Here is a 72089-nt window from a genome sequence, read left to right as displayed (position 1 = left end):
CATAAGACTTCAAGACTGAGGGGAAAAACTGGGAAATTCTCAAGGACATATTTCAAACATCTCAAGATTCTGCTTTAACAACAAGTCATTTATATTTTACACATTCAGTTTTATGATTTTTTTAATAATTGAAAACTTATTTTCCCCCCACAAAGAGTTTGTTTTTCCTGAATGTTAACATTCTATCATAAAAATGTTGAGGATGAGATTATTTGAAACTGAACAAAAGACACATGTATACAATTTAAGGCAAATAAAACTTTGATTTTTTTATAAAAGAAAGCTTTGGTGGGATTGTACTTTGCCAGTTCATCAAATTAAATTAGGAGAATAATTCTTATTTATTATCAGATTTTATCTTATTTTATAATCAGACTATTATTAATTAATTATTATATAAGTTAATTAATGTTCTTTTGTCTGGATACGCATACATTTTATGTTATGTTCTAGGCAATGATATGTCATGATAATTTCCAGGTATATAATTAATACATTTTGGATTTATTAAATTTTATAATTAAATATATATCTATTTAAAATATCTGTTTTCAGATAAGAAATTTAAAAATGAAATTATGCAACATTTTGGAAATTTTTTAAATTAAAAAAATTGAAAAGTCTAACTGCTTAATTTTATAAAGCTTCTCAAAGAGTTTCAAAAAACTTGTAGTTTATATAATATTAAACATAATCATTGATATATTTGTGACAAAAGCTAGTGTACTAATATGCATTTATTTAAAGTTATCATTAAATCTTGACATTTTGTGTGAGTGTGGGGGGTGAGAATGGGGTTAATAGAATCTTATAGAAAAATATGACACAAAGCCAAAGATTATTTTTGCCTTTGGTCCTTCTTGAAACACTTAACCTTTTACTATTTAGCATTTCTTATTACTAGGGAATAGATTACATTGAAAGATTGTGAGGGGGACTCAGAATTTATGTCTTATGTAACACATAAAGGAATGAACCGTATTTAGCTTGTAAACAGCATTTAGTGGTTCTTGTTACATAGATGTGTGCATAGGTGTATTCATCTTGACTGCCCAAAAGGAAGATCAAAGGTCAACTGGCAAACATTACAAAAAAGAAGATATCAGCTTAATTTAATTTATTTAAAAAAAAGATGTTTAATATTGAGATATCTAGTAATAGAATGTTCTGCCTTATGAAATAATAAGGTCCCCTTCCCTGGAAATATTGATACAGAAGGTAGATAGTTGTGTGAGAAATATTAGATATTTGTAATTACTAATCATCTGAATAAATTTTCCTAAAGCATTATGTAGAGCTTGTATTTATGCTGACACTAAATATCTAGCATTACTTAATAGAAAGTAAATTTCATTAAGGCAATGACTATATCTAGTTTCAACAATGTTTAATAATTATTGTATTCAAGATGAGTTTGATACATGCTTGCAAAAATAAATGAAACTCAATGATGTGATTTATTTATAGAATATCATTAAAGAATGGACTTTAACATAGGTTGCAAATTTTGGACAGGAGTACAAAAGATCAAGATCAACATTTTGAGAAGTATGCTCTTTACATCTTGAATATACTTTGTAAGTGCAATGTATTTAAAATAAAATTATCATTGTGGCCCAATTTTTATAAAGTAGCATAAAAGAACAGTCTTTATGCTTATATAATTTAAAATGGAGAGACCAGCTTTTAAGAAAAGATATTCTATGTTTCTCTGTCACATGGATGAGAGCAATCTTTTCTTTTGGGTATGTATGATACCAGTTCATTTTTAAAGCTATCAAACTGTGTGCAGTCTTGATCTCTGGTGTTCAGTATTTTGAGGCTCATATTCACTTAAATCTTGGACATCATGCACTTACCTAAGTAGAAGGTGGGTAGATTTTCTCTGTCCACTTACCCCTTAAATCCTGTGGCCTCAACGACTGGACTTAGAATTTTGGTTAGTGTAGTTTGCCATTTTCAATAAGAATCAGGGAGTGGAGTACTGTACCTAGGTTTGAGCCATGTTGTCCTTGGCAGCAAGATTTCAGATTAGATTTGCTATCAGCTCAGCAAAGGAAACTGAGAAGTTAGATTGCTAGGACTCAAAAATAGACAGGTTTCTTTGGGCTAAGAAGGACAGCACTATATCTGAATTAATTTAAAATAAGAATCTAATCCATTTTCTTTTCCCAGTAACTAATCTGGTGCAAGAGGAGGGAGTGTTGAGGATTATAGCGTCCACCTCTTTTTTTTTTTCCTTTCCTTTTCTTTCTTTCTTCTTCTTCTTGTTTTGTTTTTTTTTTTTTTTTTGGTTAGGAGAGAATTTGTTCTTCTTATACCTTTGAAGTAAATATTCTTTTGTAAAATGTACTTTATTATCGAATCAAATGTAATTGCAATGCAAAGAACCTTAAAATTAAGTAATCTTTATTTACAGGAGCAGAAACTAATCAGTGAGACTAAATTCTCTTGAACCCCATTAAGGATAGTAACAAACACTGAGAAAGTTACTCTTATAATAATTAAAATATAATAATCACTGTTATAATGGCAACAGATTTTCTCTCAGGAGAAAAAATAGACCTATGTTAAATGATAAAAATTGAAGAATTCTATACTATTTTCTATTTTAATCCTTTGGGAAAATGATTCTAATATTTATTTTTTGATTGTACTATTTAGAAAGCAACCACCACAGAATGATAGTCAAAGATCTTAAGTTTGTTGTTGTTTAGTCATTTCAATGTTGCCTGACTTTTTGTGACACTTTCTAGTTTTTTCTTGTCAAAGATACCGAGGTAGTTTGCTGTTTCCTTATCCAACTCATTTTACAGATGAGGGACCTGAGACAAACAGGGTTATGTGACAGATATTTCCAGATTTATAAAGCTTGTAGGTGTGTCTGAGGCCAGATTTGAAATCAGGTATTCTTATTTCCAGCACTAGTTTTATTCAATTTACTATCTAACTGCCCTAAAGGGCATAAATTACAAATCCATTTTAAATTAGTCAGATATAAGGAAGAACAGAGAGACCCTCAGTGGTTGGTAGGCTAAATCTATATATGAAAGGCCTGGATTATGGTTGAAAGAAAAAAAATGACCCTCTTGGGTTTAGTTTCCTCTCTGAACATCTTCCTTCCCTAACTCCCCTTATGACACTTCCCTGCCATTTTCATCTATCTGGGGAAAAAATTTCCAGAATTAAAAAACTGAGAAAGTGAAACCTACCCACCCCTACTCCTAACAGTTGAATGACTAGTGTATATATGTAGTCACTCTATGTAGTAGGTAAATAGTTATAGTCTAGGTTTCTAAGATTAAGATGAGTGTGTGTATATATATATATATATATATATATATATATATATATATACACACAGAAGGGCAGCTACAGCAATGGAGAGAGTGCTATTAGTCCTGGAGTCTGGAAGACTCATCTTCCTAAATTCAAATCTGGCTTCAGACAATTATTAGCTATGTGACTCACACCAACCAAATCCCTTAATCTTGTGTGCCTCAGTTTCATATTTTATACAATGAGCACATGGAATAAGAAATGGAAAACCACATTATGAAATTTGCTAAGAAAATTAGATCATGAAGAGAGAAAAACAATTGGAAATGTCTGATAATCAAGAAAAAACATGTACTCATCATACAGTGAATATACCAATAGAAATCTAAATCCAATGATCAGGAAGTTAAATACAAAAAAAAAGATTAAGCCTAATGGCATCAGCTAGAAAAAAAAGAAGGAAAAAAACCTCCTGCTACAAATAGAAATACCTCCTACCCCAAAATCTGAAAGGAAAGAGAAAGATGAGCCATTGTGTAAAGGAAAAAAAAAAAAAGAAACAAGAAGTAGTTTTGCTCCCTCAAGACAGAGTTGAGAAAAGGGTGACTATTTTTTAAAAAGAACAATAAAAAACCCTAGAATTGAATTAAAAAAATATGGCTGACCCTGTATTGTTCATAAAAACAAAGAGAAACTACCCAAGTTATATAATCAGTAAGGCTGTGCTTGGCAGCAAGCAGGGGGACACTTTGTTCAGCAGAGGAACATCCATCAGAGACTGTTTAGCTTCCTTCCAGAAAGCAACTATTTGATTAAAATGTTACATCTAACATCCAGAAGAACCAAACAGTAGAAACATAGTTTCTTATGAATTTACAAGATTATATTTGTTTTTACTGTTTGATTACTGCTCAAATAATTCTTCATTGACAAATAGCTCCTTTTAAGTGTTCCCCCTAGCACCCTTGAGGGCTAATTAATCATCACAATGATTATTATAATATCAATATATATATATATATATATATATATAGTATTTTTATTATAGATTTGTATTGACAATACATATGTATGGGTAATTTTTCAATATTGACCCTAGCAAAAACTTCTATTCCAACTTTTCCCCTCCTTCCCTCCACCTCCTCCCCTAGATGGCAGCAGTCCCATACATGTTAAACATGTTAAAGTATATATTAAATATGATATATATATATATATATACACAAATATTTATACAATTATCTTGTTGCAAAAGAAAAATAGGATTTAGAAAGAAGGTAAAAATAATCTGGGAAGAAAAACAAAAATGCAGGCAAACAACAACAGAAAGAGTGGAAATGGTATGTTGTGGTCCACACTCATTTCCCACTGTTCTTTTATTGGATGTAGCTGGTTCTGTTCATCACTGATCAATTGGAACTGATTTGGATCCTCTCATTGTTGACGATAGCCACTTTCATCAGAATTGATCTTCACATAATATTGTTGTTGAATATAATGATCTCCTAGTTTTGCTCATTTCACTTAATATCAGTTCATGTAAGTTTCTTCAAGCTTCTCTGCATTCATCCTAATGGTCATTTCTTACAGAACAATAATATTCCATAACATTTATATACCACAATTTATTCAGCCATTCTCCAACTGATGGCATCCATTCAATTTCCAGTTTCTAGGCACTATGAATGGGGCTGTCACAAACATTTTTGCACATACAGGTCCCTCTCCCTTTTTTAATATCTCTTTGGGATATAACCCCAGTAGAAACACTGCTGCATCCAAAGGGATGCACAGTTTGATAACTTTTTGAGACTAGTTTCAAATTGCTCTCCAAAATGGTTGCATCCATTCACTGTTCCACCAACAATGTATCAGTGTCCCAGGTTTCCCACATCCCTTCCAACATTCATCATTATCTTTTACTGTCATCTTAGCCAATCTGAGAGGTGTGTAGTTGTATCTCAGAGTTGTCTTAATTTCCCTTTCTCTGAACAATAATGTTATATATAGTGTTTTAAGATTTACAAATCATTTTATGTACAAGATCTCATTTGATCCTGATATACTATTACTATTTTGTTTTACTTTTTTGGAAACATATTCATTTATATATTGATAGCAAAAAAAAAAAAATCGAAGAGGCTATGCAGAGGAAAATATATACTAGATAATACAGAGTGAAAGAAAGACACTTCTATTTGGGAGCAAGGTTACTCAGCTCAAGCATGAAGTTGAGTCTCAGCTATCATTTGAAGGAGAAATTCCCTAAAAATTCCAATGAAGAAACTGGGTATAGGGAAATGATGTAATTAATAGCTCCTTGCATTGTCTTTTTCCCAATCCTCCTCCCCCCAAGGCAACCTTAAGTGGGGTTGATTTTATCCATCTTGGAAACTAAAAGAGCCTGAAGAGTCTGAAGAGACTGAATTTCTCTTCTTTCTTTTTCCAATTCTACCCCTTCCCTCCATATGGGCTCAGGACATTAATCACCAATGAAAAGAGTATCCCATACCTTTGGACTTTGGGGCTCTCTTAAGCCTAAACTCTTTGCAGGCCCTTATAAGCATTAGCTAGAGTGGATTTAAAATTTGTAACTAAACAATATTTACACAAATATCAGCACTTCAAAATAGCAAGGTGATTTTTTTTTTTAGTACCAAATAAATTATCCTTAAGTATCATTGAAATTCCATGAACTCTCTATACTAACTAGCTTGGATAGTAACATGATAGATATTCTCATATCCTTGCATGTATTCCTGATTTGTTTTTACTGTATCTCAAGACATGATAGCATTTTTTTTTTGTTTTTGTGATTCAAAATAAATGATTTCAGAATTTAAAAAAAATTCTATCATGGTTTTACTTTGTAGTTAAGTTTTTTTTTTTTTGGTAAGTAATATAGTGTGCATTTCTTATTCAATATATCCATTTAAAATTGTTGGATCACTTAATTCATTTACATGTAAAGTTATACAAGTTGAAATTATATTGTCTTCCATTTATTGTGATGACCACGTATTTTAAAATCAGCCGGAGTCAGGAATTCAGATTAAGGGAAAATCTTCAATCTTTATTCTCAGTAGACGTGAAGAAAGATCAGAGGTAAAAGGGAATTGGAGGTAAGAAGCCAGCTAGACCAGAAGCCACCAGACCAGAACCCAGCCAGCAGTCTCTCTCTGCCCCTCTCTTCCTGCCCCTCTGCCTCCACCCACCAAACTCGTCATTTTCTATACAACACATCAGGACTTGCACAGAGAGTGGGCAGGGGCCATTCTTTATCCAAGCATATATATTAATATAGTCCAATTACTATTTAGCCTCATGTGCTTGGGACCTCAGCACAGCAGCTCAAGCCTCAGCCCATTACAATTTATCTCTATAGTTCTTAAATTAGGATATTTTGTCCTCTTCATCTTTAAAGGTTGCATTTTACCTCTTCAAACATTTTGATAAGTTTAATTTAAATCAAATCTGCTCACACACAACACCAGTGTTCATCTTTGGTCCTTTCTCCTCCTTTTTTAAACCTACATTTCACTATCATTAAAGTTTATTTTACTTTTCTTCCTTCTTCCCTCCTGCCCCCTCCCTTCCTTCTTTCCTTCCTTAATCCTGTTTATCTTTCTCTCTATCTTTCTTTCTTTGTTTACTCTTCTTTCTTTCCCTCCACACTTTATTTTCTTCATTTTGTTATTTAGTTCTCTCAGTTAAGTAGCCAATAAAAATTTTCTTCCTTCCCTCCCTTTCGATTTATTTTGATATTTTTCATTTTCTACCTTGTTTTTCTAAAAATAAGATATCTTTTCCTCATACTATTTAATTATTTTTCTTTTAACATATTCACTATTATTCCAGACTATTATTCTTTGATTCATGGTGTTAACACTTGTTTATTTATTTTTTAACTCTGTAACCCTCATGGAATTAAAGCCAATATTGAAGTATTAATATTGAATTTCTTCTGAACAGGGATGTGTTCTTTTTTAACAACAGCTAGGGAATTGCTCCATGAAACACAGAACACAAGCATATGCCATTCTAGTAGAACATCAGTGCTTTTGGAGAGAGGGTTGCTGAGTGAGCATGTTAGGCATTAGGGAGTCTTAACCTTTTCTAATATTAGTCCATCTGGTTGTGACATTCTTATCATTCTTGTTCTCTTAGACCTTGGATGAAGCTGCAATTGTTCCCTTTGTGCATTATTCCCATTGTTATTTATTGCCACATACATAACTCTTATTTTGCTTAGCTTTGGAGAGTTGAGTATTGGAGATGTCAAGTCTTCCATCTTTTTGATAACTGACCTGGAAGTCACTGTATAGTCTCACAAGAGAGTTATAAATAAAAGAGTCACTAGAATCTTCAAAGAGTAAAGAAAGGAAAATTGAAAGTCACTGAGACTGACAAGCCTTGTAGGATGCTCCACAGTGATTCAAAGAGCCAGTTATTGTAACCAGTTAAAGAATGTCTGCACAAGCTCCACAGTGTCTCTAACATACTTCCTTTATGCGCTATCATGTATCAGCAGAAGGAGACTTCCGGGCTTTTTATATGGAGTAGTTTTTACCTTAGCCAAGTAAACTGATGGTATTTTTTTTTTTTACAAGAGCCAGACCCATCTATACAGATATTATAGGAAACTATTCTTGATATTCTCATAGAATATATGACACCTGCACACTAAAACACTCAGTGAGTCATTTTTACCATAGTCTAGAATTTAAAACTAAATATCTCCAGAGAATGTGTTTGGTAATGTATTTATATTCAAGTTCAGCACAAGGGAAAATCAGTTTCATAAGTGCAGTTATAATATATATTTTCATTTTATTAAATTATTCTTTTAATTAAAAGGCTTTCAATGAACAATTTAGATATAGTACCCCATATATTTAAGAAATCCTTTTATTATGTTTCTTTATGCTCCTTTTTAAAAATTTTACATTCATGCTTTTCATTAATTTCAGATTTCAAGCATTATACTTTTAAGTTTGAAAAAACTTTTTATATCTTGAGAAAGTTTGCTTGCCAAGCAAGTTTTTTCTACTTCTTCTAGACTTCTAAGCTTAGTTCTCTTTTCAGTACATGACCTAAATGTACTTTTCTTTAAAAAGAAAGAAGCAAAAGAACAGGACCTTGGGGATACGGTACTACCTGAACTATTCTGGCTGAGATAAAAGAAACATAAATACATGGTTTGCAAGGTAGTCTGGTTTGGAAAGACACTATAAATTGTTTTATGATAGATGAACCCCATAAAATGGCATTACTTGTGAAAGAACAATCAAAGAACTATATTCTGGTAGCCAAAAAAAATATGCTCTGGGGAACACAGAGACATTGTGTTATGGATCTCAGAGGTGATGTTCTTTCTGTCTATGACACAGCTGAGACCACTGGTAAAAAATATTCTACTGTGTGCAGTAATCTAGGGACAGCAATTGCATGTATAATTTCATTTACAGAGGGAACTTTCTGGATTAGGAAACTATCTCTCCCAGTGCAGGTTAGCATCTTCTCTGTAATTTATAGGCTAAGCAGGTGGCCCAGAGCACTAAACAGGTAAATCATTTGTTCTGTTGATACATTTCAGATAGCAGAATTGAAACCATATCTTCCTGATTCAAAAGCCATCTTTACATCAACTACATCATGTATCTCTACAACTAATCTAATAGTTCAGAAAATAAATACTCTATCATATAATATTTTGGAATTTCTTTTTGAAAAATATTTATTTTTTAATATTCATTTAAAATTTGAATTCCAGTTATTCTCTCTCATTGCTCCTTTCCTCTACCCATTTAGAAGTCAAGCAATATATCAATAAAATGAACAATTATTTCATTTTACTTCAGCCAATCATCTCTTCTTGGCTGAATTATTTAAATAAATTAAAACCTAACTTGCCTTCCATGTTCCTGTCTCACAATGTAAAATGTATTAAAGTGATATGTGAAACATGGTTTTTGACAGACTAGCTAAAATGTGCAGAGATGACTTTCTACTCACTTAACCACATATCAACCCATGCCACAGAAGAGATTATTGGACTTGGACAAAAAACTACATGAGCTAACATCTGGCCTCAGATACTTGCTCTGTGACCCTGAATGAGTCACCTATCTTCACTGAGCCTCATTTTCCTTATGTAAAATAAAGATATTGAATTCAATGACTTTCATCTCTAAATATATGACCTTATGGTTAACCCTTTGGGCATAAAGAATTTGGAAGTCACGTCTAGAGGATTATTATTTCTGTTGAGAAGAGAAGTAGCAAAACAGATGAGAAGGTTTAGGTTGAGTAGACTCTGGTATACTTTTGGATGTGGATCCAAAAGTACACAAAATTGTTCTTTGATTTGAAAGAGGTAATTTTTGGTTGAAATTTGAGGTCTTGTGGAAAATTAGTGAGTCAAGAATTTGGGCTGGAAGTGTTTTAGTACCATACAGTTATTGATACCATTATTGATGAAGTAAGACTGATCTTAAACATAAATATATGATTCATCTCTGTTGTGACCCTGGTTTAAGGGCCTTAGAATAATAATAGTAAGAAGTAGTATTTCTATAGTGCACCAATGTATGTAAAACACTGCCCTCACAACAACCTTGTAAGATAGATAGGGGAAGTATATGTATCTCTCTTTTAGATATAAGACTACTAATGATTGGAAAATGTAAGCAACTTGCCAGTGGTCACATTGTTATAATGTGAGCAGAAATTCTTTTCCAGCCTTCTTACCTCTCTTTCTTCACATCATTTATAAATTAATTTCTTAAATAAGTTCTAATCCCGTATTAAGAGAAGGGCTACTCAAAGACAGAAAGAAAACAAGAAATAATCTTTGCTTTGACTATTTTGGTACCATTTGAGACAAAATGAGGCATTAGCTCTATACTCATTATTTTGAATATGGGATTCTGGGGAAATAAAAGGAAGATTGGGTATAAGAATCCGTCATTAAAGATGACAATTCTATTATATTATATTCTTATATAGTTGGGGGATCCCTCTATACTTCGCAAGATTACAGACCATAATGCAAAGGTCACAGAAAAAATGAGATGCAATGGTGCATGCCTTTCATATTTTAAGTAGGCCAAATTTTACTTTATAAAGGCATTAACATTTTAAATGAACACTTGGCAAATTTTAGTATGAGATTTTGAATCTCCCATTTCCAAGTAAATGGGTCAGGAAACTGGACTAAGGATTTGCAACGATATTTGGTCTGCCACACCACTCTTTTCTCCAACCACTCACTGTTTGTGAGTGGTCAGTGGCAGGAATTCAGAACTTAAAAGTTGAAATTCAAACTGTACTTGGAGTGAGTTGTAGGGCCAGGCTAGAAGTTAGTCAAATATGGAAGAACCTGACTTTTTTTTTTTTTTTTTTTTTTTTTTGCTTTTCATCTTTCTTTCTTGAAGAAGGCTGTAAAGTTAGATAAGAGATTTTTTCAATGTTTCACTCTCCTCACAGTTAGCAAAGATCTATTGCAGTAGAAAACACATATTCATATTTACAATGAATTTAGGTACAAAGTTCAGTCACTGAGAAGATTTAACATTTGGTATTTGGAGCTGGGATACTACCTGGGAGACAACAAGTTTGACAGCTAAGAATCTGGCTTGTTCCAACTGGTACAGTACTTAGAGTTCTGGGCTTGAAGTAAGAAAGATTCATCTTCCCAAGTTCAAATCTGGCCTCAGATACTTATTAGGTCTTTGAGCTTGGGTAAGTCACATAATTCTCTTTACCTTAATTATTCAGGTATAAAATAAACTGGAGAAGGAAATGGCAAACCATTTTACTAACTTTGCCAAATATGGTCAGGAAGTCAGAAATGAATGAAGCAACTGAACAACATCCTTCTATCATTCATATAAAATTTGATACCTTAAGTTTTAATTTTTAAAAATATTCAAAAAACAACAAAAGTGTCAGTGGGATAGAATACTACACTGTAATAATGGTATGGATGAGCATACATTATTCAAAAGAAAATGGATAGGTTAAAAGGATGAGGATTATTGTATAATGGTTGCATTATATAGGGATTGTATAATATTATATATCAAGAAGGTATATCAGTATGTGGTACTCCTTTTGTTTTTTTTTTTTTTTTTTAATTTAATAGCCTTTTATTTACAGGATATATACATGGGTAACTTTACAGCATTAACAATTTCCAAACCTCTTGTTCCAATTTTCACCATCTTACCCCCCTCCCCAGAAATGGCAGGGTATTGACATAATGTTAAATATAGTTAAAATATAACTTAGATACACAATAGTATACATGACCAAAACATTATTTTGCTTTTACAAAAAGAATCAGACTCTGAATTATTGTACAATTACTTGTGAAGAAATCAAAATGCAGGTGTGATAAATATAGGGATTAGAATTCAATGTAATGGTTTTAGTCATCTCCCAGAGTTCTTTTTTCTGGGTATAGCTAGTTCAGTTCATTACTGCTCCATTAGAAATGATTTGGTTGATTCATTGCTGAGGATGGCCTGATCCATCAGAACTGGTCATCATCTAGTATTCATTGTTGAAGTATTAATGATCTCCTGGTCCTGCTCATTTCACTCAGCATCAGTTCGTGTAAGTCTCCAGGCACTTCAGAAATCATCCTGTTGTCATTTCTTGCAGAACAGTAATATTCCATAATTTTCATATACCACAATTTATTCAGCCATTCTCAACTGATGGACATCCATTCAGTTTCCAGTTTCTAGCCACTACAAAAGGGCATGCACAAACATTCTGCACATGGTCCCTTTCCCTTCTTTATAATCTCTTTGGGATATAATCCCAGTAGTAACACTGCTGGATCAAAGGTATGCACAGTTTGATAACTTTTTGAGCATAGTTCAAACTACTCTCCAAAATAGTTGGATTCGTTCACAACTCCACCAACAATGAATCAATGTCCCAGTTTTCCTACATCCCTCCAACAATCATAATATTTTTCCTGTCATCTTAGCCAATCTGGCACAGGTGTGTAGTAGTATCTTAGAGTTGTCTTAATTTGCATTTCTCTGATTAATAATGACTTGGAGCATCTTTTCATATGACTAGAAATAGTTTCAATTTCTTCATCTGAGAATTGTCTGTTCATATCCTTTGACCATTTTTCAATTGGATGAATGGCTTGATTTTTTATAAATTAGAGTTAATTCTCTATATATTTTGGAAATGAGAGCCTTTATCAGAACCTTTGACTGTAAAAATATTTTCCCAGTTTATTGCTTCCTTCTAATCTTGTCTGCATTAGTTTTGTTTGTACAAAACTTTTCAGTTTGGTATAATCAGAAATTTTCTATTTTGTGATCAGTAATGATCTCTAGTTCTGCTTTGGTCATAAAGACCTTCCCTTCAAAGGTCTGAGGGTAAACTATCCTATGTTCCTCTAATTTATTAATAATTTCATTCTTTATGCCTAGGTCTTGAACCATTTTGACCTTATCTTGGTGTACGCATTAAGTATGGATCAATGCCTAGTTTCTGCCATATTAGTTTCCAATTTTCCCAGCAATTTTATCAAACAGTAAGTTCTTATCCCAAAAGCTGTGATCTTTGGGTTTGTCAAAGACTAGGTTGCTATATTTGTTGACTGTTTTATCCCTTGAATCCAATCTATTCCACTGATCAACTAATCTATTCCTTAGCCAATACCAAATAGTTTTGGTAACTGCTGCTCTATAATATAATTTTAGATCTTGGTAAGCTAATACCACCTTCATTTGATTTTTTTCATTAATTCCCTTGAAATTCTTGACCTTTTGTTTTCCATATCAACTTTGTTTTATTTTTCTAGGTCATTAAAATAGTTTTTGTGGAAGTCTGATTGGTATAGCGCTAAATAAATAGATTAGTTTAGGTAATATTGTCATCTTTATTATATTTGCTCTGCCCTATCCAAGAGCATTTAATATTTTCAATTGGTTAGATCAGACTTAATTTGTGTGAAAAGTGGTCTGTAATTTTGCTCATAAAGTTTCTGATTTTCCCTTGGCAGATAGATTCCTAAATATTTTTATATTATCAGTAGTTACTTTAAATGGAATTTCTCTTTGTAACTCTGACTGTTGGATTTTGTTAGTGATATATAAGAATGTCCGATGACTTATGTAGGGTTTTATTTTATAACCAACAACTTTGCTAAAGTTGTGGATTATTTCTAATAACTTTTTAGCAGAATCTCTGGATTCTCTAAGTATACCATCATGTCATCGGCAAAGAGTGATAATTTGGCTTCCTCATTCCTATTCTTATTCCTTTAATCTCTTTCTCAGCTCTTATTGCTATAGCTAGCATTTCTAATACAATATTAAATAGTAACGGTGATAGTGGGCAACCTTGTTTCACTCAGATCTTATTGGGAATGGTTGCGAGTTTGTCTCCATTACATATGATGCTTACTGATGGTTTAAATAGATGCTGCTGATTATTTTAAGGACAAGTCCATTTATTCCTATACTCTCAAGTGTTTTTAATAGGAATGGATGTTGGATTTTATCAAATGCTTTTCTGCATCTATTGAGATGATCATATGGTTTTGTTAATTTGGTTATTAACATGCAATATATATTGATAGTTTTCCTAATATTGAACCAGCCCTGCATTTCCTGGTATAAATCCTACTTGATCATAGTGTATTATCTTGGAGATGATTTTCTGTAGTCTTTTTGCTAATATCTTATTTAAGATTTTAGCATCAATATTCGATTAGGGAGATTGGTCTAATAATTTTTTCTTTCTCTGTTTTCACTACCTGGTTTAGGTATCAGTACCATGTCTGTGTCATAGAAGGAATTTGGTAGGACTCCTTCATTCCTATTTATCAAATAATTTATATAGCATTGGGGCCAATTGTTCTTTTAAATGGTTGGTAAAATTCACATGTAAATCCACCTGGTCCTGGGGATTTTTTCTTAGGGAGTTGTTTAATTGCCTGTTCTATTTCTTTTTCTGAAATGGGACTATTCAAGCAATTTACTTCTTCCTCTGTTATTCTGGGAAGTCTATATTTTTGGAGGTAGTCATCCATTTCACTTAGGTTATCAAATTTATTGGCATAAAGTTGAGCAAAATAACTCCTTATTATTTCTCTAATTTCCTCTTCATTGTTGGAAAGTTCTCCTTTTCATTTTTAAGACTACTAATTTCATTTTCCTCCTCCTTTTTCTAATCAGATTTACCAAAGAGCTTATCTATTTTATTGGCTTTTTCATAGAACCAACTCTTAGTTTTATTAATTAGTTCAATAGTTTTTTTACTTTCAATATTTTTAATTTCTCCTTTTAATTTTAGAATTTCCAATTTAGTATTTGATTGGGGGTTTTTAATTTGGTCTTTTTTTAGTTTTTTTAGTTGCAAGCCCAATTCATTAATCTTTTCTTTCTCTGTTTTATTCAAGTAAGCCTCTAAGGATATAAAATTCCCTCTTATTACCGCTTTGGCTGCATCCCACAAATTTTGGTATGATGTCTCATCATTGTCATTATCTTGAGTGAAATTATTAATTGTATCTATAATTTGCTGCTTCACCCAATCATTCTTTAAGATGAGATTGTTTAGTTCCAATTACTTTTTGGTCTATTTCCCCCTAACTTTTTGTTGAATGTAGTTTTTATTGCATCATGATCTGAAAAGAAAGCATTTACTATTTCTGCTTTCTTGCATTTAATTTTGAGGTCTTTATGTCCTAATATATGGTCAATTTTTGAATAGGTTCCATGAACTGCTGAGAAGAAAGTATATTCCTTCTATCTCCATTCAATTTTCTCCAAAGATCCAACATACCTAATTTTTCTAATATTCTATTTACTTCTTTAATTTCTTTCTTATTTGTTTTGTGGTTTTGATTTGTCTAATTCTGAGGTGCAAGGTTGAGATCTCCTACTATTACAGTTTTGTTGTCTATTTCTTCTTTGCAACTCTCTTAACTTCTCCTTTAGGAAGTTGAGTGCCATACCACTTGGTGCATATATTTTAATATTGATATTGCTTCGTTGTTTATGACTACCCTTTAGCAGGATGTAGTTACCTTCCTTATCTCTTTTTAATTAGATCAATTTTTACTTTTGCTTGATCTGAGATAAGGATGGCTACCCCTCTTTTTGACTTCACCTGAAGCATAATAGATTTTGCTCAGCCTTTTACTTTTACTCTATTGCATCCCCCTGCTTAAATGTGTTTCTTGTAAAAACATATTGTAGGGTTCTGACTTTGATCCAGTCTGCTATCTGCCTCCTCTTTATGGGGAGTTCATCCCATTTACATTTACGGTTAGAATTACTAAATCTGTATTTCCTGCCATCCTAATAACCCCAGATTGTGCTTTACTTATTCTTGCCTCCCCAACCCTCTTTCCCCTTTTAAACTTATGTACCCCTCTTGTATCGATGCTTATCCTCTTTATAATCCCTCCTTCCCCCTTTGAGTCTTTCCCCTTCCTTCCTTATTACTCTTTTTCTTTTCCCTTTTCCTCTCCCCGTTTTAATGAGGCGAGAGAATTTTCTCTAAAACAAATGTCAATTATTTTTTCTTTGAGCCAACTCTGAGAGAGTAAGATTCACACAATGTTCCTCCCTCTCTAAATTCCCTCAGATATGATAAGTTTCCTTAGCCTCTTTGTGGGATGTGGTTTCCCTCTTTTTATCCCTCCTTCCCACCTTGTTCTGCCATCATCCCTTTTCCATATCTACTTCCCTTTTTATGTTATATCAGTACAATCAAATTATACATGTATTCTTTTTGTATATCCACAACAGAAATACAATTCTCAAGAGTTATTTTACCTTTTCTGCATCTCTTGAGTTCTATTCTTGGAGATCAAATTTTTTGTTTAGTTCTGGTTTTTTTTCAGAAACAAATGGAATTCATTTGTTTCATTAAATTCCATCTTCTTCCCTGGAAGAAAATGCTCAACTAGCTGGTAGTTTATTCTTGGCTGCATCTCAAGTTCTTGTGCCTTTCAGATATCATATTCCAGGCCCTTCTTTCCTTTAATGTAGAGGCAGCCAGATCTTGGGTGATCCTTATTGTGGCACCTCAGTATTTAAATGGTTTTTGGCTGCTTGTAAAATTTTTTCCTTAATCTGATAGTTCTGAAATTTTGCCACAATATTCCTTGGGGTTTTATTTTAGGGTTTCTTTCAGAAGGTGTTCGATGAATTCTTTCAATGCCTATTTTACCTTCTGATTCTATTACATCTGGGCAGTTCTCTTTGATGATTTCTTGTAAAATAGTATCTAGGCTCTTTTTTCATCATAGTTTTCAGAAAGTCCAATAATCCTCAGATTATCTCTCCTAGATCTATTTTCCAAGTCTGTCGTTTTTACAAGTAGAAAATTCTGGTTTTTCAGTTTGTCATTTTTTTGTTTTGCTTGACTGATTCTTGCTGTCTCAATGAATCATTAGTTTCAATTTGTTCAGTTCTAATTTTTTAAAAATTATTTTCTTCAATAGCTTTTTTTACTTCTTTCTGTATATGTCCAATTGAGTTTTTGAATGTATTGTTTTGGTCTGTGGAATTTTTTTTCCATTTCACTAATTTTTTTTTTTTTTGTGAATTATTTTCTTTTCAATTCACAGATCCTACTTTCTTGTGTTCTTTGTCTTTTCAATTCACGGATCCTACTTTCTTGCAGTTCTTTGTCTTTTCAATTCACAAATCCTACTTTTAGTAATTCTTTATTTTTCAATTCACAATTCTTACTTTCCTAGAGATTTTTTTATTTTTCAATTCACCAATTTTGTTTCCTGCACTTCCTGGGAATTTTTAACTTTTTCAATTCTATTTCAGGAAGTTGTTGCTCTCTTGTAAGGCTTCTCTTTCCTTTCCCCATTTATCTTCTAACTCTCTTTTGAGACTTTTAATGGTCTCTTCTATGAGAAGCATTATGTAAAGGAGGACAGTCTGATGCATTTTTGCTGTTTGAGGTCTCTTCAGGTTTGCTGGCCTGCTCTTTTTCTGCATAGAAGCTGTAGATTGTTATTTTCATCTTTTTATTCATGTTTTAAAGCCTTTAGGGTAGGTCTCCTAGGCAAGGGGGTTACCAGCTTCCTCTGCAGAGCAGGGAAAGATGTAAACCGATTTCCGGCTCCGAGGTATGGGAGTGCTCTGGGTGAGAGTTTCCCTTCCCCAACAGGGAAGTGGATTCAGCACTGGCCGAGCTATCAAACTGCTTAGTCGGGCTGAGTGGATTATTGATTGCCCTGGGCTAGAGACTAAGTGGTGAAAGTGTCACCGCCCCAGGCCAGAGCCTCTTGTGGGACTGTGAGTATTAGCAGCTGACTGCAGAAGGCAGACAGCCACAAACTCTGCCCACGTCTCTGCCTGATGCAAATCGGCCCTGGAAAAGCTCTATGGCCCCAAGCCGAGCTCCCCACTGTGCAGATTGGAGGCTAACCAGGGCTGTGTCCTCCTGCTGTGCAGGATCACAACTGCCCCAAGGAAAAGCCCGTACTGCGGGTTGGGGCTGCTCGCTTGTGCTGAGATCTGTGCCTTCACCCTCGGTTTGAGACTCTCCTCGGAACCTAATTTCTCTCCCAGTCTGCTGATCTCCCCCTGGCCCCTGGAACCAACCTTTTTGGGAGACTGCAGATTTTCTTCGAGCGGTGAGTTGTTCTACTTATCTTTACGAATTGTAGCAGTCAAGACTATTTTTGAGGCTCGATATAATATTGATAAAGAGGGTAAGAGAAGAGCTTAGAAAGTCGCATGTGTCTTCTCCGCCATCTTGGCTCAGTATGTGGTACTCCTGGAACCAGAATGACAATAAAAAGCATTATTTCTTGTTTCCTGTTGTTTTTCTTTCCCCACTTAATGAGATATCTGAGTTGGAATTATAGAAGGCCTACAATTTCTCTGCTTTTCTTAAGAAAATCTTTGGCAAATACCATGCATCCATTTTATGGGACCACTTAAAGCATGTTATGATAACTGGATAGTCTTTATAATTTGTTAAATTGTTAATGAATTTGTTTTTTTTTTAACAGATGTTTATTCTTGACCCTTTTAGATGCTTTCTAATGTATATCTAATACATGAAAGGAAAGGCAGGGTAAAACATTTAAGAGAGAGCAGGTTTTTGCACCTTGAGGTCTTGGGGTTGGTTCTATCACTTCTACTTGTGTCACTTGGGACAAGTTCACTTCATCTCTCTGGATTTCGGTTTCTTCATTTGTAAAATAAGGATATATAGGTTGAAGGCCAAAATGTTCCAATGATACCTTTGGGGGGGGCAAATCATATTTGGTGGACACTCTGTGGAGAACTTTTGGGAGAATATGAACAAATGTAGCAAAGGGTGAGGGGCATGATAGATTGTAATCATTATCATTGGTTAAAATTTAGATTATGTTAACTTAGAAGAATTTTCCAGAGGGCTAGAGATACATCTCTCTTTGCTCAAAAATAGTTCTTCTTAAAAGAGCAGATAAGAGTAAAATATTTCATGGTCTTTCTTCACTTATTTCATTATAGAAGAATTAATAATGTGTCATAGATATGAAAGCAAGTACAGATCATGGGAATTTAATGTGGAAATTATTCCTGCCCCAAAGAATCTTTGGCTTCCCTTAAAACATAGCTTCAAGTGCCACTTTCAATCTGAGGTCTTTCCTGATCTTCTCAGTAGCTGACCCTTTTAACCTTTTAAAATTGCTTTCAATTGTTTTCTAAAACTGTTGCATCATTCATTATTTGTTCATATGCACAAGAAATATATGAAACCTATGTCACTGTATACATTGAACATTATTTTTTCCAGAGAACTAAAGTATCTCAAAGAAGATGCTAAAGAGTTACATAGTGTTTATATGCAGGCTGAAAAATATAAGCACCAAGACAATGGCATTAGAAATTCTTCTTAGTAATCAAATATTGTTTGTATTTATTAACTTTTCAATATGTTCTATGCCCTATCTTATTTACCATTCCCTACCACCATTATAATGTAAATTCCTTAATAACAAGAGGTATTTCTTTTTTGGCTTCTCATTTTTATAACTTAACAAAGTGTCTTGCTAATTGTAGGAGTCTAATGTTTGTTAGTTGAATATAATCACAAATGAACTATATAATATATATGAACCATCTTATCCCAGAGAGGTGACATGGCTGGCCCACAATTAAATAATGACTCATCAGTAAAGCACTTTTTCAGTGCTTTCAGAACAAAAATCTCTTAGGTTCCAGGAAAGTGTATTTCCTCACAAAAACTGCTTTTCTCTCAGTTTAAACACTATCCTGTAGCATCCCTAAGATTTCAATAAATGTCTCTAGGCAGTAAAAATCACTTTATTGCTTCCAGACTGTAGGTCAACTGCAGTATCAAGTACTTTACTGAGGTCAAGGAATACAGTGCAAGGGCTTTGACATTCGTTCTACTTTTAGTTTATTTGATAGACTTAAGTGATCACAGCCATTCTATCAATGGTGGCATGAAGCTGCATTAATTCATATGCAGGACTTTGTCTGATAATATTTTGTTATACCCAACCTCAAAGAAATCTGGCCAATATCTTTCTTGTGATGCAAAGAATAAGGTCTTTTGAAAGTTCCCTCCTCGACAATTGTCTAAGATGAATGAGGCTCACAAACCCATTTGAATTTTATAGCACATATGGGAAAGGAGACTACATTATCTCCCTTCATTTACAGACGTGTGAATCAAGGCTTGACTAAAATAATGAATCTTGTCCCACATCTCTTAGGAAGAGATACAACATTAGGCCTCTATCCAAATCACACTTTCAGCAAAAACACATTCTATGTGATAATAAAACAAATAACCTAAAAACAAATTATATACATGTAATGTAAACTATTTGAGAAAAATTAAGCCTCTATAATTTGCCAAAATTTCTTGCATAATTCCTGCACTTATTTTTTTCCCTCAAAGATCACTGATCACCATCCATAACACACATAATCACAACTACCAAATGCCTTCATATAATGGATGTCAATCCTTATCTTCCTCATAAGTATAATAGAAAGGGAACTATATTCAGTTAAAATACTGTATAATTACTTAAAAAAAAATTGGTTTAATGGTGAGGCAGAGGGTGGGGTGAGGATGGGCCAAGCGAAGGTAGGAGACTGTTTCTGTTCACATACTCATAGAGACAAATCTAAATAAAATGACAGGCATAATTGGTCTTCAATGTTTAAATTTTGGCTTATGAGATTTCTCCTCTTCTTTCATCTTATTAACTTATAATAGTAAGCCCATTAATATTGTACCCTGATTTCCAGATTAGTTAACCTTCTAATATACTTCACAATCATAATTAGAGGGATTTCTGTGGTATTTATTAGCATAAATTTTATGTATGTGAATAATATGTGAATTATTAAGTTAATGTGAATTAAGTTAATTTGAACATATTCCCTCTATATTGCTACACATGTTTTGAGATTAATGATTTCATTTATAAAATGATAGAGAAAATAATAATAAAATGTTGGATCTTTGTTTTAAGAAATATAGAATATTGAGAAATATCAATACTCCTCTTACTTCCCTCTACTGTTGTAGATTTCAATTTCTCATCCTTTGTACTAATTTTTCCAACAATTGATCATTGGGAAAGGATTTAGCTAACACACAGATCTTTTAAGCTCTCTGGTTCTTAAAATTAATATTTTGTCAGGAGAAATCCTTGGATGTTTTATTTGTTAGTGATTGTTATTGCTTCATAAACATCCATTTCCTTTTCTATATCATTCATACCAGTTCTCATTCACAGACCACTGTGGGAAATATAGAATATCTTATTTGTGGCCTCCATGGATTTTTCTATTGTCCTTGGCAGAATCTACAACTTAAATTTTTTGGATATGTGTATGGGAATTTATCTATCTGTCTGTCTGTCTGTCTGTCTGTCTAGCTAGCTAGATAGCTATCTCCACACATACAAACACAGTAATATGTCTTCAATGGTAACATTTTTTTGTTAAAGAATTCTGGAATGGACAGATTTATTTAAACTATATTAAGAATTGAATATGAGATGGAACAGCTAGTTATGTCAATCGAATTAGCTTCAATTGTTTGTATATAATGGTGAATTGAAAGCAAAAATGGTAAGTAACTATAATAGTAATCAAAAACCCCAAAGTGGGTTTCAAAGCAAAGATTAAATTACTTCAGTCATCTAAAGAACAGAATTAATAAAAAGGAAGTGAAAAATTCTCTCTGGTAAAATTATAGTCTCTGAAAGTACTTTTGATTACCACATTTCTGTTATCTTTTAACATCCTTGGACTATTTTTCCAGTTCTGTAATGGACCATTTTCTAAATTAAACTTTAATTTTGTAATGCTTTTCTACTGCTTGGAAATATTTACAACCTCAGCTCAACAGCAAACATATCTCTAAACTTTACCTATATTGTGTCAGTTCCTGTGATTCATGTATTATGCATTAAACTTTTTTTTTTCTTTTAAGAGTTCAATCTATTGATTACACTATTTTAGCAAACATAACAAATTTTTCAGTCTGTCTTTCCATCAGGGTCATTTATGTAAATCAAAATAAAAAAAAGACAAGGTTCAGAAACTACTGGGTCTCTGAAGAGCATCATGGGATACATCTTGTACTTCTACTACTGATACTTTAAAAAATATATATTGTTGAGTTACAGAAATGCAGTCTATTGAATATAAAAATAATTTGATACTTTTGGCACCTTTAAATATTTATTTGAGTATAAAAATATGATCTTTATTTAAATGAGTTCAGAAAAAGGATATTATACTTTTCCTTGAATGTTTTATATCACAATTTAAGGTGCCAAATTTCACTTGTATTCTGACTTAATAGAAGTTTTATTTGTTTCTTATATCATTTTGTGACACATAATGTTTTAGCTAAAAATTTCAGGGCTCTTAACAGATGTGCTTTTTTATGAAAAAGATTATAATATAATTACTTGAAGAGAAGACATACAAATCATAGAATATTAGAACTATTGGTGACAATTACAAACGTCTTTTCTAGTAGTAAATATATTATGTGTATTGAGCACATAATAGTGAGTTATTAGTGAAATATAACAATAAGTGAGAAATGGTCTGATGAAATCGTGTTGTGTACACATATCAACATTATAATTATTATGTTGTTGCTTCTGTTGTTACTGTCCCATTCTTCTTGACTGCTTTTGGGGATTTTTTTGCAAAAGTACTTAATGGTTTGCCATTTCTCTCTCCAAAACACATTTTACAGAGGAACTGAGACAAATAGGATTAAATGATTTGCCCAGCATCACACAATTAGTAAGTGTCTTGTGCTCTTGAATTTATCTTCTCTTTTTTAATCTTAAATCTTACTCCATTGATGATTCATTTTTCTCTTTACTAAAATTTCCATGACTATTTTCCCTTAGGACTTAACATAATTCTAAACCAATGTTTTTATGTTCACTTTTTCTTTATTTAAAGAAAATTCCCTAGTTATACTAATTTTTTTCTGTAATACATGTAGATTATTTTTAAATTTTTTTTCTTTATGAATCATATTGGGAAAAAAATCAGAACAAAAGGGAAAAAACAACAGAAGAAAGAAAAATGAACATAGCATATTTACTCTCCATAATTCTCTCTCTGGATACAAATGGCATTTTCCATTTAAAGTTTATTGGGATTGTCATAGATCACCTAAACACTGAGAAAACCCCAAAACTACCATAGTTGATCTTCCCACAATCTTGCTGTTGCTCTGCACAATGTTTTCCTGGTTCTGTTTCACATAGCATCAATCCATGTAAATCTTTCCATGCCTTTCTAAAATCAGCCTGTCCATTATTTTTTATAGAACAATAATATTCCATTACTTTAATATACTATAGCTTATTCATCCATTCCCCAATCAATGGACATCTACACATTTTCCAATTTTTTTTGCAAACACAAAGAGAGTTGCTACAAACATTTTTGCATATCTGGATCCTTTTCCCTCTTTAGTCATTTCTTTGGGATTCAGACCTGGTAATGACACTGCTAGATCAAAGGGTATGCACAGTTTTAGCCCTTTGGACATAGTTCTAGATTGCTCTCCAGAATGGTTAGATTAATTCACAACTCCACCAACAATGCAGTAGTATCACAGGTTTCCCTTAATCCCTTCAACATTTACAATTATCTTTTTTCTGAACATTTTAGTCAATCTGAGAGGTGTAGGGTGATACATCAGAGTTGCTTTAATTTCTATTTTTTCTAGTCTGGTTATTTAGAACATTTTTCATGTGACTACAAATTGTTTTAATTTTTTCATCTTAAAATTGACTGTTCATATCCTTTGACCACTTACCAACTGAGGAATGACTTAAATTCTTATCAGTGTGACTTCATTTTTATATATTTTAGAAATGAGGCCTTTATCAGAAACGCCAGCTACAAAAATTCCTCCCCTACTTCTTCATGCTTCTCCTCCTCTCCCTCCCCCCAGCTTTCTTTTTTTCCTTCTAAATTTGGCTGTGTTGGTTTTGTTTGTGCAAAACCTTTTTAATGTAATCAAAATTATTCATTTTGCATTTCATAATGTTCTCTAACTCTTCTTTGGCCATAAATTCCTCCCTTCTCCAAAAATATGGTAGATAAGCTATCTTATGTTCTCCTAATTTGCTTATAGTATCATCCTTTACACCTAAATTATATACCCATTTTGACCTTATTTTGGGGCAGAATATGAGATTTTTATTATGCACCATATGTTTCTGATGACTGTTATTTTATAATAGAATTTTGGATCTGGTACTGCTAAGCCACCATCCTTTGTATGTTTTTTTGTCATTAATTCCCTTGATATTCTCAATCTTTTGTTCTTCCAGATAATTTGATTATTTTTTTTCTAGCTATATAAAATAATGTTTTGTCAATTTGAACAAGTAGATCAATTTAGGTAGAAATGTAATTCTTATTATATTAAATTGGACTACCCATGAACAATTAATATTATTCCATCTAGCTTTACATGTGTGAAAAGTGATCTGTAATTATGTTCATATATCTCCTGGTTTTGTCTTGGCAGGTAGACCCCTAATTATTTTGTCTATAGTTATTTTAAGTAGAAATTCTCTTTTTAATCTTTTTTCTGGGTTTTGTTAGTGCCATATAGAAATTCTGGTGATTTGTGTGGGTTTATTTTATATCCTACAACTTTATTAAAACTGTTAATTAATTCTAGTAGGTTTTTGGATGATTCTCTAGGATTCTCTAAGAACATGATCTTCTCATCTGCAAAGAGTGACAGTTTTATCTCCTTATGTCTTACAATTCTTTTAATTTTGTTTTCTTTTCTTATTGCCAAAGCCAACAGTTCTTTTGTTGAACAATAGTGGTGAAAATGGGCATCCTTCTTTCACCTCTGATCTGAATGTATCTAGCTTCTCCTCATTACAAATAATGCTTGCTAATGGTTTTAGCTAGATGCTGCTTATCATTTTAAGGAAAACTCCCTTTATTCCTATGTTCTCAAGAGTTTTTAATAGGAATCAGTGCTCCATTTTGTCAAAAGCTTTTTCTGAATCTATTGAGAATATCACAGGATTTCTATTAGTTTTTTATGGATATGTTCAATTATGCCAACAGTTTTTCTGATATTGCAATCCTGGTAAAAATCCCATTGGTCACAGTATATTTTCTTGCTGATAAGTTGTTGTAATCTCTTTGCTAATGTTTTATTAAAAAATTTTACATCAATATTCAACAGGGAGATTGGTCTGTAATTTACTTTCTATGTTTTAGCTATTCTTGGTTTAGTTAACAATGGTATATTTGTGTTATAATAGGAATTTGGCTGGGCTTCTTCTTCATCTATTTTTCCAAATAGTTTATATAGTATTGGAATTAATATATCTTTAAATGTTGGTAGAATTTATTTGTAAATCCATCTGGCCCTGGACAGTTTTTTCTTAAGGAGTTCATTGAGGGCTTGTTCAATTTCTTTTTCTAAAATGGGACTAGTTAAATTTATTTCCTTTTCCGGTCATCTGGGCACTTCATATTTTTGTAAACTTTCATCCATTTCAATTAGATTGTCAGGTTTGGTAGGACACAATTGGACAAAATAGCCCCTAATTATTGCTTTATTTTCTTCTTTCTTGGTGGTAAGTTTACCCTTTTAATTTTTGATTCTAATAATTTGTGTTTTTTCTGATAAAATTAGCCAAATATTATTTTTTAATAAAATCAACTCTAATTCTATTAATTAGTTCAATAATTTTATTATTTGTAATTTTAAAAAATCTCTCCTTAGATTTTCAGAATTTTCAATTTGTTCTTTTTCTAGTGTTTTTAGTGTTATGCAGTATTTTCTCTATTTTATTTATATTGTCTCATTGTAATTCTCTTGGATGAAATTATTGATTGTTTCTATGCTTTGTTGTTTGACCCACTCTTTATTAGAGTTAAATTATTTAATTTCCAATTAATTTCCCTGACTTTTCTTGAATGTAATTTTTGTTGTATTATGATCTATTTCTTCCTTTCTGCATTTGATTTAGATGATAATGGGACAACATAGTAAAACTTGCAGAATGAAGCCAAAACAGTTCTTAGAGGGAATTTTATAGCTCTAAATAGTTATTATATCTTTTCTCTCCCTCATATTTTTCTTTATTAAGTAACAAACTGATGCTTACTAAGTTCCATCATTTCCTACCTATATCTGGGTCTATATAATCCTTATTTTTTTCTTTTCACCTCACTATTGTCAGAACTTATCACTTTACAATTCTCTGTATTTTTGCTGATCATCTTCTAAACTTGTTATGTCCATTTCCTTATAAAATTTCTCAGTTTGTAATCTCTTAAACTTATTTGCAACTTTTCAAATTTCCCATAACTTACATTTAACATAAGCTACTCTTTTTTACTTCTTTTTTTTTAATTAAAGCCTTTTTTTTTATTTTTCAAAACATATGTATGGATAATACTTCAACATTAACCCTTGCAAAACCTTGTGTTCCAATTTTTCCTCCCTTTCCCCACTCCCTCCCTAGATGGCAATTAGTACAATATATAGTAAACATGGTAGAAGTATATTTTAAATCCAATATATGCATACATGTTTATACAATTATCTTGCTGCGCAATAAAAATAAAATCAAATCAGAAAAAGTAAGAAAGAAAATAAAATGCAAGCAAACACAAAAAGAGTGAAAATGCTATGTTATGAAACAGTCTAAGTTTCCACTGTCTTCTTCTGAGTATAGATGGCTCTCTTCATCATAAGATCATTGGAAATGGTCTGAATCATCTCGTTGTTGAAATCAGCCATGTCCATCAGAAATGATCATCATATAATCTTGCTGCCATCTACAATGATTTCCTGGTCCAGGAGATCATTTCTTATTTTACTTCTCCTCCCTTTAAGGAGAATCATCCTGCTAATCATTTCTTATAGAACAATAATACTCCATAACATTCATATATCATATATTCAACTATTCTCCAACTGATGGGCATCCAGTTTCTTACCACTAGAAAAAGAGGTGCCACAAACATTTTTGCACATGTGGGTCCCTTTCTCTCCTTTAAGACCTCTTTGGGATATAAGCCCAGTAGAAAAAACTCCTGAATCAAAGGGTATGCACAGCTTGATAACTCTTTGGGCATAGTTTCAAATTGCTCTCCAGTATGGTTGTTTTCATTCACAATTCCACCAACAATGTATCAGTGTCCCAGTTTTCCTATATCCCCTCCAACATTTGTCATTATCTTTTTCTGTAATCTTAGCCAATCTTACAGGTGTGTAGTGGTATTTTATAGTTGTCTTAATCTGCATTTCTCTGATCAATAATGATTTAGAGCACCTTTTCATATGATTAGAAATGGTTTTAATTTCTTCATCTGAAAATTGCCTTTTAATATTCTTTGACCATTTGTCAAATGGATAATGGCTTGAATTTTTATAAATTTGAGTCAATTCTCTGTATATTTTAGAAATGAGGCCTTTATCTGAACCCTTGAATATAAAAATGTTTTCCCAGTTTATTGCTTGCCTTTTAATCTTCTCTGCATTTGTTTTTTTTTTTTTTGGTATAAAACATTTTTAACTTAATATTATTAAAATTATCTATTTTGTGATCAAAAATGATCTCCAGTTCTTCCTTTGTCACAAATTCCTTTCTTCTCTATAGATCTAAGAGATAAACTATCCTATGTTGTTAGAATCCTTACAAACCTCTTTGCCGAGGTTCCAAACATGTCAGCTCCTTTCTTGGCATGCCAAGGAGCCTCTGTCCATTTGAAATAAGTGTGATAACTCAAGAGAGATGGTAGAATTCTAGTGTTAACCCAATGGAATACCATGCTTATTGGTTCACACATTAGAGCAAATCCTTACAAAGTGATAAGTCAGTTACCTAATTTAGCATGGTACTTAGCAAATTCTCTAACTCACTAATGTCTGTAAGTACTCATTGGAGTTCACAAGTATGGGAGATTCACAAAGTTAACTTTGTAACTTTGTGAATTCACACCTCCCTTAATCCCTCCCTCAGAGGAGGAGTCAGCCTTTAAGAGATCATATATAAGAAGCTGACAGAGGCTCAGTCAGTTAGTTCAGTTGAAAAGATTGAGAGGAGAGCACTCTGGGAGGTATATTCTAGTGAACAGAGGCTCCTTGGCATGCCAAAGATGGACCTGACATGTTTGGAACCTCTGCAAAGAGGTTTGAAAGGATTCTAACACTATGTTCTTATAATTTGCTTATATCACTCTTTATATCTAAATCATAAACACATTTCAAATTTATCTTGGTATAGTGTTAGGTGTAGGTCAATGTCTAGTTTCTGCCATACTAGTTTCCAATTTTCCCAGCAATTTTTGTCAAATAATGAGTCCTTATCCCAAAAGCTGGGGTCTTTGGATTTGTCAAACACTAGCACTTATTTTTTTCCCCAAATGAATAGATCTGACTCACAAAAAATTCCCCATTGTGCAGATACTGCAACTCTCTGGCTCTCCATGCCAACTCCTTGGCCCAGACTCCTAAGTTGTGGTCTGGGCTCAGCAGACTGTTCATTTTCCTGATTGAAACAGATCTGTTCTGATGTTCTTCCAAAGTATCTTCTGGAAATGTGTTGTGCTCCAAATATCTGTGGGTTCTCTCACTCCAAAACCAGTTCAGAGGCTTAATCTATTTTTGGTTTGAAAGGAGGTCAAAGGAGGTTAAAAAAAAGCCTGTCTACTCTCTGCCATCTTGACTCCATCTCAAAGCTGGATTTAAACCTAGGTCTCTCTCTGACTATAGATCCAGCATTTTACCCTATGCATCATCTAGATTTCCACTGCTTTTATTCCAATGTTATTCCATTGAGGATCTACCAACATCTTTAATCCCTCCTCTAGGTATTTTTTTTTTTTTGTATTTTAATGGGTATTAGCAAAACATTACTTCTACTTTTTGCAACTTTTACTTCATAAACAGCTCAGCTATGTTCCCAGTTATATATTTCCTAATGAATATCTCTAATTCCATCTTCTGAGCATAGATTAAATATAATGCATTCTAGTACTCCTACCATATTTTTTATATTCAGCATTTAAGAAATCACTAAAAATTATTGCAAGACTAGCTTATGTATGGGTAGAGTCAAGATGGCCAAGAGAAGACATGTATTTTTTTGAATTCTCCCCATGACCCTCACACTAATAGCAAATCCAGCCTCTGAACTGGTTTTGGAGCAACAGAACCCACAAATACTGGGAGGATAACCAATTGCCACTGGAACATAATTTTGAAGATCTCCCGAATAGGTCTGTTTTAATTGGGCACAGAGGGAAGTGGGCCAAGCACAGCCAGGCTGAACACAGATGCTTAGTGCAGGCAGCACACAGACCCAGGATGGTGTAGGCTTTGCACACTGAAGTATCTACCTGGAGGAATCTACAAGAGTGTTGGATACTGCCCTGGTTGCAAGCCAATATATGAGAAGACTAGTTGTAAAACATCCAATACAAATACAGAAGGCAAATAGTGAACCCCAAATTGACAGAAATTCACAGGATCTGGCCATGCCCACCCAGCACCAGAAATTAGTTAGCACTGACCCAGCACAGCCACTGCTGCTTGTAGAGGAAGCTTGGACAATGTTCCCCTTGCCAAACAAGCAGACCTCCACTTAAAATAATGAGTAAGAAAACAAAAAGAACTCTGACTATAGATAGTATTTATGATGAAAAAGAAGAACAGATTTCAAAGCCTGAGGTCATGAAAGGCATCGCTAGATGAAACCCCAAAGGGTGATATGAATTAGTTCCCATCTCACAAGGCCCTCATTGAAGAAATTAAAAAGGATCTTAAAAGAGAGCTAGAAGAAAAATGGGGAAAGGAAATAGGAACTTTGCAAGAGGGTTTGGAAAAGGAAACATGAAAAGTATCAGAAGAAAACTCCTTACAAAACAGACCTAATGAAATGGGAAAAGAAAATAATTCCTTAAAAAACAGAATTTGTGAAATGGAAAAAAAAATATCCATAGAACAAAACAACTTATTTAAAAATTCAATTGGTCAAATACAAAAGGAACTAAAAAGGTAACTGAAGAAAATAATTCACTAAAAATCAGAACTGAACAAATGGAAATAATGATTCAATAAGACATCAAGAATCAGTCAAGCAAAACCAAAAAAAAAAAATGAAAAAAAAGGGAAGGAAATGTAAAATACCTACTTGGAAAAATAACTGAAGATAGATGTAGGAGAGACAGCCTAAAGATAATTGGACTTGAAAAAACCATGATGAGAATAAGAGCCTAGACATTATATTTCAGGAAACTATTAAAGAAAATTTCCTTGATGTCCTATAATCAGAAGGTAAAATCACCATTGAAAGACTTTGCCTATCACTTCCTGAAAGAGATCTGAAAATGAAAACTCTAAGGAATATCATTCCTAAATTTCAGAACTATCAGACCAAGAAGGAAATATTAAAAAGCAGGCAGAAAGAAACAATTCAAATGCCAAGGAGCCACAATCAGGATTACCTAGGTCCTAACAGCTTCTACATTAAAGAATCAAAGGACTTGGAATCTGATATTCCAAAAGGCAAAGGAAATTGGAGAGCGCAGCTAAGAATAAACTCTCTAGCTAAACTGAGCATTTTTTTTTTCAAGGAATAAGATTGGCATTCAACGATACAGGTTAATTTCATTTATTTCTGATGAAAAGACCAGAGCTGAACAACAACAACAACAAAATGACTTCAAAATATAGAACTAAAGAGAAGCATAAAAAGGTAAAAAAGAAAAAAAAACTCTTGAGAACTACATTCCTGTTATGTATATACTTGCAAATATAATTAGTTTTTTCTGTCATAATATAAAAAAACCAAATTAGAGGTGGAAAAGGATTGTTCTGGAAAAAGGGGAAATGGAGGTTAAATGAGGAAAATTATATCTCATGAAGAGCCAAAGAAGACCTATTATAATTGAGGGAAAGAAGGGAGAGGGATGAACATCATGTGATTCTTTAGCTCATCAGATTTGGCTGAAAAAGAGAATATCAGACATATTTGGTTTCACAGAGAAACATGTCTCACCTTATAAGGAAATAGGAGGGGAGAGGGAAAAGGAAAAGGGGAAGGGTCTAATAGAAGGGAAAACAGGAATAGTAGAGGAAAGGGGAAGGGGATATAAAGGGAAAGGCTACTTGAGGGAAGTGGTGGTTAGAAGTAAAATACTGGGGAGAAGGGGAAATGAGGAAAGGAAAGAGAAGAGCATACTTTAGAGTAAATGAGAAGGAAGAAAATATGAAATTAGTCATTTTAACTGTGAATATCAATGGGGTGAACTATCCCATAAAATGGAAGCAGATAGCAGACAGGATTAAAAACCAGAATGCTACAATATGTTGTTTATAGGAAACACATTTAAAGCAGAGTGCTCCATGCAGAATAAAAGTAAAAGGCTGGAGTAGAATCTATTATGCTTCAGGTGAAGTAAAAAAAGGAGGGGTCATGATCCTGATCTCAGATCAAAGAAAAGCAAAAACAGATCTAATTAAAAGACATAAGGAAGGAAGATATATCTTCCTTAAAGGTATCATAGATAATGGAGTAACATCAATACTAAATATATATCCACCAAGTGGTATAGCATCTAAATCCCTAAGGGAGAAGTTAAAAGAGCTGCAAGAAGAAATAGGCAGCAAAAATATAATAGTGGGGTATCTCAACCTTTCTTACTCAGAACTAGATAAATGGAACCACAAAATAAATAGGGAAGAAGTAAGGAGGTAAATAAAATAAAAAAATAAAAAGAGGTTTATATATATATATATAGGCTATCATGCCTAACTTTATTATATATATATATATATATATTCTTAGTTGCACTCTCCAATTTCCTTTGCCTTTTGGAATATCAGACTCCAATTCCTTTGATCCTTTAACATAGAAGCTGTTAGGACCTGGGTAATCCTGATCGTGGCTCCTTGGCATTTGAATTGTTTCTTTCTGCCTGCTTTTAAAATTTCCTTCTTGGTCTGATAGTTCTGAAATTTAGTTTTGGAGAAAATTAAATGGAGAAACAAGGGAGTACACTTTTTTTCTTGGTAGTTTGTGGAACCTATGCAAAAACTGACCAGTATTAAGGCATAAAAAACTCAAATCAAATGCAGAAAAGCAGAAAGAGTAAATGCATTTTTCAAATTGCAATGCAATAAAAATTACATTTAATAAAAGGCTAGGGGAAAACAGATAAAAAGTTGATTGGAAACTAAACAATCTAATCCCAAGGAATGAGTGGGTGAAACAGCAAATCATAGACAGAATCAATATCATCCAAAAGAATGACAATAATAATGAGAAAACATGCCAAAATTTGTGGCATGCAGGCAAATCAGTAATAAGGGGAAATTTTATATCTCTAGATGCTTGCTTGCAAAAAATAAAGAAAGAGAAGAACAATGAATTGGGCTTACAACTAACAAAAAAAAAAAAAAAGCTAGAAAACACAAACAAATTGAAACCCCACCATTAAATACCAAACTTGAAATTCTAAAAATAAAAGGAGAGTAATAAAATTGAAAGTGAAAAAAAAAACTATTGAATTAATAAATAAAACTGAGAGATGCTTTTATGAAAAAACTAACAAAATAGATAAACCTTTAAATAATTTGACTAGAAAAAGGAAAGAGGAAAATGAAATTGTTAGTTTCAAAAATGAGAAAGTTTTGGAGAACTTTCCATTAATGAAGAGGAAATTAGAGCAATAATTGGAGTTATTTTATGCAACTTTATGTCAGTAAATTTGATTAAGTGAAATGGAGGAATATTTACAAAAATATAAATTGCCCAGATTAATAGAAGAGGAAATAAATAACTCAAATCACCTCATTTTAGAAAAAGAAATAGAACAAGCTATTAATTAGCTTTCTAAGAATAAATCTCCAAGACCAGATGGAGTTACATGTGAATTCTACCAAATATTTAAAGAACAATGAATTATAATACTATATAAAGTATTTGAAAAATAGGGAAAGAAGGACTCCTACCAAATTCCTTTTGTGACACAGATATTATGCTCATACCTAACCCAGGTAGGGTGAAAACAGAGAAAGTAAATTATAGACCAATTTCACTAATGAATATTTATGCAAAAATGTGAAGATCACGTATTTTAAAATCAGCAAGGAGTCAGGAATTCAGGTTAGGGGAAAATCGTCAGTCTTTATTCTCAGTGAAGAAGGATTTGAGGTGGAAGAGAATCGGAGATAGCAATGTGTGCAGCTGAGTCAAGAAGCTAGCTACACCAGCAGCCACATGACCAGCAGCTAGGAGAATCGAACCCAGGCCCAATCTCTCTCAGCTTCTCTTCCTGTCTCTCTCTGCCTCCACCCACCAAAATCATCATTTCCTATACAACACATCAGGACTTGCACAGAGAGTGGGCAGAGACCATTCTTTATCCAATCATGTATATTAATAGAGTATAGCCCAATTACTATTTAGCCTTACGTACTTGGGACCTCAGTGCATCAACTCAAACCTCAGCCCATTACACAAAAATCTTTTAAAAATTATCAAAGAGATTACAAAAAAATCATTCCCAAGATAATACACCATGACAAAGTAGGATTTATACTAGGAATGCAGGGCTAGTTCAATATTAGGAAAACTATTAGCATAATTGAATATATCAATAACAAACTAACAAAAATCATATGATTATCTAAATAGATGCAGAAAAAGCATTTGATAAAATCCAACACCCATTACTATTAAAAACACTAAAGAATAGGGATAATGGACTTTTCCTTAAAATGATCAGTAGCATGTATTTAAAAGCATCATATGTAATGGGGACAAATTAAAACTATACTCAATAAGATCAGGAGTAAAATAAGGTTGCCCACTATAACCATTACTATTCAGTATTGTATTAGAAATATTAGGTTTGGCTATAAAAGAATAAAAAGGGATTAAAGGAATTAGAATAGGTAATGAAGATATCACTCTTAACAAATAATATCATGGTATTGTTAGAGAACCGTATAATATCAACTAAAAAAACTACTAGAAACAATCTACAACTTTAGCAAACTTGTATTATACAAAATAAATCTACATAAATCATCAGCATTTTTATTCATCACTAACAAAGTCCAAGAACAAGAGATACAAAGAGAAATTCCATTTAATATAACTGTTGATAATATAAAATATTTGGGAGTTTACCCATCAAGGGAAAGTCAGGAACTATATGAACACAACTACAAAACATTTTCACACAAATAGAGTCAGATTTAATCAGCTGGGAAAAAAATCAAGTACTCATAGATACACCAAGCTATTATGATAAAAATGACAATACTTCCTAAATTAATCTACTTATTTACTGCTCTATCAATCAAACTCCCAAGAAATTATTTTTACAGATCTAGAAAAAAATAATAACAATGTTTATTTGGAAGAACAAAAGAGCAAGAATTTCAAGTGATCTTCTCTCACCTCATTAAAAACTGGTAGAGGAAAAGGGAAAAGGAAAAAGAATAATAAGGGAAGGGTACAAAAAAGGGGAACAGATTCAAAGGGAGGAGGGAGGGATCCTAAAGAGGGAGAGCTGTGCAAAGATTTCAAGTGAATTCGTGAAAAAAAAATGCAAATGAAGGTGGCTTAAGTATATTAGATCTAAAACTATATTATAAATCAGCAGTCATGAAAACCATTTGGTGATGGCTAAGGATTGGAGTAGTTAGAGAGGCCCGAGAGACTTACAATGATACTAAGTGAAATGAACTGAACCAAGAGATTATTTTACATGGCAAAAGCAATATTATACAATGCTCAATTCTGATGGGTATGGCTCTTTCCAACAATGAGATGACTGAAATTAGCTCCAATGATCTTGTGATGAAGAGAGCCATCTACACCCTGAGAGAGTACTCTGGGAACTGAGTGTGGATCACAATACAACATTTTTCCTCTTTTTGTTATTGTTTGCTTGCATTTTGTTCTCTTTCTCATTTTTTCCCTTTTTGATGTGATTTTTCTTGTGCAGCAAGATAATTGCATAAATATATATGCTTATGCTGGATTTAACATATATTTAAAAAATAAAAATGCAAAGTGTTAGCAAAAAAATAAATCCAGCTTTGAAAATTTCTAACTCTGAGATCCTGGACAAGTTATTTCATCTTATTTATTTTAGTTTCCTCATTTGAAAAATGAGCTGGAGAAGGAAATGGCAAAATACTTCAGTGTTTTTGCCTAAGTAAATTCTAAATAGATTAATGAATACTTTGGCATGACTAATAATACTTAACAGCAACAATGTCATCAATGCAATATCTAGTAAATGTTTTAGGTCAAATTTGAATGCAGGTTTTTCTAAGTCTAGCTCTAGTGCTCTATTGATTGGGTTATCTAGATGCCCCAAGGCAACTTAGTAAAAATTTGAACAAATTATTAAAAAAAAAAAAAAAAAAAAGGAGGTGAAGGAATCACCAAGCGAGAGCTTTAAATAACTAAGGGACTGAAGAGATAAAAGATGGAGTGAAGTATTAAAGCATCCAATGCAGACAGAATACCATTAATGGGAATTGACTATATTAGAATCATGACATTGATAATATTGCTGGGCTATCTTTCTTTCAGTACCTGAGCCTTATTGTTTTTGTCTATATTCAAAATATGATGCAACGTAATGCTTATCATAGACTTAATATTTTAGGTACATTTGCCCAATTTCACTTCAGAAAATGTAGTATTGCTTATTTTAAGAAAAACTCTCCTGAAAATTTAGATATTTCTAAATTTTGAGGTAATTTTTATTTCACAATTTTATATGTTTCTTATTCAGTAAGTTATTAACCATTTAGTTAGCTCCTACTAGGAGAAGTTAGGTTCAGATGATACTTCTGGCCCTGATATCAGGAAGACTCTTCTTTCTGAGTTCAAATCCAGCTTAAGACATGTAATAACTCTGTAATCCTGGGAAAGCCACTTATCCCTGTTTGTCTCAGTTTCTAATCTGTAGATTAGCTGAAAAAGGAAATAATAAGCCACCAACCACTGCCAAGAAAACCTCAAATGGGGTCACAAAAAGTTATACATCATTGAAACAACTGAAGAAAAAAACCCTACTATGTACCACAGGTAATGCTAAGCCTGAGGTAAAAAAAAAAAAGGAAGACCAAAGAAAACTCTCAAAGAGGTTCCAGTCTGATGATAGAGACATCATGCAAATAATGATGTACATACAAGTTATTTACAAGCTTTATTGGAAATAACCAAAGAGAAGGTATTGAAATTGAGGGATGAAGGAAGAATATTTATAATATGTGGAATTTTATCTGGATTTGAAGGAAAGCAAAGAAGCCTGTAGGAGACAGAGAGTATTTCAAACATGGGAGAAATTTAGCAAAAATGCCTGCAGTTAGAGATGAAGTTTGTTATTCAAGAAATATTAGGGAAATGTTTTGGTATCACAGAGAAAAAGACATGGGACATAGAAAAAGAAATGGGACATAGTCTAAGAAAACTAGAAAGGTAGAGGAGTAAGATATTCACATCTTACATTGAAAAATAATTCAATTTATAAAATACTTAGTTTTAAGATATAGGGAACACAAGTATTTAATGAACTGAAATACATTCACATTCAAATCTTTCTCCTAGCCAAAGAAGCAAGTGAAATTTTGAGTTGTTTTAAGAAAATTACAACTTCCAAAAATAAAAAAGGATTATAGTCCTACTGTCCTTTGCCTTTGTCAGAGCTCATCTGCAGTGTTGTGTTCAGTTCTAAGTGCCAGTTTAAAAAGAACATTTTAAAGTTAAAGAGCATTTGACTCACAGTAACAAGGATGTTGGAAAGTATTGTGTAAAAGATATATAAAAATCAGTTGAAATTAGAGATGTTTTGCCTGAAGAAGGAAAAAAATAACTGGTAATGGGGAATGTATAAATTGATTTCTGTTCAGGTATTTGAAAGACTGTTATGTGAAAAAAGACCAGAATTGCCCCAAAGATCAGAACTGGGAATGAGGGCTGGAAGTTGTTAGGAAAGAGTTCTTAGTAATTAAAATTCACAAAAAGTGGTAGGAGATCTTTGGAAAATGGTGACTTCTAGCTCTTTGGAGATCTTCAAGTTGAGGTGGTATCACCACAAAATGAGGACCTCAGGATGGTATTTTAATTATGTTGTCACTAGAGTCCCTTTGATCAGAAAATGTTTTGATTCTATTAATCAATTATTTATAAAATTAATCTTTCTAATGCACAAATCTAACTATGCTACATAATTATTCAAAAGACTAGCTTCTCTCCTTTGCTTGGATGATAAAATAAAAATATAATAAATTAGCATTTAAAGCTTTCCTCTATTTCCTGTATACTGTTCCAACCTTTTATCTTATCATAACCAATAAATATGCTCCTGTAAAACTGTATCACCGACTACTCCACAATCATATCCTATCAGCTCCTACAACTGTATAGCCAACCACATTTTCACCTACTGAAATATTTTTCTCCTTTTAAAGTCTAACTCATGTGAACCTCCCATAATCTTCCTTTCTGAAATTGATCTCACCACCTCAATTTTCTTATAGCATTTTATCCAGATGTAACTATTGACACTACAACATTCTATCTTGTGCCTAGACCACTGCCTGGAATTTTTTTTTTTTTAATTTGGACTATGATTCCATTACTGTAGGCATCTGTACCATAACTTGTGGTCTGAGAAAATTGCCTGGGATACGTGCAGGTTAAGTAGCTTGTGTCCATGGTTACATAAACAATATATGTCAGAAACATGATTTGAACCCATATCTTTCTGACTTCAAGGCTGATTCTATCTACTATGTCCTTGGTCAGCTGAAGTTAGGAGCTACTTAAATGTTTCTTGAGGAATTTAATTTTATATTAATGTCTCACAATGAGACACAATTAGTGTCTCAAAATTTTAATGGAGACCTTTAACACAATTGTTATATTTGGTTACATCATAATCAAATTAGCATAGGTCTTTGTTCATAGAAATCATGTTTTCAGGACAGAACAAACAAGATTAGGACTCCTCCATTTCTTATGATTACTGTGAATTTAATACTGAGCTTCTTGGAGTTAAATCCATTTAAAAGGCATCAGACTAGTTCCAAGAGTAATGGACACTGAAAAAGGATTTCCATTCAAGATATCTCACTTAGCGTAATCCAGATAGTTTTTTTTTTTTTTTTTAGTTATAAGGACTAGACTGAGCTACACCTGGAATTATCTCTATTCATTAAATAGTTATTCAGGTGGTACAATGAACAGAACACTGAATATAAAATCAGGAAGACATGAATTCAAATCTGGTTACTGGCACTTACTCTCTGTGTGACCCTGAACAAAATGCCTAACTTTGGTTTATCTCAGTTTCCTCATCTTCACAATGAGTATCATGAGTTTCATCTAAGTTCTAGGGTTGTTGTGAAGACCAGATACATTTAGTATGTAATGCCTGGCACAAAGTAAGCATTATATCAATGTTAACTATTAGCTACGATTAAGCCTGCTTTATGAATTCTATGAATGACTATGGTGCCCAGGTATCTACACATCTGGTCAAAACTGAACCTTTTCTACATTTACAATCCTTAATTGAAGTTTAAGCATTGTCTTGGAAATTCATGTTAAGAAAATATATTTAATAATGGGGAAAGGGTCAGTTTTGTTCCTCATGTTCTTCTGATTTATTTCAGTAACTTAACATCTTAGAGAATTAATTGTATCACTAAGAGGTTAAGTGAAATGTCTAGTGTCATAAGCTGATGTGTGTGAGATACATTTATCAGGCAACTAGTCCATCAGGGGATAAAACACTGGAGCCAGGAAGATCTGAATTCAAATCCTCCTCAGACACTCACTAACTATGTGATTCTGGGCTAGTTACTTAATTGCTATTTGCCTCAGTTTTTTTCATCTGTAAATTGGGAATAATAATAGAATCTATCTCTCAAAATCAAACAAGATAATAGTCACAAAAGATCCTCAGTTCAGTCTACCACATAGTAGGTATTATATAAAATGCTAACAATTATTAATAATATTATTATTCAAAGGCAGAAGTTAAACCCGTTTTACTGATTTCAAAGCTAGCATTTGTTTATTATATCACTCTCACTTTCTCTCAAAAAAAGAAAAAATATTAATTAAAAACATTTTTAAAATTTTATTTTATTCTCAACTGAAACTACAATATTAGATCTAAATTTTCTTTTATGGAGCTTAGTTATCTTTTGCACAATGGATTTTATGAGTCTATATCTCCATGAAAAAACAGCCATGATAAATTTTTCCAAGACTTTTTTTATCCTTTATTCTAATATATCTTTGAGACATTTAAATTACACATTCAGAAAATAATTGCCATTTTAAATTGAACTCAGAGCAGAACAAACCAATTACTATAGTTGTATCATTGTAAAGCATCACACCTCTCCACTGGCTGCCAATGTGTTCATGAGCTTTCTATTACAATTAGGATCCCATTACTACTTCATTTGTATTCACCTCCTGAAATGGGATAAAAATATTCTGAGTATGAATTGCCTATGAAGCTCAGATTGGTCTTTTGTGGTTTCATTCTTCGCAAACTAGAATATGAAAAATCATAGATAAACTTATTTCTTCCAGTCTTTAGAAGCATAATCCTGAATTCTAATGATGGAAATTTTGGAACAAAGACAACTTCTAAACTATGTTTATTTATAGAAGAATAGGAATAGAAGAGAAAAAAACCTTCAAAATATATATACTATCAAGAATTTCAGAGAATTGGTTCTAGAAAATAAATCTCCATCATTTCAATTAGCTATTTAAGGGTTAATGCTTTTTTAAAGAGCTGATGCTGAAGCTCTGATATTTAAACCAGAGCACATAGTTCCAAGTTAACATATTTCACACAATGACCAACAAATAAATGCATGTATATATGTATAACACTATTTGAAAGAAATACTGTCTTAGGGAGGTAGCTATGACTTAATAGATGGAGAATTGGACCTCAGAGTAAGTATCTCTTGGTTTCAAGTTTTCACTCTGACATTTACTGTCTATAGAAATCATTTAATGTTTCAGTGACTCTAGGAACCCTCTAAGACTATATACTGCAGAATATAGTGTATATTTTGTCAGTATGTATTTGTAGATATTGATCTTTTAAATTTTTTAATTGTTTTATTTTTCTGGTTACATATGTATATTAACTTTTTAAATACACATTTCTTTATGAATCATGTTGTGAGAAAACAATCAAAAGAAAATGGAAAAATCATAAAAGAGGAAAAAAACAGAAAAGAAGTAAACCTAGCATGTGTTTTACATTCAATTTTCACAATTCCTTTTCTGGATATAGATGACAGTTTTTATCCAGAGTTTATTGGGAGGTGGGGCCAAGATGGCAGAGAGGACACACATTTCTTTCTGACTTTTTCTCATGACCCTCACCCTAATTACCAAATCCAGCCTCTGAATAAGTTCTGGACTGGAAGAAACCCACAAATATTTGGAGTGTAAAAAGTTACAAGTGGAAAATAATTTTGAAGATCATCAGAAAAGGCCTGTTGAGAGAAGGGGGACAAGCACAAGCAAGCCAAGCACAACTGCTGGGAAGTGCAGTCAATACAGAGTCCCAGGGATGGTGCACTAGATTCCAGAGAATCTACAAGGAGGAATCTAGCTTCAGTGTTGGCTTCCATCTGCCCTGGTTGCAGCGAAGTAGATCAGCAGAGAAGTCATAAAACATCTAACATAAATGCAAAAGGTAAGGCGTGAACCCTGAAATGCCAGAACTCATGGGACCTGGCCACACCCACCAAGCCCTGGGAGTGAGTTAGCACAGAGTCAGTGCAGCTGCTGCCACTTGTAGAAGAAGCTTGGACAATCTCCCTTGCCCTAAAAGCATATCTCAAAGTTTTTTGTTTGTTTGTTTGTTTTTGTTTTTAATGAGTAAAAAAAGCAAAAAAACTCTGGCCAGAGATATTTTTTATGGTCAAAGAGAAGAACAAGCTTCACACCCTAAGGAGACTAAAGGCAAATCATATCCAGATAAAACACCAAAGGGTGATACAATTTGGCCCCCATCCCACAAGTATTTTCTAGAAGAAATTTTTTAAAAATTATTTTAAAAGAGAGCTAGACGAATGTTTGTGGCAGCCCTTTTTGTAGTGTCTAAAAACTGGAAACTGAATGGATGTCCATCAGTTGGAGAATGGCTGAATAAATTGTGGTATATGAAAATGGAATATTACTGTTCAAGAAATGACCAACAGGATGATTTCAGAAAGGCCTGGAGAGACTTAAGAACTGATGCTGAGTGAAATGAGCAGGACCAGAGATCATTATATACTTCAACAACAATATTAATGATGACCGTTTTAGACCGGCCATCCCAGCAACGAGATCAACCAAATCATTTAATGGAGCATAATGAACTGAACCAGCTATGCCAAAAAGAACTCTGGGAGATGATAAAAAACCATTACATTGAACCCCCAATCCCTATATTTATGCACAATATTTTGATTTTTCACAATAATTGTACAATATTTAGAGTCTGATTCTTTTGTAAAAAATAACGTTTTGATCATTTTTACTTTTGTATCTAATTTATATTTTTGTATTTAACATCTATTATTGCCATCTAGGGAGGGGTGGGGGGTAAAGAGGTGAAAAATTGAAACAAAGGTTTGGAATTGTTAATGAGTTACCATGCTATATCCAAATAAAAGGCTATTAAATAAAAAAAAATAAAAAAAAAATAAAAGAGAGCTAGAAGAAAATTGGGGAAAGGAAATGAAAACATTGCAAGAAGATTTGGAAAAGGCAACACAGAAACTATCTGAATTAAATTCACTACAAAATAGACAATTAAATGGAAAAAAGCATATGACTCATTAAAATAGATTTAACAAAATGGAAAAAGAAAACAACTCCCAGAAAACAGAATTTGTGAAATGGAAAAGGATAATAACTTCTTAAGAAATATAATTTGTAAAATGGGGAAAAAAATCCATATAACAAAACAATTCATATAAAAATTCAATTGGACAAATACAAAAAGAAGCAACAAAGAAAATAAAGAAAATAATTCATTAAAAATCAGAACTGAACAAATGTAAATGAATGACTCAATGAGACATCAATAAGCAGTCAAGTAAAACAAACAAACAAAAAAAAAGTAAAATACATACTTGGGAAAACAACTGACCTGGAAAATAGATCTAGGAAAGATAATCTATTGATTATTGGACTTCCTGAAAACTCTGATGAGAATAAGAGCCTAGACATTATATTTCAGGAAACCATCAATGAAAATTGCCTTGATGTCCTATAATCAGAAGGTAAAATAGGAAGGAAAGACTTCACCAAAGACCTCCTGAAAGAGATCCCAAAATTAAAACTCCAAGGAATATTGTGGCTAAATTTCAGAACTATCAGATCAAAAAAAATATTACAAGCAGTCAGAAAAAAAAATATCGAGGAGTCACAATAAGAATTACTCAAGACCTATTAGCTTCCACCTTAAAGGATCAAAGAGCCTGGAACCTGATATTCTAAAAGGCAAAGGAACTTGGAATGCAGTCAAGAATAAATAATCGTGCTAAACTGAGCATTTGCTTTCAGTGAAGAAGATATATATATATATATGTATCTATGTGTGTATATATATATATATATATATATATATATATATATATATATATGTTTTCAGTCTTCCCCTTACATCTTTTTTTTTTTATTTTTTATAGTAACTTTTCATTGACAGAACCCATGCCAAGGTAATTTTTTTTTAGAACATTATCCCTTGCACTCACTTCTGTTCCGATTTTTCCCTCCCACCCTCCACCTGCTGCCCAAGATGACAAGCAGTCCTATATATGCTGAATATGTCGTAGTATATCCTAGATACAGTGTATGTGTGCAGATCCAGTTTTCTTGTTGCACAGGGAGAATTGGATTCAGAAGGTAAAAATAACCCTGGAAGAAAAACAAAAATGCAAACAGTTTACATTCGTTTCCCAGCTTCTGTCCATCACTAATCAATTGAAAATGAATTAGGTCTCTTTGACAAAGAAATCCACTTCCATCAGATAACATCTTCATACAGTATCGTTGTTGACGTGTGTAATGATCTCTTGGTTCTGCTCATTTCACTTAGCATCAGTTCATGTAATTCTCTCCAAGCCTCTCTGTATTCATACTGCTGGTCATTTCTTACAGAAAAATAATACTCCATAACATTCATATACCACAATTTACTCAACCATTCTAAAATTGAAGGGCATCCATTCATTTTCCAGTTTCTAGCCACTACAAACAGGGCTGCCAAAAACATTTTGGCACATACTGGTCCCTTTCCCTTCTTTAGTATCTCCTTGGGGTATAAGCCCAATAGAAACACTGCTGAATCAAAGGGTATGCACAGTTTGATAACTTTTGGGGCATAATTCCAGATTGCTCTCCAGAATGGTTGGATTTGTTCACAACTCCACCAACAATGTATCTATGTCCCAGTTTTCCTGCATCCTCTCCAACAATTATCATTATTTTTGTCTTAATTTGCATTTCTCTGATTAATAATGATTTGGAACACTATTTCATATGAGTGGTAATAATTTCTTTTCTACATCTGAAAAGTGTCTGTTCATATCCTTTGACCATTTGTCAATTGGAGAATGGCTTGGTTTCTTATAAATTAGAGTCAGCTCTCTATATATTTTGGAAATGAGGCCTTTATCAGAACCTTTAACTGTGAAGATGTTTTTCCAGTTTGTTGCTTCCCTTCCTATCTTGTTTGCATTAGTTTTGTTTGTACAGAAGCTTTTTAATTTGATGTAATTAAAATTTTCTATTTTGTGATCAATAATGGTCTCTAGTTCGTCTATAGTCATAAATTTCTTCCTCCGCCACAAGTCTGAGAGATAAACTATTCTATGTTCCTCCAATTTGTTTATAATCTCATTCTTTATGTCAAAATTATGGACCCATTTTGATCTTATCTTGGTATATGGTGTTAAGTGTGGGTCCATGCCTAATTTCTGCCATACTAATTTCCAGTTATCCCAGCAGTTTTTGTCAAATAATGAATTCTTATCCCAAAAGTAAGGATCTTTGGGTTTGTCAAACACTAGATTGCTATAGTTGACTATTCTGTCTTGTGAACCTATTCTGTTCCACTGATCAACTAATCTATTTCTTAGCCAATATCAAATGGTTTTGGTGACTGCTGCTTTATAATATAGTTTTAAATCAGGTACAGCTAGGCCACCTTCATTTGATTTTTTTTTCATTAATTCTTTTGAGATTCTTGACCTTTTATTATTCCATATGAATTTTGTTGTTATTTTTTCTAGAACATTAAAATATTTTCTTGGAAGTCTGATTGGTATAGCACTAAATAAATAGATTAGTTTAGGAAGTATTGTCATCTTTTTTATATTGGCTCAACGTATCCAGGAGCACTTGATATTTTTCCAATTGTTTAAGTCTGACTTTATTTGTGTGGAAAGTTTTTTTGTAATTTTGCTCATATAATTCTTGACTTTCCTTTGGTAGATAGATTCCCAAATATTTTATGCTGTCGACAGTTACTCTGAATGGAATTTCTCTTTGTATTTCTTGCTGTTGGATTTTGTTGGTGATGTATAAAAATGCTGAGGATTTATGGGGATTTATTTTATAACCTGCAACTTTGCTAAAGTTATGGATTATTTCTAATAACCTTTTAGTAGAATCTCTGGGGTTCTCTAAGTATACCATCATGTCATCTGCAAAGAGTGATAGTTTGGTTTCCTCATTGCCTATTCTGATTTCTTTAATCTCTTTCTCGACTCTTATTGCTGAGGCTAGTGTTTCTAATACAATATTGAATAATAATGGTGACAGTGGGCAACCTTGCTTCACTCCAGATCTTACTGGGAAAGGTTCCAGTTTTTCCCCATTGCATATGAGGCTTACTGATGGTTTTAAATATATGCTCTTGACTATTTTAAGAAAGAAGTCCATTTATTCCTATACTCTCAAGTGTTTTTATTAGGAATGGATGTTCGATTTTATCAAATGCTTTTTGTGCATCTATTGAGATGATCATATGGTTTTTGTTAGTTTGCTTATTGATATAGTCAATTAGGCTAAAAGTTTTCCTAATATTGAAGCAGTCCTACATTCCTGGTATAAATCCTACTTGGTCATAGTATATTATCCTGGGAATGATTTTCTGTAATCTTTTTGCTAATATTTTATTTAAGATTTTAGGATCAATATTCATTAGGGAGATTGATCTATAATTTTCTTTCTCTGTTTTCAGCCTACCTGGTTTAGGTATCAGTACCATGTCTATCTTGTAAAAGGAGTTTGGTAAGACTCCTTCTGTAATAGGCTGAGGTTTGAGTTGATTCACTGAGGTCCCAAGTATGTGAGGCTAAATAGTAATTGGGCTATCCTCTATTAATATAAATTATTGGATAAAGAATGGCCCCCGCCCACTCTCTGTGCAAGTCCTGATGTGTTGTATAGGAAATGATGATTTTGGTGGATGGAGGCAGAGAGAGACAGGAAGAGAAGCTGGGAGAGATTGGGCCTGGGTTCCATATTCCTAGCTGCTGGTCCTGTGGCTGCTGGTCTAGCTAGCTTCTTGACTCAGCTACACACGTTACTATTGCCCATTCTCTTCCACCTACGATCCTTCTTCACTGAGAATAAAGACCGACAATTTTGCCCTAACCTGAATTCCCTGACTCCGGCTGATTTTAAAATATGCGATCTTCACGTCCTTCAATCCCTATTTTTTCAAATAGTTTATATAGCATTGGGGTTAATTGTTCTTTAAATGTTTGGTAGAATTCACATATAAATCCATCTGATCCTAGGGATTTTTTTCTTAGGGAGTTAGTTAATAGCTTGTTCTATTTCTTTTTCTAAAATGGGACTGTTTAGGATATTTACTTCTTCCTCTCTTAATCTGAGCAAGCTATATTTTTGAAGGTATTCTTCCATTTCATATAAGTTGTTGAATTTATTGCCATAAAGTTGGGAAAAGTAATTCCTAATTATTGCTCTAATTTTCTCTTCATTAGTGGCGAGTTCTCCCTTTTCATTTTAAGATTTCTTTAATTTTCCTATTTCCTTTTTTAAAATCAATTTACGGGGTTTTTCTATTTTGTTGGTTTTTCATAGAACCAACTCTTGTTTTATTAATTAATTATATTTTTTTTTTTTTTAATTTTAGTCTCTTTTTATTTTTAAATTTCCAAGTTTAGTGTTTTGACGTTTGACGGGGTTTTAATTTGTTTTTTCATTTTTGTTTAAGCCCAATTCTTGACCTTTTCTTTTCTCTATTTTATAAGTAGGCCTCTAGAGATATGCAATTTCCCTTATTACTCTTTGGCTGTCCACAATTTTGGTTGATGTCTCAATATTGTATTTTCTTGGGTGAAGTTATTAATTAATATGATTTGTTTTTACCTAAATTCTTTAGTATAATTATTTAGTTTCCCATTATTTTTTGGTCTACTTTCCTTGGCTTTTTTTGGGTGCAATTTTTTGCATCGTGGTCTAAAAGGATGCATTTACAATTTCTGCCATTTTGAGTTTGGGTTTCTATTTTATTAGGTCTATTTTTTGTATAGTTTCATGAACTCGAAACAAAGTGTACTCCTTTCTGTTTTTTTTTCTCAGAGATCTATATATCTAAATTTTCTTGTATTTTATTTCCTCTTTGACTTCTTTCTTATTTATTTTTGTTTTTTATCTAATTCAGGTCAAGGTTGAGATTCCCCATATAAATTTTATATCTATTTCTTCTTGGCTCTCTTAATTTTTCTTTTTAAATTTTCCACCCGGGTTATATATTTTTATTATTTTCATCTTCTCCCTTTCAAGATATGTCCCCTTCCTTATTCTTTTTAATTAAATCAATTTTTTTTTAGGGTCTCCCCCCTTTTTTATCACCTGGCAAGTAATTTTGCTCCATCCACCTTTATTCTGCATTATCTCCCTGCTTCAAGTGTTTCCTTAAACCATTTTGGATTTCTTTTTATTCTGCTAATTGCGTCCTCTTTTATGGGGGTTTACCCCGTTCACATTTTATGGTTAAAATTACTAATTTGTATTACTTGCCATCTTGTTAACCCCTTTTTGCTTTTTCCCTTCTTTCCCCTTCCCCCTATCCCATTTTCCACCCCTTTCCATCCCTCCAACCCCCCAATTCCTCCCCTATCTTACTCCTTTCCCTCCATTTCTATTCCCTTCTCTCCTTTTTCCTTTCTTTTTACTTTTCCCTTCTCCTTTTCAATGAGATGGGATAATTTTCATTGAATGTCTAAAATTTTTTTCTCTTAAAAAACTCTGTGGCAAAAAACCCACTATATTCATCCCCTCATTCTTTTCTCAGATATTGGTTTCCTTTGCCTCTTTTGTGAGATATAATTTCACTTTACCCTTTTTCTGGTACAATGTCCTTTCCACCTCTAATTTTTTAGAAAAGATAACTTATTTTTTATACATCTTTACACAAAATAAGTTCCCAAGATTTCTTTTTTCTTTTTAGGTTTTTTCTTGAGTTCTTATTTGAGTCAAAGTTCTTTTAAGTTCTGTTTTTTTCACCAAAAATGGTGAAATTCCCTTATTTTGTTAATGAATCTTTTCCCCTGGAAAAAGATGCTCATTTTGCTGGGTAAGTTAATTTTGTTTGATGAGTTCCTTAGCCTTTTAGATTATCACATTCCAGACCCCTTCTTTTTTAATGGGATGCTTAGATCTTGAGTGATCCTTATTGTGGTCCTCTATTTTTATTGGGTTTTTCTAGCCTTAGAGTACTTTTTCTTCATTTGAGGGTTCTGGCATTTGGCACTATATTTCTTGGTGTTTTAATTTTAGGATCCTTTTCAGTGGGTGATCGATGAATCCTTTCAATGTCTATTTACTTCTGTTTCTATGACTTTGCGCAGTTTTTTGATAATTTCCTGGAAAATAGGTCCAGGCTTTTTTTTTCATGTTTTTCTGGGAGTCAATAACTGATCGTCTCTCCTAGATCTCTTTTCCAGGTCTTTGTTTTCCCAAGAAGGTATTTCAATTTTCTCCATTTTTGATTTTTTGGTTTTGCTTGAATTCTTCTTGTCTCCTCGAGTCATGCAATTCCATTTGCTTGATTCTGATTTTCAATGAAGTATGTTCTTCATTTCCTTTTTTTAATATCTTTTTCTAATTGTCCAATTTGTTCTATGGAATGTTTTTCCATTTCACCAATTTTATTCTTTAGAAAGCTATTTTCTGTTTCCATTAATAATCCTATTTTTCAAGGTTTGATTTCTTTATCCACTTGTCTTTAAATGGTGGAATGTTCTCCATACTCTCTTGCCTTTCCTCTCCTTTTCCCCATTTTCTTCTCTCCTTGTGAGGCCTTTTTTAATTTCTTTATGAGTTCATCTGTGTGAGGAACAGATATCTCCTTGGGGATTCACCTGGAGATAATCTGTTTTTAGTCTTCTCAGGGTTTAGAGTCTGCTCTCTGTCCATATAAAAGCTGTCAATCATTATGGTCCTTTTCAATTTTTTGCTCATTTTGTCAGAGAAGAATCAGAGACAAACTAGCAAAGAAAAAAAAAAAGAAAAAAACCCAAATGGAATCTCTTTTTTTTGGGGGAGGGGCTGGATGGGTTACTGGGCTTCCCTCTCCGACTGAGGGGGGCAGCAGGCACTAGCAGGACTGTGCTGTTCCTGGGCTTTGAGACTCTGAGGGCGTGCTGAGATGCTGTGGGGGAGGGGTGGCCATGTCCTAAGGAACTCCAGCTGTTTGGGGTTGAATTCTTTACCCTGGTGTTTTGCTTCTCTGCTGGGCTCACTTCCCAGGGTTCAGTCCTGTAGCAAAGTTCTCCCCATAGAGATGGCTGGATCCACCCCACCCCGCTCAAGGGTCTGCTTTTGTGAGCTGTCTGCTGAGCCCTCATCGTACTCTCAGCTTGTGCCCGATCAAAAACCGTCCCAACCTCGGGCAAAAACAGACCTTTCCTGGGAATCTCGGATGCTTTCCTCTTGGAACTATTTGTGGTTTTTTTTCAGTCAGGCATTAATTCAGAGGCTTGTAATGAGATGGATTCTGAGAGAAAATGCGGAGCTTACACAGTGTGTACCTCCTTGCCGCCATCTTGGCTGGAAGTCCAAAGATAGACATTCAATGAACCAGATAAAATTAATTAATTTCTAATGAAAAGACCAGAGTGGAACAAAAATTTCACTTTCAAATAGAGATCTCAAGAAAAGCATAAAAAAGGTAAAAAGAAAAGAATTCTTGAGTATTTCTGTTAGAATTAAAGAAAGTGATGTATTTTTGTTTTACTTTAAAAAAGAAACTAGGATGAAAAGGTGTCAGAAAAGATAAGGTGGAAAAATGAAGGTTTATTTAAAAGTGGAAAGGAAACCATTATAATTGAGGGGGAAAAAACATAACAAAGTTTTTGTCGAAAAGAGACAAATTAAATTTTGTTTTACAGAAACGTTTCCCTTTTAAAAAGTGGGGAAAAAGATAAAAGAAGGGGGAAGGGGGGAAAAAAAATAGGGGAAAGATAAAGGGAGGAAAAAGGGGAACAAGTAGTGCTTATAAGTAAAATACTGGGGAGAAGGGAAAGGAGAAAAGGAAAGAGAAAAGTATAATTTGGCAAATATAAATTAGTATTCTTATCCATAAATGTGAATGGGGTGAACTCTCCCCATAAAGTGGAAGAGGATAGCAGACTGGATTAAAAGCCAGAATTCCATAATTACGTTGTTTACAAGAAAACACATTTAAAGCAGAGTGATACTACTGAATAAAGCTAATAGGCTACAGCAAAATCTATTATGCATCAGGTGAAATAAAAAAAAAGCAGGGATAACCATCATGATCTCAGATCAAGCAAAAGCAAAAATTGATCTGATTAGAAGAGTTAAGGAAGAGAATTATATCTTGTTAAAGGGTACCATAGATAATGAAGCAATATCAGTACTAAACATATATGCATTAAGTGGTATAGCATGGAAATTTCTAAAAGATAATTTAAGAGTGTTACAAGCAGAAATAGACTGTAACACTGGGAGATTTCAACCTTATTCTCTCAGAACTAGATAATCAAACCACAAAATAAATAAGAAAGAAGTTAAAGAGATAAATAGAATACTAATAAAGGTATGATAGATCTTTGGAAAAAATTGATTGGAAACAGAAAAGTGTTTACTTTCTTCTTGGAAGGTCATGGAACCTAGACAAAAATTGACCACGTATTAAGGCATAAAACCCTCAAAATCCAATGCAGAAAGGCAAAAATAGTAAATAAATTTTTTCAAATCACAATGCAATAAAAAAAATTTTCAATAAAAGGACAAGGATAAATAGACCCCCAAATAATTGGAAATTAAATAATCTCATCCTAAAGAATGAATGGATGAAACAGCAAATTATGGACACAACTAATAATTTAATCCAAGACAATGAAAATAATGAGACAACACACCAAAATATGTGGGATGCAGCCAAAGCAGTAATAAGTGGAAATTTATATCTCTAGATGCTTACTTGTATAAAATAGAGAAAGAGGGTTTGCAAGTAAAAAAACTAGAGAAAGAACAAATTAAAAACCCCCAATCAAATGCCAAACTTGAAATTCTAAAAATAAAAGGGGAGATTAATACTATTTAAAGTAAAAAAAAAACAACAACAAAAACCAATTGAATTAATAAATAAAACTAAGATTGGTTCTATGAAAACCCAACCAAATAGATAAATCTTTAGTTAATTTGGAAAAAGAAAAGAGGAAAATCAAATTGTTAGTTTCAAAAATGAAAAGGGAGAACTTTCCATTAATGAAGAAGAAATTAGAGCAATAATTAGGAATTACTTACCCCATCTTTATGCCAATAAATTTGACAACTTTAGTGAAATGGAGGAAAATCTACAATAATATAGATTGCTTAGAATAACAGAAGAGGAAATAAATTATTTAAATAGTCCCATTTTAGAAAATGAAATAGAACAAGCTATTAATCAACTCCCTAAGAAATAAAAATTCTCAGGACCGGATGAATTTACATGTGAATTCTACCAAATATTTAAAGAATAATTAATTCCATTAATATATATTTTATTTGAAAAAATAAGGAAAGAAATAGTTCTACCAAATTTCTTTTATGATACAGACATGGTACTGATAAGTAAACCAGGTAGGATGAAAAGAGAGAAAGAAAATTATAGACCAATTTCCCAAATGAATTTTGTTGCACAAATGTGAAATAAAATATTAGCAAAGGGATTACAAAAAGCCATACCTAGGATAATACATAATGACCCAGTAGAATTTATACCAGGAATGCAGGGCTGGTTCAATATTATATAAATCTATAATCAAATTAACAAAAGCCATATGATTATCTCAACAGATGCAGAAAAAGCATTTGATAAAATGCAACATCTATTCCTATTAAAATACACTAGAGAGTATAAGAATAAATTGACTTTTCTTTAAAATGGTCAATATTATCTATTTAAGACCATTTGCAAGCATCATGTGTCATGGACATAAACTGGAATCATTCCCAATAAGATCAGAGGTGAAACAAGGTTGCTCACTATTTCTATTACTATTCAATATTGTATTAGAAATTCTAGCTTTGACAATAAGAGCAGAAAAAGAGATTAAAGAAATTAGAGTAAGTAATGAAGAAACCAATTTATCACTCTTTATAGATGATATGATGGTATACTTAGAGAATCCTAGAAAATCAACTAAAAACTATTAGAAATAATCCACAACTTTAGTAAAGTTCCAGGATACAAAATAAATCCATCATCAATCCATCAAAATAAATCATTAGTACTTTTATACATCACTAACAAAATCTAACAACAAGAGGTACAAAGAAAAATTCCATTTAAAATAACTGTCAATGATATAAAATATTTGGGAATCTATCTGCCAAGAGAAAGTCAGGAACTATATGAGCAAACAAACAAGAAAATGTTTGTTTAAAAAGACTTTCACAAGAGAGTTAGAAGAAAAAATGGGAAAATGAGAGGGAGGCTTGGAAAGAGAGTCTGGAGAAATCATCCCACTCATTTAAAGACAAAGTGGATAAAGAAATCAAATCCTTGAAAAATAGGATTAGTGAACTGGAAACAGAAAATAGCTCTCTAAAAAATAAAATTGGTGAAATGGAAAAAAATTCCACAGACCAAAAAAACACAATTGGACAATTAGAAAACAAATTTTAAAAAAGTGAGTGAAGGAAACATTTCATTAAAAATCAGAATCGAACAAATGGAATTGCATGACTCGAGGAGACAAGAAGAATCAGTCAAGCAAAACCAAAAAAATCAAACAATGTGAAATACCTTCTTGGAAAAACAACAGACCTGGAAAAAAGGTGTAGGAGAGACAATCTGAAAATTATTGGACTTCAGAAAATATGATGAAAAAAAGCTTGGACACTATTTTCCAGGAAATTATCAAAGAGAACAGCCTAGAAGTCATAGAAACAGAGGGTAGACATTGAAAGAATTCATTGATCATCTATTGAAAGGGATCCTAAAATTAAAACACCAAGAAATGTAGTACCAAATGCCAGAACCCTCAAATGAAGAAAAAAGTACTCCAAGCGGCTAGAAAAACCCAATTCAAATATAGAGGAGCCACAATAAGGATCACCCAAGATCTAGCAGGATCCACATTAAAAGATCGAAGGGCCTGGAACATGATATTCCGAAAAGTTAAGGAACTAGGTATGCAACCAAAAATAACTTACCCAGTCAGAATGAGCATCTTTTTCCAGGGAAGAAGATTCAATGAAATAAGTGATTTTCACCTATTTTTGAAAAACCAGAACAACAAGAAGTTTGAACTACAAATATAGAACTCAAGAAAAACCTAAAAGGTAAAAGAAAACTTGGGAATTATATTTCTGTTGTAAAGATGTATAAAAAATACATGTATACCTTGTTCTAGGTTAGAGGTGGAAAGGACATTGTATCAGAAAAGGGTAAAGTGGGGATTTTATCTGACAAAGAGCGCTAAAACCTATTATATCTGAGAAAGAATGGAGGTGATGAATATAGTGGGTTTTTACTTGCCAAAGAATTGACTTTAAGAAAAAAATTTTAGATATATTCAATATACGTGAAACTTCTCCATCTCATGAAAGTGAGAAGGAGAAGGGAAAAAGGAAGGAATAAGCTAGCAGAGGATACAGAAACTGAGAGGGAAAGGGAAGATAGGGGAGGAACTCTAAGTGGGGAGGAGGGATACTAAAGGGAGGGATGTGAGAAGGAAGGTGCTCACAAGTTTAATACTGGGAAGGGGTAAGGGGAAAGAAGGAAAAAGGCATCAAATAGGGGTTAACAAGATGGCAAGTAATACAGAATGGGTATTTAACCATAAATGTAGAATGGAAGAAACTCCCCATAAAGAGGAAGCAGTTAGCAGAATGGACTAAAAGCCGAAATCCTACAATATGTTGTTTACAGGAAACACACTGAACAGGAGTAATGCAGAATAAGGTAAAAGGATGGAGCAAAATCACTAGCTAGGTGAGAATCAAAAAGCAGGTAGCCATCCTGATCTCAGATCAAGCAAAAACAAAATGATCTAATAAAAGAGATAAGGAAGGGCACTATATCTTGCTATAGGGCATCATAAATAATGAAGCAATATAATTTAAACTATATATGCACCAATGTGTAGCACCTAAATTCTTAAAAGAAATTAAGAGAGCTGCAAGAAGAAATAGATAGCAAAACTATAATAGTGGGAGATCTCAACCTTGCACTCTCAGAATTAGATAAATCAAATCAAAAAAAATAAATAAGAAAGAAGTCAAGAGGTAAATAGAATACTAGAAAAGTTAGATATGATAGACCTCTGGAGAAAGAAATGGAGACACAAAGGACACTTTCTTTTCAGCCGTTCATAGAACCTATACAAAAATAGACCATATATTAGGACATAAAACCTTAAACTCAAATGCAGTAAGGCAGAAATAGTGAATGCATCCTTTTCAGACCACGATGCAATAAAATTACACTCAACAAAAGCCAGTGGAAAGTAGACCAAAAATAATGGAACTAATAATCTCATACTAAAGAATGATTGGGTGAAACAGCAAATCATAGACATAATTAATAACTTCACCCAAGAAAATGACAATAATGAGACATCATATCAAAATGTGTGAGATGCAGCCAAATCGGTAATAAGGGGAAATTTCATATCTCTAGAGGCTTACTTGCATAAAGTAGAGAAAGAGAAGGTCAGAGAATTGGGCTTACAACTAAAATGCTAGAAAAGGAACAAATTAAAAACCCCCAGTCAAACACTAAACTTGAAATTCTAAATATAAAGGAGATCAATAAAATTGAAAGTAAAACTATTGAATTAATTAATAAAACTAAGAGTTGGTTCTATGAAAAAACCAAAGACAATAGACAAACCCTTAGTAAATCTGATTAAAAAAAGAAGAGGAAAATCAAATTGTTAGTCTTAAAAATGAAAAGGGAGAACTCGCCACTAATGAAGAGGAAATTAGAGCAATAATTAGGAATTACTTTGCCCAACTTTATGGCAATAAATTCGACAACTTAAATGAAATGGAAGAATACCTTCAAAAATATAACTTGCCCAGATTAACAGAGGAAGAAGTAAATATCCTAAACAGTCCCATCTTAGAAAAGAAATAGAACAAGCTATTCACCAACACCTAAAAAAAATCCCCGGACCAGATTGGATTTACATGTGAATTCTACCAAACATTTAAGAACAATTAACCCCGATGCTATATAAACTATTTGAAAAAATAGGGACTGAAGGAGTCCTACCAAACTCCTTTACGACACAGACATGGTACTGATACCTAAACCAGGTAGGCTGAAAACAGAAAGAAAATTAGAGACCAATATCTCTAATGGATATCGATGCTAAAATCTTAAATAAAATATTAGCAAAAAGATTACAGAAAATCATCCACAGGATAATACACTATGATCAAGTAGGATTTATACCAGGAATGCAGGGCTGGTTCAATATTGGGAAAACTATTAGCATAATTGACTATATCAATAAGCAAAATAACAAAACCATATGATCATCTCAATAGATGCAGAAAAAGCATTTGATAAAATCCAACATCCATTCTCTAATAAAACACTTGAGAGTATAGAATAAATGGACTTTTCTTAAAATAGTCAGGAGCATGTATTTAAAACCATCAGTAAGCATCATATGCAATGGGGAAAAACTGGAATCTTTCCCAGTAAGATCTGGAGTGAATCAAGGTTGCCCACTGTCACCATTATTATTCAACATTGTATTAGAAACACTAGCCTTGACAATCAGAGTCGAGAAAGAGATTAAAGGAATCAGAATAGCGGTGAAACCAAACTATCACTCTTTGCAGATGATATGATGGTATACCTTGAGAACCCTAGAGATGCTACGAAAAAGCTATTAGAAATAATCCATAACTTTAGCAAGTTGCAGGTTATAAAATAAATCCCCATAAATCCTCAGCATTTTTATACATCACCAACAAAATTCAACAGCAAGAGATACAAAGAGAAATTCCATTCAGAATAACTATTGACAGCATAAAATATTTGGGAATCTATCTACCAAAGGAAAGTCAGGAATTATATGATCTAAACTACAAAAAAACTTTCCACACAAATAAAGTCAGACTTAAACAATTGGAAAATATCAAGTGCTCCTGGACAGGTCGAGCAAATATAATAAAGATGACAATACTCACTAAACTAATCTATTTATTTAGTGCTATACCAATCAGACTTCCAAGAAAATATTTTAATGATCTAGAAAAAATAACAACAAAGTTCATATGGAAAAACAAAAGGTCAAGAATTTCAAGGGAATTAATGAAAAAAAAATCAAATGAAGGTGGCTTAGATGTACCAGATTTAAAATTATATTATAGAGCAGCAGTTACCAAAACTATTTGGTATTGGCTAAGGAATGGATTAGTTGATCAGTGGAATATATTAGGTTCAAGGGATAAAACAGTCAACAAATATAGCAACCTAGTCTTTGACAAACCCAAAGATCCCAGCTTTTGGGATAAGAACTTACTGTTTGATAAATGCGGAAAATTGGAAACTAATATGGCAGAAACTAGGCATGATCCATACTTAACACCATCACCAAGATAAGGTCAAATGGGTTCATGACCTAGGCATAAAGAATAATTATAATAAATTAGAGAACACAGGATAGTTTACCTCTCAGACCTTGGAAGGGAGGTCTTTATGACCAAAGAAGACCTAGAGCTCATTACTGATCACAAAATGAAAATTTCGATTATACCAAACTGAAAGTTTTGTACAAACAAAACTAATGCAGACAAGATTAGAAGGAAGCAATAAACTGGGAAAATATTTTTACAGTCAAAGGTTCTGATAAGGCCTCATTTCCAAAATATATAGAGAATTAACTCTAATTTATAAAAATAAGCCATTCTAATTGAAAAATGGTCAAAAATATGAACAGACAATGCTCAGATGAAGAAATTGAAACTATTTCTAGTCATATGAAAAGGTGATCCAAGTCATTATTAATCAGAGAAATGCAAATTAAGACAACTCTAAGATACAACTACACACCTGTCAGATTGGCTAAGATGACAGGAAAATATAATGATGATTGTTGGAGGGATGGGAAGAACTGGGACATTGATGCATTGTTGGTGGAGTTGTGAACGAATCCAACCATTTTGGAGAGTAGTTTAGAACTATGCTCAAAAGTTATCAAACTGTGCATACCCTTTGATCAAGTGTTACTACTGGATTATATCCCAAAGAGATTATAAAGAAGGAAAGGGACCTGTATGTGCACGAATGTTTGTGCAGCCATTTTGTAGTGGCTAGAAACTGGAAACTGAATGGATGTCCATCAGTTGGAGAATGGCTGAATAAATTGTGGTATATGAAATTATGGAATATTACTGTTCTGTAAGAAAGACCAACAGGATGATTTCGAAAGGCCTGGAGAGACTTACACGAACTGATGCTGAGTGAAATGAGCAGTACCAGGAGATCATTATATACTAATAACAATACTAGATGATGACCAGTTCTGATGGATCAGGCATCCTCACAACAAGATCAACCAAATCATTTCTAATGGAGCAGTAATGAGACTGAACTAGCTATACCCAGAAAAAGAACTCTGGGAGATGACTAAAACCATTACATTGAATTCCCAATCCCTATATTTATGCACACCTGCATTTTGATTTCCTTCACAAGCTAATTGTACAATAATTCAGAGTCTGATTCTTTTGTACAACAATAATGTTTTGGTCATGTATATTATTGTGTATCTAAGTTATATTTTAATATATTTAACATCTACTGGTCATCCTGCCATTTAGGGGAGGGGTGGGGGTAGAGGTGAAAAATTGGAACAAGAGTTTTGGCAGTTGTTAATGCTGTAAAGTTACCCATGTATATCCTGTAAATAAAAGGCTATTAAAAAAAATGATAACATTCCATTACCTTCATATACCACAATTTTTTTCCAGCCATTACCCAGTTTATTGGCACCACTAATTTTCCATTTTTTTATTACTACACAAAGAGATGCTCCAATAAGTTTTGCACATGTAAGTCCTTTTTCTTCCTTTATAATTTCCTTGGGATCCAGACCTAGTAGTGGCACTGCTAGATTTTTCCAAAAGGATTTCAGTTTTATTGTCCTTTGGTCACAACAATGCATTAGTATCCCAATTTTCCCACATACCTTTTACTATCATCTTAGTCAATTTGAGAGGTGTGATATACTACCTCAGAGTTGTTTTAGTTTGCATTTCTAATCAATAGTGATTTAGAGTATTTTTCTTATGACTATAGATTGCTTTAATTTTGTCATCTGAAAATTGTCTATTCATATCCTTTAACTTTTATTAATTGGGGAATGTCTTATAGTTTTATGAATTTGATGCAGTATTTTATATATTTTAGAAATGGGACCTTTATCAGAAACATTAGGTTGTAAATTCCTCCCCCCCCTAACTTTGAAATTCACTTTTAATCTCCTTCCTGTAGGTTTTGTTTATATGGAAACTTTAAAATTTGATATAATTTAATTTAAATTGTTCTCTTCTAAAATTTTAGTTCCATGGCCAATTCTTTTTCTTTCTCTGTCTTATTCATGTAACTATTTAGAGATATAAAATTTCCACTAAAAACTGCTTTGGGTGCTTCCCATAATTTTGGTATATTGTCTCATCATTGTCATTCTCTTAGATGAAATTATGCATTGCTCTTGTGATTTGTTGTTTCACCCACTCATTATTTAGTATTAGATTGTTTAATTTCCAACTGGTTTCAGTCAAACTTTCCCTGATCCTTCACTGAATATAATTTTCATTGCACCATGAAAATTTACTATTTCTGTCTTTCTGCATTTGATTGTGAGGTTTTATGTTCTAGCGTCTTTGTATAGGTGTCATGTGCTATTGTGGAAAAGGTGTATTTCTTTCTGTCTATATTCAGTTTTATCCAGAGATCTCTCATATCTATGTTTTCTTAGATCCTATTAATCTCCCTTTTTTCTTCCTTATTTATTTTGTGATTATATTTGTCTGATTCTGAGAGGGGAATATTTAGGTCTCCCACTAGTATAGTTTTACTTTTTATATCTTACCTTAACTTATTTTCTCTAAGAATTTGGCTGGTCTACTACTTGCTTCAAATACATTTAGTATCATTATTACTTCATTGTTTATGATACCCTTTAATAAGATGTAGTTTCATTCCTTATCTCTGTTCCTTAGATCTGGTTTTAATTTTGCCTTTATCTGAGGTCATAATTGCAACCTCTGCTTTTTTCCCCTTCAGCTAAGGCATAATAAATTCCTCTCCAAACTTTTACCTTTATTCTGTGTGTATTTCTCTGTTTCAAATGTATTTCTTATAAACAGCATATTGTGGGATTCTTTTTTTTTTCAATCCACTCATCTATTTGCCTTTATTTTTATGGGAGTATTCATCCTATTCACATTCATAGTTATGATTATCAGCTTTGTATTTATACTCATCCTATTTTCTCTCCTGCATATACTTTTGTTCTCTCTATCCCCTGTCTTTCCTTAGTTGTGTTGGTTTTCAATAGAAAGGCTTGAAAGTCTTTTATTTCATTGAAAATCCTTCTCTGAAGGTCAATGAATTGGGCTTATAACTAAAAATGCTAGAAAAGGAACAAATTACAAACCCCCAGTCAAACATTAAACTTGAAATTCTAAAACTAAAAGGAGAGAGCAATAAAATTGAAAAAAAAAACTATTGAATTAATAAAACCAAGAGTTGGTTCTTTGAAAAAACCAACAAAATAGACAAACCCTTAGTAAATCTGATTTAAAAAAGGAAAGAGGAAAATCAAATTGTTAGTCTTAAAAATGAAAAGGAGAACTCGAAAGAAGAAAAAAGAAAAGAAAATCCTTCTCTCATTTGAGAGACCTATACTCCAACTCACTGGGTAGTTAATTCCTGGTTGTAATCCCAGGTCCTTTGCCTTTCAAAATATGATATACCAGGCTTTCTTATGTTTTATAGTATGTACTGTCAGAGCTGTGTAATCCTGACTTGTGCTTCTTGATATTTGAATTTTTTTTTTTTTTCTGGAAGCTTGAATTATTTTTTCCTTGAGATTTTAGTTGTGGAATTTTGTAACAATGTTCCTTGGGGACATTGTGCAACCTCTTTCTGGAGTTGTTCAATGGATTCTTTCTATGACATTTTCCCCTCTGTTGCTATTATATCCTGACAGTTTTCCTTGATGATCTCTTGAATAATACTATCCAGGTTCTTTTTTTTTTTTTGGTCATGTCCTTTAGGTAGACCAATACTTTTTAAATTGTCACTCTTGGATTTATTTTATAAGTTTGATCTTTTTCTAATGATGTATTTTACAATTTTTTCCATTGTTTCATTCTTTTTAGTTAATTGACTCAGAGTTAATAGCTTCCATTTATTGCTTTAGTTTTTAATGTGTGATATTCTTCCGGTTGCTCTTTTGTCTCTTTTTCCATTTAATTGATTCTACTTTTCAAAGTATTATTTTCTTTGGTGTATTTTTCTTTTGCATTTGGCTAATCATATTTTTTAAGGAATTGCCTCTTTTTTTCAAGCTGTTAACTTTCTCTTGAATATTTCTCATTTATTTTCTCATTTTTTTCTTCTACCTCTCTTATTTACTTTTTAAAGGGTTTTGTTTTGTTTTGTTTTGTTTTTTTAATAATGAGCACTTTCAAGGGGACTCTTTGGACTTGAGACTAATTCATATCACTCTTTGAGATTTCCTCTGTGGAGACATTTTGTCTTTGTCGAAATGATGTTTTAGTCTTCTTTGTCACCATAGTAGTTTTCTATGAACAAGGTCCTTTTCTGTTTCTTGCTCATTTTCTTTTCTTTCTTTTCTTTTTTTTTTTTTTTTTTTTTTTGTATTTCATCTTTTTTATTTTTATGGTTGAACGCTGCTCCTCAGGTAAAGGGGGCACTATCCCAAGCTTCCTGTGCAGCTCTGAGCCTTGTCTTTGGGTATAGGGTATATGTGTTTCCTGGGGGTAACCTTATCTTCTCTTTCTGGGAAACAGCCTGGCTTCCTACAATTTGCCTTCTGAGCTGGCACTGAAGACTGCCCCCTAGTCTGTTCCTTTACTGAATTGTTAGCAAAGGTGTCAGTTCCCAATCTTCTATGTTTAAGAGACTCTCATTGGTTTCCTCAGACTCTGAGCTAAGCTACACACCACTTTCTCCCCATTGAGTCTGATCTTTCTTGAAATCCTTCCAATTTATCTTGAGCTGAAGAGGCGTGGTTTCATGTAGTTTTCAAGGGAAACTGGCAGAGCTCAAGTTGCTTTCTGACTTCATTCCTCCATCTTGGTTGCTTATATTGATTCTTAAATAGGAGTTTCCTATACCAATGAAATCCTAGTACTCTAGTTCTGCCACAGATGCTTCTATTCCATGAAGAGGAAAAAAAAAACAATAACAATTAAACAAATAAATAACAACAATATGGCAAGATGACATTTTAATGCTCAAGTCATTTAAAAATCTGTAGCTAGACCTTTTGAATATTCATTTCCTTTTCTAAAAGTAAGGAAATTATAGTAGTGATATTGCTGTCAAGCAAACTATTTTAAAAAATAAGTAGGTCATTGTCTTAATTTGTAGAAAATGAAACAAAACAAAACAAATAGCAAAGGTCTTTGATCTCAGAAAGATTACAACTTCTTGGTAGAGATAAAGAAAATATAACAAAATCAAAATAATACAAATTTATCAATCTGCTGGTTAGTCAATCTGGGATGGGTTTGTTGCTTTGTTGATTATCTAGATTTAAGAAAATATAAAGAAGGCAAGTGAAACTAAAAAGTGGATGTCCATATATTGTTCTCTGTGTTCATCAGTCATATATATATATATATATATATATATACATATATAGGTGTGTGTGTATATATATATATATATATATATATATATATATAATAGGTTTGGTGACTATAGACTAATAAAAGATGAATTAGAGGATAAAAATAAGTTTTTCAAGGGAGAAAAAGTAGAGAGTGGAAGAGGAAAAGGAAAAGGAAAAAAAGAAAAAAAGGAGAGGAAGAAGAAGTAAAAGTAGGAGGAAAATGAGGAAAAGAATAAAGCTAGATGCTTAGAATCTAGAAATCAAGGTCCATATGCTGGTATTTATAATCATCAATTACATTTAGTTAGTCTCAGATCATGCTTTGAATTCCATTCAGGACCAAACTAGGACCTAAGAAAATATTTGCATTCTTTGCTCATTTTCCCCACTGGATTCCATCTATAACTATAGCCCATAATATTGAATCTCCAGTGACCATGCCCTATACCTTTCCCAGTAATCCTTTAAACTCTAAGATTTCTTCATACCTCTGATATGTCTTGATGAATGGGTGAAGAAATATTCACTTACTTCATAATATATTGTGAGTCACAACCTATATATATCAATTCCATTTAGCTATCTACTAAGAAATGAAAACTTACTTGACATATAACCATTTACCTTACTTATGGCATAATTTATGATTCCTATCATCCTTATCAAAAGCAACCCTTTGATTTTAAAGGCAAAATTAATTTCCCTGGCTGCTTTATATTTCATATATATATATATATATATATATATATATATATATATATTCTATCTCCATATTAGAATGTAAGCACCTTGAACTCAAATGCTGCTCTTGTGTATTTTTTCCTTGTACCAAGCAGAGTTCATAGACATATTGTAGGTTTTTAATAAATATTTTCATCTATTCATTATCTTAAAATATTATTTTATTTATTGATTTCTTTTTTTTTTAATTTCTTCTTATCTACTTGGTTCCCAGTATTGTTTCTGTCCCATGACATTAAGTCTCTCTCTACATTAAAATATTTTTGTCTTTTAGCAATGCAATAAATTGTTAAATGTTGATATACATATGTATTTATCTGTGGAAACCCTCCCCATCCAAATCAGGATGACTGGGGATATTGTGAAAAGAATTACTAGTCAGGTATTCAACAAATTATATTACCTTTGAGGTCTCTTCTTGACTTTGTGAGATATTATATAATTATATATTGTAACTCTGAATCAATATTCACATAAATTTTAGAAGCAAGAAACTATGGGAACAACTTTATATGTAGCACATCATCTATAAGTTATGAATTAGTCATTGAAAAGCATCCCTAATCACTTTAAAGAGTCAATGGCAATTCAAAAATATTGTTTTAAAATTTTAGGAAGGCTTTTTGACAGGTTATTGTATGTTCAAATATGAAAATGGCATCTATTACTTTAAAAAATTAAAAATTCAATTATGAAAGCTTCTTAAAATCTTAATGTTTCTAGTTGAAGACAGAAAAAATAATGCTAGTCTTTTGGTAATCTTTCCATGATTTGCAGATGCTTATTATAATCTAGAAATGCTCATTTGCTGACATCCCAAGAGCATAGCAATCTGGGCTTCCTAAAGATTTATGAAATAAAGATTGTGAAATTAGGAAAGCTTAATTTCTTAAAGTGTTATTAATTCCAATAAGAACACTTATATTTTCATTTTTCTAAACCATTTTCTTTCTTCCCTATGCATAAATTTTAAAATATTAAAATGTTTTGTGTCATGGCCTCTGGCAGGCTTAATCATCTGGAAAATGAAAATCCTATTATGTATCTGTGTAATTCTTGTTTCTTACAGGCGCAACAACTTATAACTCAAGATAGCATCTGTTCCTATAGATATTAGTTCAAACTTTTGAAGAAATTAGTGAAAATATTGAGCAATAGAATTATATGTGGCACACATTCCCACTTTGAAAATTCATTTTCAAATATTAGTAGATAACATAATTTGATTATTATGTGGGTTGTCTTCTAAATCTTACTAAGATTCTCTCTCCTCTCCTCCCCATTTTATTTTTCTCTCCTCTCTTCCCCCTTCATTCCCTCTGCTTTCATTCAAGCAAAATCTAATATAAGCCTCTGATCTTTATTGTAAGGGTTCATTGGTCATCAGCTACCACCAAACAAATAGTCATCCCTCTCTGGTCTTGTCTCCCTAAGCAGGAGACTTAACCCTCTCTTTTTATTATACTAATTTACCAGTCTAGTTCATTTGAATAAATCTCATTGTGTCTCTCTAGAAAAGGAAATTTGCACTCTCTTTTTCTCTCTAGATCTAGATAGTAATGAACAACAAATAGCTAGGCTTTATGTTAGATAGTATTTTTTTCATATGATAGAAAGCTTAGACATCAAAGAAAAAAGGGAGGAAAAGGACAATTCATCTCTATCCCCAAATACCTTTCTCAGATAAGTTTTGGGATTAAGTATCTGGTATGTATAGAGGGGGCAAGTAGAAAAATGAGTAAATAATTCATGGGGACATTTAACTTGGCAAGAATAAGAGAGAAAGTAGAGTATGTCACCATCTTTCTGTCCTGTCCAACCCATGCTTAATTAAGCAAAATAGATTCTACATGTGATATCGTCATGCCACTGACATGTCTTATTGCAACTCTTTATTATGGCTAAACATATTCCATTTGCTTTCCATTGCTTCACATTATCCTCTTTTAGTAGTCATGGCTTATTGTTTCTCCAGATTTTGATGCTTTTTTCTCTGGTTGTGTCCCACAAACCCTAAAGTATGGGTTAGAGACTGTGCCCAGGAACATGGGATGCTAATCTTCAAGCAAGGCAGATATCTTAACACATAAAACAAAATATGAAATCAATATGTCTTTTCTAAATTCAACTGGTAGATAATTGCTTTCAAAGTTTATCTCCTACAACACAGAAATTGTGGAGATAAAAAACAATGTTTTATTATGCTTAAGCATAGATTTAGATCTCAGATTAACAAAAAAAAAAAAAAAAAAAAAAAAAAAAAAAAAAAAAAAAAAAAAAACTTGAATCCCAATTAGGTTTCTAACAAAGTCTCTTATAGATAAAATAATGTCAGAATGACCAAAAGTATTTTTACACATTATAATCTTGTACATTCCTCTTAGGCCATAAAAGTTGAAGAAAATCAAATTCATAATCTCATGTTTCTTTCAATGTCATAAAGTTAAAATTATTTAAGTATATGCTATAATTTTTACATATAGATTATGGATACAAATCTAGTTAAATGAACTTTATAGGTAAAATGAACCATGTTACAGATTAAACTACATTTAGAGAACTCATGATAGACTGTTTGAGCAGGGGATATTTGTATGTCACCAAGAAAGCCAAGAACACTAGCATCAGGGAAATCCTTCTTCATAGAATAAAGAAAAGGATCTCATAAATAACTAAATCAGTTTGGGGATTTCAAATTATCCTTTGTCTTTTATAAAAAAAAATGTCAGTCATCCCTTAACAATATTTTTTCAGGAGTCAATTTTTGGTTAAGTAAAGTTAATATTAATAGAAGAAAGGCTGGTTAGATAGAAGTTGAAAGAAGAATGACTTAGTGACACAAATAATAAAAATTAAGAAAAAAATAATTAAAATTGTTTCCATAATACCAGTTACTCAGGATACTTAGGAAGAGCTATAATTCATATAAAACTTGTGACTTTAAATTGCAATATAAATGTATATTGTTATCATATTTATCAAACTCAAAGGATGGAAAATATACAATGATTATATGATAAATGTAATATAAAACAAATGTATTAAATTAATTTCTTTTAATGGAAACTTGAATTTAATAAAAAAGTTATAAAAGAGAATATGCACATAAATTACATATATAAAATTCGCTTGATACATCAAAATTCATAGCACTTGGGTTAAAGACCCTTTAGTAATAATTTACTATATATTTTCCAACTCAAAAGGTCTCAGCTAGCATAACAGTTATCCTTGAGAATATAAAGCCTATTACAGATCCTTTAGTTCATATATACTGGAGTTGGATAATATCCACTCATTCTCTTCTCTTGACTGTGAGACCGTTTGATTTTTTTTTAATATATCATAAATTAATTTTGTCATTTTGAGAACAAAAGTATTTGGAAGGGTAGGTATGTTCTTGTAATTGGATTTTATAAATCCATATGCTTTCATTTAAGCATATGACTCATTTTGGGGATGAAGAGTGTTAAAGGAAAAGAAAATCAGTGAAGATAATCAGTAAACACTTGAGACATTATGTTCTATTTTCACCTAAATGTAGTCATATGTGTCCAATTATCCTAAAATATTTCTTCCCATTTTAACCCCGTTCTGTTAAGTAGCCAGACTTTAATAGAAAAACTAATTCACATCTTAATCTTACCATATTTTTAGTCAGTAGGCTACCAATATTTTCTTTGAATCCTTTAATCCTAATTTTCTAATTAGAATAATTTGTTGATTTTTACATATAAGTAAAGTCTTAGAATCTCAAGTTTATAATTTGAGTATTTTTATTTGCTTCTACTTATAAGTACTACCTGTTCAAATGCTATCACTTTGTAATCCAATCTTTGGGGAAAATTATAATTTATGTTGATTATGCAGAACACCAATATGTTATTTCAATGAATGAATCATGTTAATAAAAACATCAATACCTAGTTATTAATGTATCACTATTATTAGAAGATTTTACTTAATTTTGTTGATTACTTTTTTTAAACAATTGCATTCACAAATGTGTGATATGATAAAACAACAGTTAACCAGAAAGTCAATAATTTTGAAATAATATAATGGGATTCATCTTCTGAAAGTGACATTTCAGGCAAAAATATGCTAATTTGTACAATCAAAGCTGGGTGTAAACATCAAACCTCTTAATGGGAATGTTTTCTCTTGCCTTCAGGTTAATTTAATTTAAGATCTGACCTCTTGTAGAAGTACTATTGTTCTGTAGATTTTAAAGGATTTTAGCCACTCTCTAAGTATTCTTCTTATAAACAAACAAAAAAAGAGACCCTGAGGGACTAAGTTCAGTCCTTGTAGGGGTGGGGGGGTGGGAGGGTCTTCACATTTATAACATGAATTTCTCAAAAAAAATAAAAATAAAAAAAAATTCCCCCCTACACATACATAAATTTCTGAATGCCCAAGTTTATATACCTAAAGCCTTCTGATTCATTTTATTTATCATTTTTTTTTTGCTTAAATGAATCTCACAAGTTCTGTTCTATTGTAACTTGATTTGTAATCCAAGATTTATAAAGGATATATACTTGAAGATGAAGATTTCTCATCACAACAGTAATGATCTGTAAAGATCCATTAAACTAAGCAATTTTTGTATGCAAAAATGAATCAGAAGGCTTTAGGTATATAAACTTGGGCATTCAGAAATTTATGTATGTGTGTTTTAGGGGGGAAATTGTGTTTTTCTCAAATCCTATGCAAAACTACTTAAATTGTAAGGGGAATAGCTTTGTTGTTCAGTAAATAAAGCACTGGGCCTGGAGTCAGGGAGATTTGAGTTCAAATAAAACTTCAGACATTTACTACTTTGTGACCTTGGGCAAATCATTTAAATTGTGTTTGCATTTATCCATTGGAGACAGAAATGGCAAATTACTCCAATATCTTTGTAAAAATAAAAACAAAAGCCCTTGGACAATATTGGAGTGCTATGATAAACAGGGTTACACAGATTCAGATGTGACTGACCAAGAACAATATTTGTGTATATATAGTTATAGCTATAGATAAAGACTTCTCTATATCTGTATATATCTTTAATATACATATATGTATAATGTAGAAGGAGGTGGAGGAAGAGGAAGAAGAAGAAGAGGAAGAGAAGGAGGAGGAGGAAGGCAAGAAGTGTGTGTGTGTGTGTGTGTGTGTGTGTGTGATGTGTATCTATACTAGGGAAGAGGGGGATTTCTGGAGATAAATTTAATACATATTTGATATAGAGATTCTCTTGCAGCTTTCTTTGAAAATCTTATTTTTTTCTGCTTAAATGAATCTCACAAGTTCTGTTCTATTGTAACTTGATTTGTAATCCAAGATTTATAAAGGATATATACTTGAAGATGAAGATTTCTCATCACAACAGTAATGATCTGTAAAAATCCATTAAACTAAGCAATTTAACAAACTTCAGGTATCTAGATTCCTAATGAAACATGGAAGAATTGAACAAATTAGAAGTGAAACCTGTTTCAATTTAGACCAAATTAAATCTCTGTGAAATATCTATTTGAAAGCATTGTATCAACAAAAATGTATAATCATATAGTCCCCTACATTAAATAAGTTAAGATTGAATGGGAGTATGTGAAATGTGAACATATCCAATTGAGCCATAATATGATAGAGGTGAGGGAAAAATCAGAAGACTTGATAAAAGACATTTGGAGAAGTGGAAGATAAAGCCTTGAAGAAGAAAAGGGCTCCTTTAGGAAGAGAAATAAAGGGAATATAATCTAAGATGTAAGCATAGTATATAATCATTGGACTGAGAAGAATGAAGGAAGAATGAGATAAGGAAATTAATTTAGTTCAAATATAGAACATTTAGAGAGAATTAGTCTGGAATAAGATTGGTATGATAGAATAGAGTTAGAAGGCCCTATGTGCCATGCTAAGGAATTTATATTTTATCTTCTAAGCAAGATGATTTGGGGGTTTTATGAAGACAAATTTTTATTGTATATTTATCTGCTTTTTGGTTAGTTTGAAGGTTCTGGAACAGTTCTAGGATCCATCTAACCAATATTTCATTAAGTTTCAAAAAGTTGGTTGGATAAGGGTTGCTTCAGATTAGCTTAAAATAGTTTGTCTCTGCGGTTAGAATTATGTTGAATTGTTTTGAATAATCTAAATACTTCAATTTGTCATTTTCATTTGCTCTGTTGACATGAATTCTCAATTTTCAACATTGAGGTATGTGAAACTGAGGTAATTATTTAACCCTGTGTACATTTAATTTCTTCATATATAAAATGAGTTGGAGAAGGAAATGGCAAATTATTCCTGTATCTTTGCCAAGAAACCCCCCCCACCCCAAAATAGGGTCCCATGAATAATTGGACATCATTGATATATCCTAAAAACAATATATTATTACCAAGCAAATTTGACAACTCATTAATATTGTATATATTGATAATCATATTGATGTTTAATAATAGAATAATAGGTTAGTTAATCAAATACTTAATCACAACATCACTTGAGTTTTCAATGGATAGGTTAATGTTCAGTTTGTGCTACAATCTAACCTTTTCTACACCAAGAGATCACACAGAAATATTGGACCAAAAGGCATAGAGCTTAATTAAACAGATTTTTTTTTAAAATAAAAGGATTTCCAGTTTAAATGTAAAGAAAAATATAAAATCCTGAAATTTATTAAATGTCAAAAAAATTTTAAAAAAATAGAAGTATGGTCCTTCATTTGGTCGAACTACACAAAAACAAAATTGGAAGTCAAATTCTTTGAGGAAAAACCTATGGCAGAAGATTGAATGCAGTCTGAAACCAGCTTATATCTTCATGTCTGGAATTCCATGGATCCGTGTCAAGACATCTCCCAACTACTTCTCATGGAAGAAGGAAAAGACATAATCTAGCTGTCTAGAATTTGAAGTTGATTACCAGGAGATTAAACAAGCAACCTAGATTGAAGAAGCTGATATTTAATTGCAGCACTACACATGGATTTTTGGTAAGAGTAATTTAAAGACTATAAATTAGACAGGACAAAAAGCACTATCCAACATCTTAAGAAACTCTAAGGGTACTGGTTCAAGCACAAAGTCCCAAATTAAGAAGTGAGTCTGAAAACCTAAGTAAATAGGAGAAAACATCAAACACAAATTGAGAAATTGGGTTAACAGAAAGCCAACAGCAAAACTTTTAGAGCAACCCCACAGTCAGTACACAAGTACTTCAGAAATGCTTCAGAAAATCAGGGATAATGAATGGGATATAGCAAAGGAAAGAAAGAAAAGAGCATCAATAAACAGATGAAATTTCAGAAGAAAATGCATATTTTTCTCCTTTTTTATTAAAACTTTTTATTTATAAAGCATATGCAAGGATGATTTTTCCATCATTGACTCTTGCAAAACCTTTTGTTCCAAATTTTCCCCTCCTTCCTCTCACCTACCCCAGCTGGCAGGTAGTCCAATACATGTTAAATATGTTGAAATATATGTTAGAGCCAATATATGTATACATATTTATACAATTATCTTGTTGCACAAGAAAAATCAGATCAAGAAGGAAGAAAAACTGAGAAAGAAAATATAATGTAAGCAAATAACAACAGAAAGAGTGAGAATGCTATGTTGGGTTCCACACTCTGTTCCCATAGTTCTCTCTGGATGTACATGGTTCTCTTCATTACTGAGCAAGTGGAACTGGTTTGAATCATCTCATTGTTGAAGAGAGTCACGTCCATCGAAATTGAGCATCATATAGTCTTCTTGTTGCCGTGTATAATGATCTCCTGGTTCTACTCATTTCACTTAGCTTCAGTTCATGTAAGTCTCTTCAGGCCTCTCTGAAACCATTCTGCTGGTTGTTTCTTATAAAAATATTATTCCATAGCTTTCATATACTATAATTTATTCAGCCTTTCTCCAATTGATGGGCATCCACTCAGATTTCAGTTTCTTGCCTCTACAAAGAGGGCTGCCACAAACATTTTTGTACATATGGGTCCCTTTCCCTCCTTTAAGTTCTCTTTGGGATATAATCACTGCTAGAACAAAGGGTTTGCACAGTTTGATAACTTTTTGAGCATAGTTCCAAATGGCTCTCCAGAATGATTGGATCCATTCACAGTTCCACCAACAATGTATCAGTGTTCCACTTTTTCTACATTGTCTCCAACATTCATCATGATCTTTTCTTGTCATCTTAGCCAATCTGACAGGTGTGTGGTGATATTTCAGAGTTGTCTTGATTTGCAGTTCTCTGATGAATAGTGATTTGGGCCACTTTTTCATGTGGCTACTTATGTTTCAATTTCTTTATCTGAAAATTGTCTATTCATATCCTTTGACCATTTATCAATTGGAGAATGGCTTGATTTCTTATAAATTTGAGTCAATTCTCGATATAATTTAGAAATGAGGCCTTTTTCAAGTCCTTTGGATGTAAAAATGTTTTCCCAATTTATTGCTTCCCTTCTAATCTTGTTTGCATTAATTTTGTTTCTACAAAAACTTTTTAATTTAATATAATCAAAATTATCTTATTTTATGATCAATAAAAATCTCTAGTTCTTCTTTGGTCACAAATTCCTTCCTCCTCCACAAATCTGAGAGGTAAACTATCTTTCTTCTTCTAATTTGTTTGTAATATCATTCTTTATGTCTAGGTCATGAACCCATTTTGACCTTATCTTGTTATATGGTTTTAGGGGTGGTCTATGTCTATTTTCTGTCTCACTAGTTTCCAATAGAAAACACATTTTAGCAGGGCAATATTAGAAGCTTTGTAAGATAGTTTAAAAAAATCTGTATATCAGACACTCATAGTATTATGAATAGTCCTTCTTTATATATTTACATGTTCCTGTTTGTTAGTATTTATAAAGTTTATTGGAAATTTAAAATAAATAACAAGGGGGAAAAGTAAAGGAATTTTCTGCAGCTCTTTGCTACATAAATAAGTACAACCTCAGACAAATTTATGCCTTACTAATGAAGTGAATTACTAACTAGAAAACTCATTGAATTGAGGAAATATTTTAACCCTCTGTCCTGTGCTTTATCTAGATTCATACAAGCCAATCATTTGGAGTGGTCCAAAAATTGTGTAGTATCTCTGCTTGGCTCTTCATTGCTTCTGTTTAAGCATGTGACACTCAAAATTTTTCCACTCTGCTTTTCTATGTTTTAGTTGTATTCTGATTCAGTGAGATGGAGAGGACATGAGGCCTTCTCAAAAAATGACCTCTTGAAGATTGCCATAGTTTAGGGCTACAGTTCCAAAAAAACTCTCCTTGTACTCTTGCTTAATCTTGCACAAATCATTTTGTAATCTATAGTTCCCAGTTCTTGAATCCTGAGGAGGAAGTTGGTTCCTGTGACCCATTGTGAGCCCTGGTACTAAATCAGGGACAGCTGGGGCCCAAGATGTGGTAAGGTTGTTTCAAGGTATTAAAAAAACCACACATCCTCTGCTCTTTGCCTCTGTTCTTTGCCTCCCTCAATAAGACTATACTATTTAAGGGGACACCCTATTCCTGCAGGAATTGAATAAACTGCTTTCTGCTCTGTGTCAGAGAAGCATCTATTTGAATTATTTTGGGTTGGAGGTAGTTGTCCCACATAACAACCTGGGAGCTCATTTGGGATTTATGCTCTCTCACTGGTGACTCTCTCTCATCACCCACAAAGGCAGTTGCCTGTGTAGGGAGTGAGCTTTCCTGATAGTCTTTGGACTTGATAGGGGAAATCCTGCTCTGAGGAAGTGGAATCCCAAAGAAAAAGACTTGTTGGAGCAGAAACTGAAAGAAATTCCCACAGACTGAGAGGAAAAGCCTGACCTGCTGGTGAGAGCATCAGTCACATAAGTTATACATCTACAACCCATAGGTAACCTGAATGAGTGCCCTGGGATCATGATTGTAGGGGTTCTCTGATCTGGGAAGGCTGACAGTGGCTTCCGATTTTAAGGACTCACTGATTCATTGAAAAGAGTGGTGCCTAGTAAGCTCCTCTGGGTGACTGCTTGAAGGGGTCAACTATTCTGTGATTGGCAATTAGGAAAAGAGAAGATTCTGTACCAAATTCCAAAATGGTCAAGAA

This window comes from Sarcophilus harrisii, chromosome 4 (genome assembly GCF_902635505.1).
Source record: "Sarcophilus harrisii chromosome 4, mSarHar1.11, whole genome shotgun sequence".
NCBI lineage: Eukaryota > Metazoa > Chordata > Mammalia > Dasyuromorphia > Dasyuridae > Sarcophilus > Sarcophilus harrisii.
Note: the sequence above shows the minus strand (reverse complement) of the source record.